Genomic DNA, 54296 nt, shown 5'->3' with positions numbered 1-54296 from the left:
CCTCTATCTCTCTACCCTCACGCCCTACTCCCTCCCCCCCCCCCCCTACAACCCGCTCGCCCCCCTCTCAAAAAAAAAAAAAAAAGGCAATTAAAACAGTACCTAAGTTATAGTAAATATTCAATAACCATTACTTATTCTTATTGTTATTATTAGAAAAATATGCTGCTCAATTATTACACACACACAAAATTCCTCCACCTATCTCTCTAACCAAAGGCACTAAAACTTGAAATGGTAGTAGTAGAGAAAAATAAGATTTCTGAGCTCACGGAAATATTCAACATGGTAGCCACGATCTTAAAACTAAGTGTAACAGAAGTAAACCCAGACAGAAACTAGCCTTGTTAGAGCAGAGTTCTGTAAAGGAGATCGCCATCCCCGCCTTGGCCCACTCTGAATTCTATTGTTGGCCTTCATCACCCTGGAGGATCTACCAAATCAGACACCCCAATGTAATATTACCTAAGAGTTCCTTAACTCATGATTTTATGAGGGCAAAAAAGTATTTCACTGGGAACAAAAGGACCCACTCTCTATGAGAATTATGTAAAGTTTGGGTATTAGAGATTTGTGTGTATTTAATATAAACATAAAGTGTATGCAATTGCTCAGTTTCAGTATTTTAGTTTTCATTTCTCTTTAGTGCAAAGCCAGTAGCAAACCTTTCTGAATGTGAACCAGGGTGGATTCCCTAGGGTTAACCAGTGTCAAACAGGACCCAGAGCCATGTGGAGCCTCTTCTGTGTTTCCCAGGTTGAGTGACAGTGCTGCCTGGTGTACACCACCTGCTTAGGGGCTCTGGTTCCCAACCACATGGAGCTGTTAGTGTTTGTTGCTTGTTAACTCCAGGAGTGGCTGGAAAATATTAGAGGTCCTGCTCCCTGACTAAGCACTCTCTATCTGTCCTATTGTGTTATTCTACCAAGGAAAGGGGTGGCAGTTCAATCTCTTTAGTAAGAAAGAGTTTCTGGTTTAAGGTGGAAGCTAAGAGCAGATCTCTCATTATGCAAAGATAGGCTGCCAGGACCTCTAGAGCTCTGCTGAAGATCCTTCTGGCCACAGGATTGGGATGTTACAAATGTATTTTTCTGGGCCTAATATTGTATGAGTTGCTTGCCTTTCAGTAAGGTCTCTCCCAGCTTTTTCTTTTCTAGGCTTATAGCAAGGAGAAAAGCTTTCTTAGGTCTTCATTCCGGATTCAGTGCTGGAAACAGGTAGTGCGCAAGTTCTCCAAAGAGCTTCTGTAAATCTCAGGGTTTCCAGTTTGGAGGACCCTTGACCTTAAGTCAGTGTTCTTACCCTCAGATTTAGGTAGGATGAGGTAGGAGGCAGGTAGATGAATTTGATTTAGAAGCAATATGTGCATCGAGGGGCACCTGGGTGGCTCAGTTGGTTACGCATCTGCCTTTGGCTCGGGTCATGATCCCAGGGTCCTGGGATGGAGCCCCAGTTTGGGCTGACCACTCAGCGGGAAGCCTGTTTCTCCCTCCTGCCTGCCCCTCCACCCTGCTCACAAGCACTCTCTCTCAAATAAATAAAATCTTAAAAAGAAAAAAAAAAAAGAAATAATATGTGCATCAAGACCTCAACTCTGTGCTTGAACAAGTTTGTCACTGAAAAGATCAAAAGTAAAGACTGTAAAATGGAGGAAAAAATTAGTCTTTTCCAACACATGGTAGAACAACTAGACAGCCACATGTAAAAACAAGTGACCTCCACTCTTGAGCTTGAGGCCCTAAGCCAAATGGTCTTCTCATTCCTACCCTCTCTTGTAAGATCTGTGCATGTACTCATACAAATCATCCCCAAGAAAGCCTGTGTAGCAGACATGCGGATAAAGTAGTGTTTCTTAGCATTTTGAAGAACATAAAGCAATGGACTCATTCTCCAGGAAAATTGTAGATCACCAATTTGCATGAAATTTTGGAAAGCTATGCTTCTACAACCCCTGTGACCTTCCTTGGGCCCCATAGTTCTGTAGGACCTGAACAAGAGATGGGAAATCAGTGTTGGGGACATAAAGTGTTTGCTACCCTGAGTCAAATGGGAAGCTAGCCCCCATCCGTTCTCCAATGGAAATCTATCATCCTCTTCTGAACCTGGTTGATTCTTCTTAAAACCCAGCCATGAAAGACCTCCACTCACAGTAGCAATGGATTTGGTGGCCCACAAGTTTTAGGAAAAGCAACATTATGATTACCCAACTCTAGCACCAGCCATCTGTGAGAATCTTCTCAGGGACCTGTACTGAGGAGAGAAAGCCTTGACCATCCCCTTCCGGCCCTGCACAGACGGCTTAAGCGACAGTCCTCGGAAACTTCCATTTTCATGCAATTGATCAAGTTCTTACAAAACACGTACTCTGTCTCCAGCATGTGCTAGGTACTTTGAGAAATGGGGCATTTCCCAAAAATGTGTAAAGCACGGTCCCTAACCTCAGATACATTAAAATCTCAAGAGATTTTAATGTATCTGAACACAAAACAAATACTTACCATTTTCTGAGAGAAAGAGAGAGAGAGAGAAGGAGAGGGAAGAAAATAAAAGAGAAGGAGTGGGGCTGAGGCAGGGAGAGAGAGAAACCATGTGATCAAATGTTTGTCAGAGTCTAAGTGCAGAATATTTTATAAAGAGCAGTGTACTCCCTGAACTAAGGTCTCATAGGGCATAAAAACTCTTCCAGGAAAAAGTGGGGTTTCAACCAGTTTTTTTTATGTGTCCCTGTAACTACTGTTCTCCTCAAAATAGACTTTCTTCTACCCACCTCCACCTTAATTCACTAGAATCCACCTCTCAAATATTGTCTTAGCAACCCGCTTACTGATTAACACTAATAAACTCAATAGGCCAGCATAAATACTGACACTGAAACTCAGACCTCTTGCTCTGAGCTGTTTTTATACCATTACAGAATTCCAGGGGAAAAAAGTCACTATAGAGGTCACCTAGTACAAACTCTCTTCTGTTGCTTAGGAAAGACACATCTGGAGATACGTTCTCCAAACTTCACACAGAGTAAACCTGGTAGCTGTGGAAGTCTGGCCAAAAAAGTCATCCTTGTATCCATGAAGAAGCAGGAGATGTTCGGACAAAAAGCACATCTGAACAACCTCACCAGCATGAGCAGAAAACAATCACCTCCAAGATTCAGGCCACCATAGCTCCAAATTGTGTAAATATGGCCATGCATTGAATTAGCCCTTCAAACAACCAAAGGTCACCAGACCAGCCATATTATAGTCAGCAAGCCTAAATTTCAAAGTCAGTATGGAGTTCTGGTAGTTCATACCCAAACTAGTTCTAGCCCAACTAAGAACTCTGTGAGGGTAAGGATTGAGACTCATTCATTTGGGCATGTCTAGGCCCAGTATAATGCCTCACCCTCAGTGGACAGCTCAGCATGGTTTTAGTGAACTGAACTGAAATGCACAAACTAAATTGTACGGAATAATACAGAAAGCATTATCATGAGTAAGAGCAATATCACATGCAGAAAATGTGACCATGGGCCACCTGAATGGCTCAGTTGGTGGAGTGTGTGACTCTTGACTTCTGGTTTGTAAATTTGAACCCCACGTTGGGTATAGAGATTACTTAAATATAAAAAACATGTATTTTTAAAATAAATAAATAAAAAGAAAACATGTCCTTCTTGCAAAGAAATCATGAGTAAATCACCTGCCCTCCTCAACTCCCCAACCACCTTGGGATCTCTCAATCCAGAGAGAAATTTTCATTTCAAGTATGATGAGCTAAGGGCTCCTGGGTGGCTCAGTCATCAAGCGTCTGCCTTTGGCTCAGGTCATGATCTGATCATGATCAAGCCCCACTTTGGGCTCCCTGCCCAGCGGGAAGCTGCTTCTCCTTCTCCCACTCCCACTCCCCTTGCTTGTGTTCCCTCTCTTGCTGTCTCTCTCTCTCTCTCTGTCAAATAAATAAATAAAATCTTAAAAAAAATTTTTTTAGGGCGCCTGGGTGGCTCAGTGGGTTAAGCCTCTGCCTTCGGCTCAGGTCATGATCTCAGGGTCCTGGGATCGAGGCCCGCATCGGGCTCTCTGCTCAGCGGGGAGCCTGCTTCCTCCTCTTTCTCTCTATGCCTGCCTCTCTGCATACTTGTGATCTCTCTCTCTCTGTTTCAAATAAATAAATAAAATCTTAAAAAAAAAAAAAGATATTTAAAAAAAAAATTTTTTTTTAAAGTATGATGAACTAAAGATACTGGTTCTTTCTGGTAATAATATTAGAATAATAATATTAATAAAGAATAATAATAGAATAGGGGCACCTGGATGGCTCAGTCAGTTAAGCATCTATCTTCAGCTCAGGTCATGATCTCAGGGTCCTCGAATCGAGTCCAGCATTAGGTTCCCTGTTCAGCAGGGAACCTGCTTCTCCATCTGCCTGCTGTTCCCCCTACTTGTGCTCCCTATCTCTTTCTGTCTCTCTGGCAAATGAAAAAATAAAATCTTAATTATTTTCTTCTTCTTCTTTTTTTGATCAATGTATAGAATGACCAACAAGTATAGAAATTGGATTGGATTTACTTGGAAGAAGTAAAAATTGAGCTGGGTTTCAAAGGATAAGCAAGATTTTCTATCACTATTTGGGCAGAAAAAAAAAAAAAATGTGAGAAGATACCATCCAGAGGGTATGAAGAGAACAAGGACATAGTGATATCAAAGCAGCAAAGAGGATGTAGGGCTTCAGAGAGGGAAGTAGAAGAGTTTTGATGGCAACAGATGCAGGCAATTAGACAAGGACTGACCTTTCCATTGAATGTAGCAATTAGGAGGCCAGAGTTGACCTTAGCAGGAGCAATAAAAACAGCTAGGATGGAAGCCATATTGCAGTGACCAAAACAGGAATAACAGTCACAGACCCGAAGAGGAGACCTGCTTTTAGGTCAGTTGGTGAAAGTAGCCTGAGTGGGCTCAGAGCAGAATTAAGGAGGGTTCTGTACAATAAGAGAAACTCCAGCTTCTTCATACGTAAAGTGGCAGGAGCCCGGGAAGTGGGAGAGGGTGGGAATCCAAGAGAAAGAGGAACAGTGTGGATGGAGGGGGATTTGCCTTAGAAAGAGGAAAGAATGGGGTGCCCGGGTGGCTCAGTCCATTAAACATCTGCTTTTGGCTCGGGTCATGATCCCAGGGTCCTGGGATCAAGCCCACATTGGGTTCTTGCTCAGTGGGGAGTCTGCCTCTCTCTGCTTGCTGCTCCCCCTGCTTGTCCTGTCTCTTTCTCTCTCTGTCAAACAAATAAATAAAATCTTAAAAAAAAAAAAAAAACAGAAGGGGTGCCTGGGTGGCTCAATGGGTTAAAGCCTCTGCCTCCGGCTCTGGTCATGATCTCAGGGTCCTGGGATCGAGCCCCACATTGGGCTCTCTGTTCAGCGGGGAGCCTGCTTCTTCCTCTCTCTCTCTGCCTGCCTCTCTGCCTGCTGGTGATCTCTGTCTGTCAAATAAATAAATAAAATCTTTAAAAAAAATAAAATAAAAGGAAAGGAAAAACATGTACACAAAACATCCTGCATGTTGACAACAACCCTCTTCCCATAGCCTATGCACAGATTTTTCAAGAAAAAATTAGTTTTGTATTTTTGCCTTTAAAAAAAAAAATAACAAGACAACAAAACTCATAGTGAGAGAGTACATATTCTGTGTCAGGCTTTGTGCTGGTTAATCTGACACTGGAAAGTCTCAGATGCTCAGATGGCTACGGAGGTGAAATGCCAGCCGGATGACATCTGGTCACAGTTCTGTGAGACTGGAGTTCAGGGCATTAAATGCTTGTGTGGCCAGGCCCTGGAAGAGCTGCCAGCCCTGGCCATCTGCACACTGACCATTCCAGGATGGCGAAGAAGAGAATGACGAAGTCCCTGGCATTCCCCCAGTGACCTCCTTCTCTGTAAGTCAACTTCCAAGTCAGCCAACTCAATCACAAAATATCATCTTCCTTTCTTGCATCTTGTGGAGGAGCCTAAAATACCCTCAGGTATTATTCACTGAACACTTACCAAGCACCTGTTACAGGCCAGGCTGCATCAGGTCGCTTTTGTCATATAGCAACGACCCCCAAAACAGCAAACATGTATTCTCCTGACCTGCATGCCCAAGTAAAAATCGGGGATTCTGAGGAAGGGATAGTACTGTTACAAAGGTAAGAGTGGCAATTTCTGCTCAGGGAATTAAGGGAAGGCTCTTTGAAGAGAAGCACTCTGTGGAGGACTCAGACCTCAGACATAGGGTACAAGTTCATCTGGCAAAGAGGGAAAGGGGGGGCACATTTGAAGGAACAGAAATAGCTGGTAAAGTGCGAGCAATGGAAACACCAGAGCAAGTTGGGGGAACTATCCAGAAATGTATGAGAAAATGCAGGGTGATAGATGACGTAGAAGTTAGAGCAGTCCCATCTTGAGAGATGGTAAACAAAGTTGTCTTTGCTGAACTAAGGGAAAAATGGTGGAGAAGAGGAGACATTTGTGAGAACTGTTTTGAAGTAGACTTGATAGTTGGTTTCAGAAGGTGAGTGGGGGGAAGGGTAACGAATCCCAGGTTTTGGTCTGTGTTCATGGATGGACGGTAGTATTTAGTCAGGAGAGAAATACAGGAAGAGAACAAGAGTAACAGCGATGACTTTGTGGTACCTCGGGGACATCCTAGAACAGCTGTTCAGTGGGTAGTTGTATACACTGGTTCAGAGTTCAGAAAGAAAGTTCTGGGCTGAGAATTTAATTTGCAAGCTGTCAGTATATGTAGTGCTTTAGAGCTATTAAAAAGAATGGAGATCTTAATCATGGATCACCCCAGCTGGCAAAAAAAAAAAAAGAAGAAGAAGGAAGAAGGATAAGAAGAATAGGAGAAGAAGAAAGTAATTTCTTTTTTAAAAATGAACAATCATTTTCAAATTCTTTTCTCCCCCAACAAAGGACTTAGCCACGGGTCTGTTTCAAGACCAAACAAAAAAGGGGGGAAGCGATCATCTTTCTCCTGAACGCAATGGGTAATTCATGAGGCTCTGAAAAATACAGCTGCAGTTTTGCCAATAATTTCCTGTGCCTGTGTAAACAGTACCATATTCTCTGAAGCTTTTCTCCTCCCTCAAAAAGGTAAACTTTGCTCTGCCAGTAAGGAGAGGCGGAACAATGTACTGGGTCTCCAGATTCCTTTAGAAGAGTCTTCAGATATTAAATGCAGTCCTACTTTGGTTACTTCTTCCCTGGAGAACAGGGTTAGGAACACGTTCAGTGAAAGTGGCCAGATGTAGTTCGCTGTCCTTCCTGGGTAGCTGATGACGAGTGAGAAGGGGGAGGAGGGTGAATCCCAGCAGCAGCCTCCTCCCCCCCAGCCTCCCACCTCCAAGCATTTCCCTGCCTTGTAGTAACTGTTTGCTACTGTTCGGGGAATATCTGCACCAAAAAGAAAAACAGAAACAGTTAAACAGTTTGCCATCAAGGACGTCTGGGGAATACTGGACACTAAATCCTCTCAGAAAATCACAAAAGTGAAGAAACTTGTTTAGCTTTAAGTCAGTGTTTCCCCACATTTAACTGACCTAGGAAACTTCATTTCGCCAAGCACTAATGAGGATGGTAGGGTCTTAACGAAACACCAACACACAGTTTGGGAAACCCTGTCTCCAGGGCATTCGGCCACGGGCTCTGGTCCTTCAGATACCCTCGCTTCCCTCCTGGCATTTCTGTCAGGCAGACCCGGGTTTGCAAAACGAGGCGCACATTTCCCCCATCTCCACAGACCTGGGGACAGGATCTCAGCTCTGGGCGGTCTCTCCCAATTTAAATTCTGAATCCGAAGGGCCAGCGCAGCTGCCTCCCCTCCCCCAAACCTGCCCTGCTCTGGGAGAGATTCCTATTGAAGAGGAAATCCACCATTTCCTGCCCCAGCCGCTCCTCTGCTCAAGTGGGCCTTTGACCTGCTGAATTGGGGGTCTGTCCCTGGGATTTTTCCAGGACAGAGGGAAAAAACTCCTCTTAGAAAAGATTCTTTGTCCTTGAGCAGCGCACCTCTAGGGGAAAATGAAAAACGAACACAGTCAGATTTTTGTAGCCTTATTTTCTATTTAATTCCATGTATTAGGTCCATGAGAAGTACTCTAAGAAAAAAAAAAAGCCAAAGCAAAATCCAGTTCAGGAAAAGTAAAAATGTTTATGGCAGCTTTTCTTCCTTTTAGATATTATATTCTATTTTACATCCGGAAATGCACCATCTCCATCTGTTCTTAAGGATTCTCTTCTTTTATTTCCCCGTCACCACAGATTTTCTTTTTTGGCTAAAATGTCAGACACTATAAACTCGCATGTACCTCCTAACCAACTCTGCGTAAGAGGAGACCAATGGAGCTGAGGAAAAGTGCTTTTAAAATAATGGGAAGGTGGAAGGAACTGAGAAGGGGGGATGTAGATTGGTATCAAAGTTCAGCCACGACGAATAAACACATAAATAAATAAAGCAGCCACTGCTCTGACTTCATTAGGACACTCCAGGTGCTGGCAAAGTAGGAAGAGAAAAACGGAGTGAGTCAGAGAACAGGCCAGTGGGTAGGGAGAGTGGGGGGTAGGGGGCACCTGCAAATAGGGTATGAAGCTCTGACTTTTCATTCTCACTCATGTGCAAAATCAGTAGAGTGCAGCCTTCTTTGTGCATCACTTACCCATGTGTGTAGTGGAGGCTGGGAAGTCACCTTTAGTTAAAGGCTTGTTCCTTCAACCCACACTCTATCATCCACTCTGTACTTGGGCCCAAATGCTACCTTCCAAGCTCACACAGATGTTCCAACCCATAGGAGACTCCCATGTCACAGAAGAGAAGGGAAGGCTGACTGAGTCAATCAACTCAGGAAGAACATTTCTCAAGGCACCTATAAGTGTATGTGTTTTATTTGGATCGTTAGGATTGCACTCAGCTTTAAGTAAGCAATTAAGTGGATTAAACAAAAGAAATCTAGGGGCGCCTGGGTGGCTCAGTGGGTTAAAGCCTCTGCCTTCGGCTCAGCTCGTGATCCCAGGGTCCTGGGATCGAGCCCCACGTCCTGCTCTCTGCTCAGCCGGGAGCCTGCTTCCTCCTCTCTCTCTGTCTGCCTCTCTGCCTACTTGTGATCTCTATCTATCAAATGAATAAATAAAATATCTAAAAAAAAAAAACAAAACCCAAAACAAAAGAAATCTAGAGGGAGGCAACTGCTGGTTTTGGTCCTGTATCTTAACAAAATCAGTCTGATGTCTGTAATTCTTATAGATTTTCTCTTATGGTCACAAAATGATTGCCTCCATTGTAGACATCACATCTGCATTCAGTCTTTTTGGGTCTAAGAAAGAAAAGGAAGTAGGTCCAGTGCTATCTTTCCCTTTTATCGGGAAAGAAAATTTCCCAGAAGCCCTCAGTAAGTTTTGACTTAGAGTTCATTGGCTAAAACCGTATGACATAGACATGCCTAGCTTCAGGGGGCTGGAAAAGAGGGTATTGAGTCTCCCCAGCCTCTACAGTAGGGACAAGAAGAAGATTGGGTGGGTCTGTTGACTTAGTCAATTGTCCACTAATTTTACTACTGCTGGATGCTTATTCCTAAAATCAGATCAAGGGGCTCAGCCTGAAGCTAATAAGCCACATAAGCACATCACTTCACTTGACCACTGATAGTGGAGCTATGATATGAGTTAGCTAATAACTTTGTTCCCATTTAAAATAAGAGCTTTTAAAGTGGTTTAATTTTTTTCAGGACCCCTCATGTCTTCCCAAAAGCCTCAAGTGTCTTTGGTTTACATCAAAGTCCTATCTAATTTTCTCCCAAGAGGAAACCTCCCACAATAGTAAAGTTGTATATTTCCACAGGGATTTTCCCTAAACTGTTAATGAGTTGTGACTTCCTTATATGTACATGCAGACGAGACTGGTTCACTCCAAGCAGGTAGACAGAATTCGAACCAGATGGTTCAAGGAAAGGAAACTGGATTAGCAGATCATTTCAAACACCTCCATGTGTTGACTGAAATCCATAAGGGGAATGACAAAACATGTACCTTATTTTCTCAACAAACTGTGCACCATATTGAATGTTAAACATTATATTGAGGGAGGTGTGGAGCAAGCTCTGGGTTTTCTTTCCTTGTCACTGGAACCATAAGCCTAGTGTTGCCTAATTAACGTATATGGAGGGGAAAAAAGAAAAAAAAGAAACGCATGGCTGCTTCATGAACTCATACCACTGAGGGACCCCCTGGTAATCCTATAGCAATGGCATTTGACTAAATTGGAGGTGGCAAGGGTGTGTCTAATTTCCATGAGTTCCTGCATGGAAAACAAATCCCATTTTGCTTGATTTTCCAGTTTAAACAATAAACCATAAGAGTGTCTCATCCCTACCCTTAAACCAACTTCATTGAAACTGGGCCTGATGCAAATTAAGGCAATTTCCAGTATTCAGTCCTCCAGTCCTTCCTCCCTCCCCCAGTTTAATTAAAGCCCAATTTGGTTGAGGAGTAAACTGGTATTTACAAATCAGGAGAAAATCTGGTTCCAGTAATTAAAGGGATTTTCTAAATCTTGTCCTCCGTGTTAGAACACCCGTTTTAAAATAGTTAATTAAAGACTCCTTAACCATCCTTTGAAGGAAATTCGAAAAAGAACGATTAGGGACCTGCCACAAAGACATTACTAACAATGGGGACTGAAATTCTTTGTTAGGCCCTTTAGGGAAAACCAAGGTCTTCATTTACCTAAAACGCTTTGGGTATGCAAACTTTTTTTTTTTTCTTTTAACAAAAGGAGATACTTATTTGCCTTTGTAAATAAGTATAATTTGAGGGTAGCCCTGCAAATTTTACAGCTGTTCCACAAATAGAAGCCTGCTTGCCATCCCCCACCTCCACCGCCATTACAATTAGGGTAGGGCAAGAGCACAAGATGTCTTGTTCCCTTGCTTTCTGAAGCTACAGCTGGTGTGACAAAGGGTCAAACTCCTTAGGCCAGGGGGCTCTCCATGTACAGGGAAGAGCAGCATTCCTTCCTGGAGATTCTGTGTGTTTCTCTTATTCGAAATGGGCTTAAACCATGGAGGTTGATCATTTGACCAACATTGACCAACATTGAACCAGCCCTGTGCTGGGTGCTGGAAGGAATACAGTTGAGTACAGTCTGGTCCCGGCTGCTCAGGGACTTGACTGCTTAAGGAGGCAAACACTTGTCCAGGCAACGCTAATGCAAGATGTACAGACACAGAAGATATGGTGGAGACCCAAACAAAGGACAACGTGAGAATGGGGGAAGGGAGAGAAACTGAACCAGTGGCCCTCGCAAAGGCATGAGTCAAGCTCCTTTTTTTTTTAACTATTCATTTTCATTTTTATTTGTTTTATTTATTTTTCATTTCATTTTATTTTATTTCTCTTCAGTGTTCCAAGATTCATTGTTTATGCACCATACCCACTGCTCCATGCAATATGTGCCCTCCTTAATACCCACCACCAGGCTCACCCATCCTCCCACCCTTCTCCCCTCCAAAACCCTCAGTTTGTTTCTCAGAGGAGCTATCTGGAGAATAACACTCCCTGACAAGGAGAACAAGGAAACAGAGGCAGGAGAGGGCGATACACATTCCGGAAAGAGTCTGGAGGTCCCTGGGGCAGGATCTCGGGGTTCTTGGGGCCTGGGGCTGGGAGGAGGGAAAGAAAGCATGAGGTCAGCTCAGACCATATTGTGGAGGGCCTTTCCCATCTGGCAAGAAATTTGTTTCATTCTATGGACAAAAAAAGGTTTTGGGGGGAGGGAAGTAACTGGGGGAAGAGGGGGCATAAAGAGACAGGTAAGAGACCAGTTCAGGTGTTCTGCTCAATGCTGGGGGCAGCACCCAAATGTGTGGGCTAAGGCAAGAGCTCTTCAATTAGTCTTTGTACTCGTACCCTTGGGATCCACAGATTTTCCAGGGGATACAGATGCTAAAGAAAACATTTGAAGGGAATCACTTTCTAGATCCTCAAATCCTATATGTCCTATATGTACTCCATGTCCTTTTCTAAAACTGCCTGATAACCCAAATCACACTTGAAAAAGAAAGACCTGACCCTCTCCTAAGCCAAATCTTTCTGCGCTGGGCTGATCATTCATCAAGGCCCCTGAGAAGTGTGGGCTCCCTGTCTTGCCCTGTCATCTCAGTTCCCTCTGTTAAGAAGGAAACTTGACCTTTGAGGGAGGTTCTGAATTCAGAATAATCAATACAGTATAGATTAGGGATGTTGATCATTCAAATGTTCTTGGAATGTTTCCTAGAATTACCAACTTTTTAAAGACAAAGCCCGTAAGTAAAGATTCTATTCAAATTCTTTCTGATTCAAACAGCATTTCAGGAAGTCACCTAAAAATCTATTTTATCAAATCTGTCAAAAAGTACTTATTTTAATTAGAGTGAGTTCTCATCTTATTTCAAATTATAACTTGTTTCATATTTTCTACCTCCTATTTACAGTGTACTTCTTTAAACCCAGGACGAAACATTTTCCATGTTAATTAACCAAGGAGTATGTAGGGTTTTTTTTCCTTTTTTTTTCTTTTTTTTGTTTTGTTTTGTTTTAAGTAGGCATCACCCCTAGCACAGAACCCAGGGCAGGACTTGAACTCATGACCATAAGACTGAGACCTGAGCCCAGATCAAGAGTCAGACGTTTAACCCACCAAGTCACCTAGGCACCCCGAGAGTATGCAGTTTTTGAAAAAACTTATGCCCAAGCAAATGAGTTTTTTAAAAACCAGTTTCTGTGAGATGTCATTATGAGTTGGGAGGGCAAACAAAGTGAGGGGAGGTGGGTTTCTATGGTAAGTTAAGCTTCAGAAATGCTGACTTGGGGCACCTGGGTGTCTCAGTGGTTTAAGCCTCTGCCTTTGGCTCAGGTCATGATCTCAGGGTCCTGGGACCGAGCCCCACAACGGGCTCTCTATTCAGCAGAGAATCTGCTTCTCCCCCTCTCTCTCTGCTTGCCTCTCTGCCTACTTGTGTTCTCTGTCAAATAAGTAAATAAAATCTTAAAAAAAAAAAAAAAGAAAGAAAGAAAAAAAGAAAAGAAAAGAAAAGAAAAGAAAAGAAAAAGAAATGCTGACTTGAGGTGGAACAGGCCCCAGATCCTTCTAATTCACTGAAGAGGTTAGGGTTCTCTGAGAGCTATACTCTTCAGTTTCTCCCAAGTTTGGACCAGAGGAGAGAGGCAGCCCCAAGGGGTAACTTGAGAGCACCTTAAACGTTCCCCTCAAAAATCTTGGTCTCTATAACCTCCCCCAGCCACCACACCCAAAACATAAACTGAGTACACACTGTATGAGTGCTATGACCCCGAGCTTCAGGTAGCGGGTGCTAGAGCGCATACAAATGGGCTCCCACCAGCGATTTAGGCATAACCAGCAAACACAATGTCCTCTGAGAAGAAGGTTGTGGAGCAGTACTTCAAATCAATCCTGATCACACTAATGTCATGCCGGAGAAGCCCACAATTAAAGCAAATGTGAGGAAAATGCTAGACCCCTAAAATACCTATGTGCTTCCCTTATAATATCCAGAGGTGCAAATTGGATATTTTTCCTCTTGAGTTATCTGGAAGTTTGCTTCAGTTCTTAAAATCATTTTGTATGAATTCTTGCAACTTCTGTTCATAGGTCACTTAGGTCATTCCTGATTTGTGCCTTATTCGTGACATAGTCTTCACCCCCTGAAGTGTGTAGAAAAAGTAAGTTAGCTAGAAACATGGACCAGAAGTAGAGACAAACTCCATGACAAAGAATTCCTTCATGTCTCATCACTTAATACTACAGATCAGATCCTATCACCGATGTCTGTTTCACACGGTATGGATTTCCAACATAATCCAGAATGCTTACAAGTATTGTCTTTGCCCCTCTTGAAGGAGATTCTAAAAGTTCACTTGGTTGTCTGAAAAATGCTTCCAAACACCTCCAATTTAGTTAATTCTCTGAATAAGAAGATGTCTTTTCAATTCCAAAACTAACAAAATTTCTCATTCGATATCAATTTAACAAGATAAACTATGGATTGACTGACTCTTTGACGTCTCAACGGAGTATTTTGTGTCTGATAATGACATACGTCACTGTGCAGAGCGGAAAGGCCATGTGGTGACAGCTAGATAAGGAAGAATGCTGTCTTCTTACAGCACTCTTGCTCAATATTGAGCTGTGCTGAATGCTGTAAAAATGAGTTTCCCCAACGAGAAATGTCCTTCAGATGCCAGCTTTCTATCTCCCTTTCCCACTTGTGGTGTCTCTGCTCAATGACGTGTGATTCTGACCTAGCCTTCCACTACCCAAAAGAGCAGTGTGAAGGATCTCGCTAATTCTCAATGCAGGGTAAGCAACATATAATTTCAGAAATGAAATGGAAGCCCCTTTGTAGAAGACAGCATGATCATCTATGAACTTTCTTTTATTATAACACATTGTCACATTATTTTGTAAATATGTGTTTTCCAAGCCATCTGTTTGTCTGCTCAACCGAGAGCTCCTCAAGGACCTGGGTGGCGTGGGCCTTATTTATCTTCATATCCTGAACAGCCAGCCCAGAGACTGACCCAAAGTGGACACTCAATAAATAGTTGTTAAATGAACAAGTGGAAAATAGAATGAATGAATAATGAAGGAAGGAAGGAAGGAATTCAAGACTTGAGTCTCCTTCTTCTGGCCGAAGCCGTCTGATAAATCTAAGAACCGTGGATGACCATGACCTTGTCTGCACCACAGCGGGGCAGGCAACAACTGACATTTCTAGGTCTTAGAAATGTACAGTGCCCTATATTCTCTGAACAGTGGGACTAACATTCGTAGCCCATTCAATATTGAGCTATCTTGGGCTTAGTTGCACTTTTTGTACTTTGATATTTAACCTCCTTTTTTCCCAGATACTATTTTATTTCTGATAATGAGGACCTTGCTTAAATGTGCATTTCTCCCCGACTTATCTTCTCTGTCAACTTTTTTTTTCTCTTTTCGCCCCCTTTTTTTCTCTGTCACTTTTAAGACATGCCAATATTTTCTGTCTTTACTACCCATATATTCTGTATGTTGTCCTTTAGAAAAAATACGTATATCCTCTTTGTTTCTTTTCTTTCTTTTCTGTAATTCATTCCCAAGTCCTTGGGTCTAAAAGCTGAGCCCTGAACTTGCCCTGAGTTCCCAGACACTTCCTCAGCTAGGCTGCCTGACACTATCTCTAGGACATTCCTAGAATTGCTCCTTGTTGAGATGGAAGCTCATGTGCACACCTTAATCTCCATTCCTCTGGAGGGTTCTAATTCTTCCATATATGGCCCACATACCTCCCTATTGTCTAAAGACACTGCATCTGTTCCACCCCTAAGAAGTCCCTGTATCACTTCCTCAGTTGTCCTCATCTTCCCTGACATTTGGGGACTTTGCTCGGCTAGCTTCCATCCTCAGACCTGATACTGTTCAAGTTATTTCATGATGGCCAAGTTATTTCATGATCTCCACACGTGGAGACTTGAATTTTGTTTTTCCCTGGTTCTGCTACTGACATGATAAAAAGCTGGAGACAAGGTATTGAACCTGACTCTCTTAGCGAGGATAAAGCAGGGTTTTAAAAATACTTGGCAATCGTCCTACTTTGGAGTGTAACTCTGAGGCTGAATGAGGCTATAAGCATAGTAAAGAATTTATTATTCTGGATCTCTATTAGCAGGACTATAATTTTACTGGTGATTGTAATGGAGCTCATAATAATATAAAGAAATAAATTAGCAGTCATGGAAGCTTAGAAAAGCTCTATTGTCATTGTCTTGAAGAATTATCTACCAACTGTGCTCCCTTCCTTCTCTAAACCCTACTGGATTTTTTTAGCAGGCATAAAACTGCCCCGCAATTAATTTTTACCTTACCTTATTCTGTTGGACGAGCTTTGTCCTGAAGAGATCACAAAACCTTTGGAGATCAGGCTCATGCTTGATCCTTGTCCTAAACCTCTGCACTACCAGCTCCACAACAGGTCATGTATGTTCTCACTAATACTTTTTTTAAAAAGATTTATTTATTTATTTGAGAGAGAGCATGCATGCAAGCAGGAGAAGGGGCAGAGGGAGAGGGAGAGCATCTCAAGCAGACTGCTGCTCAGTGCAGAGCCCCAACACAGGGCAGGACTTGATCCCACGTCCCCAAGATCGTGACCTGAGTTGAAATCAGGAGTCGGGGGCTTAACCGACTGAGCCACCCAGGTGCCCTCATTCATACTTTTTGATTAGCGATATAACCTCATCCTAATGACTCCCTTTATCATAGTGAATAAAGGATGGTTATGACTTCTAATGAGATCGAAAAGTTGAAAAATTACTAAGTGCAATACCTTTTTTTTTTCTGTTTCGGGAAAAGAAATTGCTGCAAACCCTCTCAAAGCCCCAAACAAGGTCCTGACAATCCGTGAGTACATAACAAATTCCCCCAAGAGACCTCCCTGCTCCCCCAGTTCCCCCAGGGGCCGAGGCTGAGGAGGAGCTGTCTCCTTTCAACTCACCCCCATTTTCCTGGCCACATTCCTCTCTAGCCTCCTCCCTGTCATAGGTCAACCCCTGAAAATGCCATATTTACCAGAGACAAGAGACCTGATTAGCATAACAACTTACACACACACACACACACACACACACACACACACATCTCTGCTCTCCACTTACTGCTGCACTGCTGGTCTTACTCCTCTCGTCTGCTGCTAGAGGGAGAGAGGGATTTGAACTGACTGAGCACCTGCTCTGGGTAAGGGACTCCTCTCCTGGTTGCCTTACAATGTGTGTGTGTGTGTGTGTGTGTGTGTGTGTATCTCACCCCAAATCTATCACCTCCCTCTCTTCTCTCTCCCAGAGGTAGGTTTGGGAAAGTATCTGCTGGTTAATGCATAGCAGCCAGTCTGGTGGAGGGAGCCCTGGTTTGTAGCACTGGCAACAGTCATTGTGTAAGGAGCCGCCCCCTCCAGCTGATCCCACGTCATGAATGTGACCTGAACATGGAGGTGAAAATAGCTCACAAAGTCAGCTCCAGAGAGCAGGATGGAGCAGACCCTGGTTTGGGGTTAGAGTAGGTAGCTCTGCAACTCAAATCTCTCTTTTCCCAAGTTTCTTCAGAACCAGCTCAAAGATGGAGCATAAATTTGGCTCCCCCCCCCTTTTTTTTTTTTGACATCTCACTTTTAAAATTTGACTCAGTTCCCATGTTATACACGGAGGTTCAACTATTTACCCCCCAAGGGCAGCAGAAAGACTCTGCTACTACAAAATAATGCCACCCTCTGCTTGAATTTCCTGATGGCATTAGGGCTGCCTTCACTTGCAAAAGGCATTTTTCTCTAGTTTCTTCAATACAAAACATGCAGGGCAGCTTTAAAGAAAGGCACTTCATTAAAAAAAAGAAATACTACCTTAAGACCACTCACGCATATGACTTCCTGACATTGCCAGAAGTGCCAACTAGCCCATGAGCTAATTATCCCGTAAATTTCCTTTTCTTTCCCAGTGTGGAGGTGAGATCTAATTTGAAAGATTAAAATCTTTGCGTGATTACAGTATATGGTAATTGTTAAGCTCTGTAGTTACATGTTCAGTAACTACTAAGTGCAAAGAATTACAGGTGATTTGTGCTTGTAAGGTAAATTCCAAGAATTTTGCTTCCACAAAAGGCAAGGAAGAAGTGGAGATGGCCAATAACACATGTGCTAAATGGAGCAAATCCTCATGAACTTCAGGAAAGAGGGGCTGAGGGGTCTCTGGATTCACAACACGTCTGCTGGTGCATGTCTTCAGTTGTGCTAAACTTGATTTACTTAAAAACGCTGCTCCAGTGGGTCAAGTTATTTAAGGAGGATGTAGCTTAACTTTTGGAGGAGTGCCAAATGTCTGCTCTTCTCACAGCAGAGGAACCAAGCAAACCGTCTCCATCGCTTTCAGAGCCAAAAAGCCAAGTCCAACCTTCTTGAATTCAATATTAGAGCCATGATACGGCATTATTTATATATACGTATATATTCGCTTAAGAAAAAAATAAGAAGGCTTTCCGTATTTATGTTTCCAACTCCACCACTATTTGGCTTTGTGCCAACCATTCTTTCCCTACCTTCATAGACCACACCAGAAAGTTCATTCATTGAACTAATATTTATTCAGCACCCAGTGCATACCAGGCTCCTGTTCTTGGCACTGGGGACATGATGATAAATAAAAGAGATAAGGTTTCCGCTCTCATAGACTCAGAGTCCAGCAGGAAAGAAAGATGACTAAGACTTGCAAGGACTACTTCTGAGTCCTAGGAAAGAGAAGAGTAGTGCTCTAGAGACAGTCCAGTGTCTGTCCCAGTTTAGGCACCAAGGAAAGCTTTCCTTGGATCAACCCCGGCATAAGGCTACTTTCTCAGCAGGGAATCTGCTTCTCCCTCTGTCTGCTCTGCCTGCTGCTCCCCCTGCTTGTGCTCACTCGCTCTCTTTCCCTCCCTCTGACAAATAAATAAAGTCTTTTTTAAAAAATAAATGCAGCTCCTTTATGTTTCAAATAAACTCAACTACTCTGAGACAGACTCTATGATGTCTCTTTCTACTAGACTTACATCTTTTCTTATATTCTTATAGCTTGCCTCCTTATCTTAAAAAGATACATGTGGTGCATATGTGTTTGTATATTTTTATACTCATATACAATATGTGGGTGGAGACAAAAAGAGGAGATAAAAGTTCATTTTCTTTCTTTTGTTTTAGTCACCAATTCAATAAAATATCTGGTTAAGTTATAGGTATCAATTATGTATGACATCCTTGTCCTTAGAAGCAGAGAAAGTTGATAATTGAACATAAAATAACAATATTAAAAAATGAGAATTTTTTTTAAAAAGGCAAGCACATAATTTTTAAAATAACTATTTAGAAGGCTATGTGTTAATTTCACTGAAACTATCCTTTTAGAATCTTCATTTGTACTTGCCTTCAGAATTAGTTTGAGTCTCTTTCATTTTACCACAAATGGTATCACCCAGGCTGATTACAATGCTTATTCACCTGTTTTGATTTAACCTACTTTGCGAGGGTTCCAATGGTAAAGTTTCCATCATCTCAAGGACTAGAGGATTGCCATGGTGCCTCTGTCCATTTCAGTCCATATTCCCAAGAATCTAAGTGCAAATCAAAGACCAAAATAGGGAGGGGGTTTTGGATAACAGAACATCCTTGTAACAAGCATGTGGCATCTGGACCAAGTCCAGGTTCATCTACAGATACTGGTTCTACTAGAGATGGCCATGAGCAGGGTCTCGGTATGCAACAGTACCACCACAGGTCACGGCCTTGCTTCTCGAATGTGCATTTGAATAGTCCATTTTGAGTCTAATGTGAAGCTCAGATGCTCAGAATTGCCTTTATTATGTTTTCAAAAACTACGAAAAGTTGCATAAAATCAAGATAAAACCGAGACTAGGCTGCATCATGTCAGTTTTAACAAGGTTTTGTTACAATTAACTGTGATCCATTCTGAGCACTACTTTTTCTAATGAAATGGAACGAGTCAAGTCCACAAAGGTGTAATGCCATCATTTCAAAAAATATCACACTGTAGTCCTTTGAGTAGAGAATGGCACTTAGGTCAAAATGCATTTGTTCAGAAATTCCTGAGACGCTCATATTTTGAGGTAGAATCAGCAGTGTGATTGATTATTCATTTAAAAAACACTCTTGGCCTCCCAGCAACAATGAACTAATGTCTTTAAGAAGATCAATAATTTTCCTCTCCAATCACAAAAAGAAACCCAGCGCATCAGAAAAGTTATTGGCAAAATTATAAAAAGATACGTGCCAGCTGTTTCCGGCAGCCTGCAGAAGAGGGGACAGAACAAAACAGCAAGAAATGTTTGCCATATGTTGAGAGATGAGTGGTAATGGAAAATATTCATAAACGAATGACTAACACTTGTCTGTATGTTATTCAGGTGCACAGATAAAACACGTCCGTCTCCTTCGCATCCACTCTCCCGGATGCAAATTACTGTAAGGCTCCAGCAGTCATTTCCAGAGCCTTGTAATTCTTTATACAGGCTGAACCATCATTGGTGTCAGCAGTTTTGCTGCATAAGCACTTTACAATTAAATCTTAACATCTGAATTAGCATAAAACATTCTGCATAAAATATTTCTTATTAAAGTTTTCCCTTTTCGAATTCCCAGTTGGTGCTGCTGTTGTCTTATATTTCAAATCAGCCTGGAAATCTTTCTTCTCTCTTTTTCTTTTTCCTTAGAGAGAGAGCTTACTGGTGTGTGAGCAGGGGGAGGGTCAGGGCAGAAGGAGAGAGAATCTCAAGCAGGATCCACACCCAGCGCAGAGCCCAACATGGGGCTGGCTCTCATGACCCTGAGATCAGGACTTGAGCTGAAATCAAGAGTCACTGATTAACTCACTGAGCCTCACAGGCACCCCTCTCCTTATCTTTAATTCCATTTCCACAGTCCTTGTCCTGACATTCCTCATCCTTTCCCTTAGACAGGCTGCTTCGGTGAGTTTGCAGCGGAGGCAACTGTTTGATGTAGGAGGAAAGAAATACACACACAGAGCCTGCCCCACTAAGGGCCAAATCAAGCTTCTGAGAAAACAACCATTTCCCTTGCTTGTATAGAAGCAGGTATGACAGATTACTTACCCCCATGAATCCACTGTCCTCTCCTGAAATTCAGCTTTGCCAAAGCAAGAAGTGATGGAGGAACACGGGGTGGGCAGTAAAAATCCTCCTAAGTGAAGGGAACCCAAGAGGCCCACAACCCTTCCCAGCTGCTACTAAGTCAGTCAGTTATAGATGAACTAGACTGTGGCTTTGACAATCTGGTTGGGGTTCAAACACTTGAGGATGACATCCCAAGGCTGATGGGAGAGCTAGGGGGCCAGTACTCCAGGCTGTGGGATCCCAGGTGTGCCCAGAGCTGTACAATCTCTTTAATTTGGACTGCTTTGTAGAAATAGGGACTTAACAGAGTTCTCAGATCTCTTGCTTTAAAACACCTTGAGAAGGGAAAGCAGTTCTGTTCAGGCTAGAAGCAGAGGACTAATCGAGTTCTCAGAGGAAGGGCTAGGACTCCTTGGGGAAGCATGGAAATTTGCGTTTTTGATTGGAAGCACTACTAGCATTTAGTGGGTGGGGCTAGACATGGTAAATACCCTAGAAAGTGTGGAGTATGGTTCCCATGACAAAGAATTTTCCCATATCCATCACTAAGTTCAAATAAATGTCTCATCAAACTTGATAAAATGATCTGAGCCTCATAGCTACTCCATTTAGCATATAAATACAAAATATATTTTTCACAGCTTTAATACACGTTGAATTTTCCAAGAATGCAACCACTGTATATAAATACTTGTTTTGTTGGGAACTCTACCAAGAACTGATCACCTTTTCAGTCACCTTCCAGGGACAGCATATCAGTCTGCATACGTAATTGTCACCATTTAAGTATAGACACATATATACTCACCTAGCCCTTATTTCCAAGTGCCAGATATAAAGAGAAAGTGTTGGCCATATTCAGTTGAGTATGGTCTTCTCTTAAGCCCAAATGGATTCGTTATAAACAGTTGCAATTATCGGAACACTTCACAACATCTTTTAGTTACCTCACGTGAGAAATACATATGCTTTTATTAGGAATTACTTTCCTATTGTTTTTCCTTTCTATTACAGTTTGTGCTAGACTCTGGGGGCTCCCTCTAGGTCTCTGCTTCAGGGCTTCCACAGCTCCTAGAATGTTGACTGCGGACAGCCCATAGCTGAGTGTCTCCACCCCTTCCCAGTGGCTCTGGTCTCCAGGGGGCTGACTCCTTCCTAGAAGCTACCTGCATCCATTGACCATCACTGGGGGGGGGGGGGGGTCAGGGGTGTTAGGAAGGCTTTGGTTGGGCACAATTCATCAGGATCACCCTAAGTCCAGAGCTCCCTGTAGGATCTGCTGTGTCATTTGTGAGACTGCCTTCAGGCACAGGCCTACCTCTCCCTCAGCCCCATCCTGCTTCTTTCTCTCTACTACATGTGTCGATCCTGGGAATGTATGGGATATGCTTCTCCTGCCTTCTGATGCCATCTCAGCTTCTATTTCCTGGGGAAGCTGATACAGAGCATTATCACGGTTTTTGGACATTGGGCACTATATTGTGTGGCAATTTTAATTTAGGGTAGTAAAGAGAAAAATTATAAAATATTTGTAGTAAGGGCACCTGAGTGGCTCAGTTGGTTAAGCAACCGCTTTGGACTCAGGTTATGATCGTGGAGTCCTGGGATCAAGTCCCACATCAGGCTCCCTGCTCAGCAGGGAGTCTGCTTCTCCCTCTGATCTTTCCCCTCTCATGCTCTCTTTCTCCCAAATAAATAAATAAAATCTTTTAAAAAAATATTTGGGGCGCCTGGGTGGCTCAGTGGGTTAAGCCTCTGCCTTCAACTCAGGTCATGGTCTCAGGGTCCTGGGATCGAGCCCCGCGTTGGGCTCTCTGCTCAACGGGGAGCCTGCTTCCTCCTCTCTCTCTGCCTGCCTCTCTGCCTACTTCTGATTTCTCTGTCAAATAAATAAAATCTTTTTTTATGTATTTATTTTTTCTATTTATTTGACAGAGAGAGGGAGATCACAAGTAGGCAGAGAGGCAGGGAGAGAGAAGGGGAAGCAGGCTCCCTGCTGAGCAGAGAGCGCAATGCGGGGCTCAATCCCAGGACCCTGAGATCATGACCTGAGCCGAAGGCAGAGGCTTAACTCACTGAGCCACTCAGGCGCCCCAATAAAATCTTTTAAAAAAATAATAATAACTCTGTCTGATTGCCATGAGAACCTCTGGACTAGGTGATCTCTTTAGGGTTTCTCCACCTTAAGACCCTGTCCTACCCAGCAGAAACACTGCCTGCCCCAGAGAAGCTGCAGTACCAGACACTCAATAGGACATCTGACTGACTGCTTCTCACACATAATGAATAAAAGAGTGGTCCCATGTAGTATTATGGCACTTCAGTACTTTCTGCCATATTGTCCTCCCACCATACCGCGTGTCCCTCACTAAGTACTTGCTAAATATGAGACGCGGACACAACCCAGCAGGGCCTGGCATTCCGACTTTCCTGCTGCCTCCACATCCAGAGCCCATGTGCCTCTTGAGCTCTGAGAGATGTCGGCTGCCCAGGAAGATAATAAGCTGGTTCAGTAGCACCAGGCACTCTGTCCTCTGAGATGTTTTTTAGGTGAAATATGGTTTTAATTTAATTCTTAATATCATAGAATTGTGGTCCTCCTTTAATTGTCAACCGAAAAAGACCCACACAGCCAGAGCAGAGCTGGAGGGTATGTGTGCGTGGGGCGGGGCGGTGAGGGAGAGCATGAGAGTGAGCTTTTGCTGGCCTAAGGGACTACAGAGAACAGTCCAAAAGCAAGACCAGTGAGCAATCACTTGGTCTAAGTTTCTGACCAGGCTGCCCCAAACCGGTGACTCAAAATCCGCTGAAGCTACTTAGTGTTCCCTTGTACATGGAGAGTGTTCTTTTTGGGTCAGTAAAGCCAGAATGAGGATTATGTACCCAGTTCTTGATTCCATTCAAATCCATTGTTGATGTATTACCTCAGCGTGCCTCAGGCTCATCAACTATCTTACTCACTGGACAGTCAACACAGAAACACAGACCAGGACCTATAAGTCTGAACCCAGCGCCTCCGAGTCGGCACGCATGCTGCCTCCAGGCCTCAGAGGCTGTCTGTCTAGTCACTCGGTAGCCCTTCCTTTTAACTCCTTCCCCTGTAATACTGGGATGCTGGTCAGAGTTTCTACCTCTGGTTCCTCCTAGGGGTGTGGTGATAATTAAAGCAATAATGTTTCTCAAGTCCAGAGATATTCCAGATTAAAGACACTGCATAATTGAACCCATTCTACAGCTAGTGACAGAGGTTGATGTAATTGCAAGCTAGGAAAATCAGATGAAGCCAGGTGTCCCTGTTACAGCACAGGGTTTGCTTGCCTTCCTCTTGTGACTTAGAGACTTCCTGTCACAATTAAAAAAAAAAAAAAAAAGCCTTACACCCCAAGAAAGACATAAGTTTAAGAAAGAAATGCTTTTATCCACTCAACTTTCATTCTATTAGGAAACAAATGGGTACATTTTTATTATAGTCACATAATTCAAAACTAAAAATAAAGTTAAAAAAGAAACGGCTCATCTCTTTGTTCATCAGGTCATTTGTACTTTGGAGAAAACTTTTATAAAAATATCCATGTTGCTGTTAAAAACAGGAAGACTCCCCACGGTCTACCAGTTAACCGAGGCAAAGACTCTGCATGTTGATTTCCTTCTGTCCTGGGTACCACTGACATACATCTTACATCCATGACAGCGGGGCTCCACAGAGATCCTGGCACATCCCTGGGAAAGGCTGAGTGGCACTGAGGCTCCACACCACAATGGTGGCATCAAATGCGTTGCAAAGGTGTCAAGTAGAGTGGTTTGGAGGTCTGAGCACTTTGCCAACAGACTCTTCTGTAAAATAAAGCTTATGAGAGTTTGTATTAAGAAGTTCTGTCCGGAGATGCCTGGGTGGTGCAGTCGGTTTAGCGTCAGACTTTTGGTTTCAGCTCAGGTCCTCGGATAGAGCAGAGCCTCACGTCAGGCTCCTCGCTCGGCACGGAGTCTGCTTGGGATTCTTTCTCTCCCTCTCCCTCTGCCCCTCCCCTCTGTGTGCTCACTCACACGCTCTCTCTCTCTCTCTCAAATAAATAAATCTGTGTGTGTGTGTGTGTGTGTGTGTGTGTGTGTGTGTGTGTATATGTATATATATAAAGTTCTGTCCATAGCCAAGCCACTGAGAATATATTTGCTGATTGCGTCCATTCAAATATGTTTGGAACCTGGATCTAAACTGGCAAAGGATCCAATCGAGGCAGTTAGAAGTAAAGTGCAAAAGAGTTTACAAGGCAGCTGGGATTGAGGAGGCTTATTCCTAATTTCCCAATGTCCAGCCCCCTTTCAGGAAGAGAGAACAAGATTCTGAATCAGAATATCAGAGAATATCATCTGTGATATTCACAGGGAAAGAACCGAGTGGCATATTAAGAGAAAAACGCAAGTTGCAGGTTAACAAGTATAGTATGATCAACCCTGCACCACTTACATCAGAAGCCAAGCGTGTATGGGATTAGGATCAACTACATTTCCATCACACAGTTTTAGAGGCCGGCACAAAAACTGCACCCATCAAGGTGAACTCCCCCTTTAGGGTCTCAAATTTCAAACAATTCTTGCTTATCAGCTTTTCAACGTAAGTCATTCCTAAAGCCTTTCAAAAATTTGTAACATAATAAATGGCTTAAAGGAGGAATCTGATTTTTCAAAAGCTGGGTGGTTACTTCCTAGTGGCAAGCTAACACGCTCTCTTCTTTTTCCCTCTGGGCCTTGGGTGTATTTCTGCAGACCCTCCCATCATGGGTGCCCCACAGAGACCCAAGCCTCACCTCAAAAAATGATTCTTCAAATTCCCTGGAAAATATTCCCACCTGAAATTAGGATTAGCCAGTTAAATAACAATGGAGGGTTTATTACTACCTAAATAAATGTAGTTTTATGCACTGTGGCATAAAGGGAACAGCCCGAGTTATATAGATATTTTAATTTTGGTTTAAAAAAGAAAGTTTGGCAATATTTTTATCAAGTTGAACCATGAAAACTCTCCAGTCAACTTTTTCTGCATTTAAAAAACTTCTTCATCAGCTGTCATTTCTCCTTCAGTTCGATGCTAAGGATGAATTTGCAGCAAGGCGTGTGGCTGTCAGAGAATTGGTTTTCGCTCCTCAGTAACACTTCAAGTGGGTGATGGACAGCACTTGTCTCCTGCTGTTAACATTTCAACAGAAGGGGCTCTTAGTGGGATCGTTTAATAACTCTCAAGTTACAAATAACTTTATGACATAAAAAGGGAGGCCCCCCAAAGTTTCTTCTATTTTTTTTCCCTGTGACTAATTTGGTTTCTTCTCCTTCCTTAAGACACTGAAGTGAATCACAGAGATGAACTCAAGGCTGAAAACGATGTGTCAGCTTTTTAATGAGCTTTCATTGTCACCACAGAAAATTAAGCACAGGCCCAGAGTCAAGATTCAAGGTCAACTACCAGTCCCAGACTGATGATCAGTTCTGATCCCATGATATTATGAGAGTTTTGTCGCAGCGTAAAGAACCAGTTCAGAGAAAACCAGCATGGAGTGCTAAGAAGGAACTTTTTAGCCAACTTTTTGGTTGGGCCCCAGCTCAGATGACTTTCCATCATTTCCTGCCCTGTCGACTCTGGCCAAAGGACACTAAAGCAGCCCGCCGTGAAGGTTGGCAGGGTCTTTTCTGGTCCTGGCCAACAGTGCCAAGACAGTGGCATCAGTTGCTGTCTTCTCCAAGTCACTGTCCTTTGGTGCTCCTGTAAAACTGTATACCAGAAACAGAGAGCTGACCTTGAAGAAGGACATCTGGTGTGGGGTCAGGATACATAATAAACTGAAGATGACCAACCTGGGCTTCCTACCACTTCTAAAGTAGGGAGATGCTCGCAGGTGCATTCAAACAGCATACTTTTCCTGAGGAATATTATAGCCGTCTGGAGGAAAATGGGAAGAAAAATAACTGTGGAGCTCAGTATACTTGGTACCTATTTAATAACAGTCCTCAAAGGTCTCCATTGGAAAATCTTGAATAGATACAATAGTCATGCTTTTTAAAATGATCAGAGAGGGGGGCGCCTGGGTGGCTTGGTGGGTTAAGCCTCTGCCTTTGGCTCAGGTCATGATCTCAGTGTCCTAGGATGGAGCCCTGCATCGGGCTCTCTGCTCATCGGGGAGCCTGCTTCCCCCACCCCTCGCCTGCCTTTCTGCCTACTTGTGATCTCTCTCTCTCTGTCAAATAAATAAATAAAATCTTTAAAAAAAAAGACCAGAGAGGGGCACATGGGTGGCTCAGTCAGTTAAGTGGCTGCCTTCAGGTCAGGTCATGACCCCAGAATCCTAGGATCAAGTCCCAAGTGGGCTCCTTGTTCAGCGGGGAGTCTGCTTTTCCCCCTGCCTCTGCCTGCCACTTTGCCTGCTTGTGCTCTCTGACAAATAAACAAAAAAAGCTTTTAAAAAATAATAAAATAAAATGATCAGAGAGTGCTAAGCTGGTACAGAACCACATTATTTTTAAATCCACATTAAATGGCTCCAAATAATTTTGTTCAAAATTTCCAGATTTAAAAAAAAAAAAAAAGTTTCTACTAAGAAAACATTACTTCCTCCCCAGAGAATAAGCTTGTAGAGCTGGTAAGACACTACCAAATCACCCATCTGAGCTACGAAGAAAAATAATGGTTTTGTTTTGCTAGCACGGAGAAGTGCCATTAGCTTTAAGGCTTCATTATAGATGGCTCAGGGACGATTTCTACTGCTACGAACCGGAGTGTTCTAATTGGGGATGAGCTCATTTACAGGCCAGAGTGAGGAAGTTTTTGCCCAGGTGACTTGTAACAAAATGAAATAAGCAGATGTTATGCAGCCTGAAATCACTGCCAAGTTTTCGTGAGCTGTTAAACGCTGAGATGCTCTGCAAATTCTGCCTAAAATTGCAGCTTAGTTGTGAGCAGAGCAATCCTAGCACTATGCTCATGCAGATCGTTGCCAAATGCTAAGACATTTTCCAACACGTTCCATCATCTCCCCACATATAAAAAAGAAAGTGAAGAAACTGGCCCTTTGCGAGGAAGATGTTAAAAGCTGGGCCACTGGGGCCATCGAATCTCTTCCAAAAAATCTGTCGCTTGCCCCTGCATGTGTCCTGTCCCCAGGAAATCACAGGGCCACCAGGCAGGACGATAGGTGGGCATCTTAGTCTTTCCATCTTAGTCTTCAACTTTCAGCCTCTTGGATTGGTTTGGAAATCCAAGGGCTGATGTCAGGATGAGAATAGACCAGCAAGAGATGTCTAGAAAGAAAGACTGTGGCAAATAAGGAGAGGGCCAGAGAAGCCAGGGAGACAGCTCAGATCACACGGACCTGTGTGACGTGAGGAAGGAAGGACTTGGAGTGCTCTTCTGAATGCTGCCATTGCCCCATGGTGGTGGCGCTTCCATGCTGGGTACGAATGAGCTGCTCCGTCTGTCCACTCTCTTACCTTACCTGCCTTGCGGGTTCTGTTCTGTCCCACAGCTTAAAGATTCTAATGCTACGTCCATCATAGACTCCCTCATGCCTTTCCGTGCCCTGTGAACGGGGCTGTCAGGGCATAAACCAACCTGGAGAGAGCAGAGATGACCAGATCTTCTCCCTCTCAAATACTCTCCCTTTTGCTTCCCATTGAGGGCTAACGCCTGGCCCCTGGTTTCCAGGTACAACTGTAGCAGCCCCTCCCTGCCTCCAAGGTAGCTCCTTTCCTCCCTGTTTTGGAGAGCTCCCACACTCCCAGTGATAAAGAGAAAGGAGGCATGCCCATCCCTTGTCCTCAGAGGTTAGACAAGATCTACTAATGACAGCTATCACCCTGAGGAACTCACTGAATGCCACATGTCTGAGCACAAGCAGAGCCAACTAAGACACCGCAGGACTCCATGGTTCTCTGCCCTTATCCTGATACTTGGAGGGCAAGAGAAGCTATGAGTGCCTTTTGGCGATTGCAAAGACAGTCACTGTCTTATATAAATTCCTCCTCACAACCTTCTTTCCAGTTTGCTGGAAAGGAAGGACAGCCACCCCATCCACTGTGCCCACACAGCCCACCACACTTCTCTACCCTTAGGGATACTGAGGCCAAAAGGTGCCTCTTCACAGAATGTTCAGGGAGGTCTGCCCTAGAACTGGCCATCAAGGCCAACCTACTGACATCCAAGAGAAACATTCCATTTCCCTCTGAGCCATCTATAATCAGCTCTGGTAAAACTTTTTGAAACACCCATGTTTCTTCCTGAATAAGGTTTGGTTTATCTCTCTGAACATTTCTGCACTTCCAGCAAATGGAATTAATTTTTTTCCCAGCGAATAAACCAATGAATGAGGAAATGAATTTCTCATCAACACGTGGGCATCTGTACACCCATTCAGCCATTTCCAAAATTAGTTTTCTGCTCCAGACAAATACCTGAAAAGGGAAATTTAAAATATATTACAGTAATTAAATTCTGAATGCTAAGCATTGTGGAGGGAAAATGTTGGCAGAAATAAAGTCTCAGAGTTAGCATTTACACTGTGAGTACAGATATTCATGTACAGGTATTGGTCAAAACATAGACCGGCATTAAGTGACGAGTGAGTTGGCTCCGACAGTGTGAGTTGTAAGTTGGTAGTTCAGAGCAAGGGACACGTACCCTCGTGGCGATGTACATTCTATGAGTTTTGACAAACATATAATAACAGGTATCCACCTTCATAGCATCATACAGAATAGTTCCACGGCCTTAAAATTTTTCTGTGCTCTTCTTATTCATCCCCCCAACCATAATATTTTGGGCATAAAATGTTGCCTCTCTCATTCTTCTCCCACCTGCTACTACTACACCTACAGGCTTCCTAACTCCTGGGGTTCTTCTGAGTCCCACTCAGGCGAGGCCCCGCCCGGGTTCCCTGACACAGTTTGTCAGCACTCCCAAACTACGCCCACCCTTCAGATTGGCCCTCCTCATATAAACCTGTAAATGACTAACAGCCCCCAAAAGAGGCCTAGGTGTTTTCATTTTGAAAGAGGGTGTTGATTAACCCCCACCTGTGTGCTCAGCAAGTGCACTCTCAGGAAGTCCCTGAAAGGGATGTGAAGTGGCCCACCGCCCACCAGACACATCCCCCTGAGGGTGTCCTCCACCTTCTTCCTCTTTCTCCCTTCCTTTCCTTCACAGTGTACAAATGATTTCAAAATTCCAAGATTCATTCTTTCAAAATGGTTCTCCTGGCAGCGATGCCTCTGCCAGAATGTATGTGGGTGGCTGAGAGGGACAGGGGTGTTTGCAATTTAGAGCTTGTGTATGGATTACTTAGAACCTCAGAGACAGAAAGATTAGTTAGAACCTTTTTGTTGTTGTTTTTTGTTTTGTTTTGTTTTGAAGTAATCTCTGAGCCCAACGTGGGGCTTGAACTCATAACCTGGAGATCAAGCTTCACAGACAGGTGCCCCAAGAGACATTTTAGTTCTCACTTTGCAGGTGCCTAGTTTGTGTCCACCAAGAGGCTGATTTCATCTTCTTTGTGGTTACAGTGTTACGTGGAAACATTCTCTCAGCCCTTCCAGGATATCAAGTAAACAACCCCCCAGTGCCATCTAAAAGGTGGGTGTAAAATAACTTCTTGTAACAAAACAAATCATTTGATAAGGCAGGAGAAAGATTAGTGAGAGGCTTTGCTGAAATTCCAACTGCCTTTCCTCGATGCAGACCTCCATCTTTCATCAGATAAAGATTAGGTTGCCAAGGAAACAGGACCAGAGAGGGAGAGAGAGATGAGAGAGAGAGAAACTTTGTCTCCTTTGGTTCCCCAGGAGTCACAAAGCAAGCTGGGCTGTAAACGGAGCTGGACAAGATTATGGTAGATTTATAATTTACTTAGTCAAATTACTTTTAATTCATAGTCATGCCTCGACATACATTTTTTCCCTCTGCAAGTTAGGTCTTAAACTTAGTGGTCCAATGTCTGACAAATAACAGAGCTTTAAAATTCATTGTCTATGATTAAACTCAAATGCAGGACAGATGGCTTGTCTGAATACGTGTCAGACAGGCGAAGCACTTAAGATTTGTGACAGGCACGACCAGGAATTAACTGCTAAATTTTTGCATTTATTCATACATCCATGTGCACCATGAATATGGCTGTAAAAGTTACTTAAGTGTTCTCGCTTTATTCAAAATATTCCCAAACAAAGCAACTGCTCTCCTTGTAGCAAACCAGATGCCCTAATCTCAACCCCATTAACTCAAAATTCATCTTTCTCCTACTCTACGTATTGTGCACATTTCATTCTATTCCAACATTCAGGATAAAACCGCCTCCCTCTGAACACCCAGTTTACCCAGAACCCACAGTATTGGTCCCCACTTCATTTTTATGAGCCTTTTTATTGAAATATTGAATTATTTTACTGAACAAACACTTGTCTGTGGACGTAAACAAAGACCAGCCACATGAGAGCAGGCAAAGGCTATTTATTCAGAGCTCACTCTAGCAAGAGTCAGCCACTGTCAGTGCGTTTTGGCAGATACTCAAAGGGCACACTGAGGAGTGGGAAAGCTTTATAGGGGAGAAAAGGGAAGGCTTCAGAGATGCCCTGACTGGAGGCAGGTGGTGTGGGGAAGCTGTTGGTGGGCTAATTAAAAGTAGGGCATCCTGTGTGATGGTTAGGGGGGCATACTGGACGGTCTCTGACTGGTCCTCGGTTGGAAGCAAGGACAAATATTAGGGAAGGTTTCCATTATCAACCAAAATCCTGGCCATTTTGAGCCAATTATTACATGGGTCGTTGTTTGGGTGAATCAGTTGCTAGAGAGGGTGGTCTGACTCCCACAGGTCTGACTAGTCATTGCAGGCCAGCCACCATAGATTTTGGTCTCCTGGACTGGTTGCTGCAGATCATGGGTCAGAGTTCTCTTCCTGTTACTCTCTGGCTATTGTCCATCGTATATTCAGTCTTTCAGTAAAGAAAAGCTGTACGAGTAGAAGAGTACACATAGCATAAGCCTGTGCAGTTCAGTGAACTATCAAATGTAACGACCACTGGGGGAGGCGGGGGCATTTGTTTTTAAATTCTCCACAGTCTTATCTTCAGAACATATCGTCAAGGAACGTTTTGAGTCACGTGTAGAGTCCTTCCATGTGCTTCTTTAGTTCTCAGGTCTGAGGGCAGGACTCTCCAGCTGCAGAGTCCTTGGCTCTTCTAAAGTCAAGGCTTCTTGGACATGGTGGACGCAAAGAGCCCTGGGTTGGCCACAGCCAGCCTCAGCCCTGTGAGTCACTTCTCCTCCACATTCCTGGATGGAGAGGAGCAGGTTGGAGAGCATGCCTTAAAACCCAGGCTCCACCACTCCCTTGGGCAAGTTAGATAATCTCTCAAAACCTGTTTCTTCATCTACAAAACGAGGGTAATAGCAGTGCCTACCATCAAGGTTGATATGAAGACAGAATTACGTGATGGGCATCCAGACCTTGAACACAAGCCCTTACATGGAACAGACGCTCAGATTTAGCAGAGGTATTTCACCCAGTAATGTTGAAAAACCGATGGCTGAAAACCAGTGAGAACCTACTATGTGCCAGGCACAGAGCTTAGTGCTTTCTCTTAAATTTATGGTATTATTAAGTCTTCCTATTAGAGAATATGAATCTGTTTTTTATAAATGAAGGAGCTGAGGCTTGGAGATATTAAGAAAGCTCTGCATTGGGGCACCTGGTGACTCAATTGGTTGAGCCCCTGCTTTTGGCTCAGGTCAAGATCCCAGGGTCTTGGGATCGAGCCCCGCGTGGGGCTCCCTGATCAGTAGGAAGCCTGCTTCTCCCTCAGCCTCTGTCTGCTGCTCCCCCTGCTTGTGCAGGCTCTCTCTCTACTGTGTCTCTCTGTGTGTCAAAAAAAAAAAAAAAAAAAAGCTCTGCATTTACCAACTTTTGTTGTGAGGACTAAGAAATGGTTGTGAAGCATGTCCTTAGCATAGTCCCAGCACATCGTAATCAATTAACGGGGCTAGGTTTAGAGTTACCCTTTGACTATCCACCAGAACAGATGCTATGCAGTTTCCAATCCATCCACCCTGCCTTTCATCCTCACTAACAAAATCACATTTCTGTGTGGGGTGACAATGTGTCCCAACGAAAATAGCCCTCTCCTCAGTATCCCTTAGTTCCATGGAAGGTCACATGACCCGGTAGTGGCCAACCATAGGTAAGTGTAAATCTCCTAGGTGGGTCTTTCAGGGAAAACTATTACAGTCCCAAGAGAAGGGAAAAGCTTCATCTGACACATACTTATTCCCCTTTAAGTCTGTCCCCATTTCTGCTGTCCTGAAAGCCATGAAAGCAGACATGAGAACCAAAAACCATGTCCAGGATGGCAAAGCGGGTGCAGCCTTGGACCTCCATGGCCTCGTGGGGTAGCCGTGCTACCACGGACTGGCAGCTTCCCAGCAGTTTCATCACTGTGGTTAAACCCCTCTCGTTGCCAGATTCCCCTTACATGCAACCCAAGGCAATTCAAACCAATACCTCCACCGTTTAGGGCAAGTGGAATGTAGGAAGGAAATGAAATTTCCAAATTAACGAAAATTAAGGATTTGAAGTAACTTCTTTACCCCAATCTGTCTCCATGTCCCAAGTGAGATGATAAAAAGAACTCCAGGGATTGAAAGGCAGATTTCCAATCATCTCTCTAGGAAACATTTCCAACCCTTAAGATTAGCATCAGGGCTTTTTTGAACATCTGAATCCCATGTATCAACTCTTTCTTTTTTTTTTTTTTTTAAGATTTTTATTTATTTATTTGATAGACAGAGATCATTAGCAGGCAGAGAGGCAGGCAGAGAGAGAGAGGTTAAGCAGGCTCCCCATTGAGCAGAGAGCCTGATGCGGGGCTTGATCCCAGGACCCTGGATCATGACCTGAGCCGAAGGCAGAGGCTTTAGCCCACTGAACCACCCAGGCGCCCCTCGACTCTGACTTTCTAACTCTAACCTAGCTGCTAACTTTCCCTTCTTCCCGGTCCTATGGTGCTGTGTACGGTGTCATCAGTGGGGTTTCCATGGGGCATCAGCACTGTGCCTATAGGATCTGAAGACTCCCAAGTGCTTGGCACTCGACCAGACTCACCCAGCACAGAACTGGATGATCTTTCTATAAAACCTGAGGCATCTGCTCTGGCATTTTGGTGAAAGTCCAAAGGCCGTAATTGCATTCTGTCTGCTTGCAGGCTCTCCTAGAGTTCTAATTAGGTTGTATTTATTTTCTATCCAAAAAAAAAGACTACGCCTGACATTGCTCTACACATTAAAAGAGCAAGGGGCCCAACCCAAGCGATAAAGGAGCATCTTCTTGTGACAGGAAGTGATCATGTTTACCCTGGGCCAGCAGGGACAGTGGCTTTCACCTTGGAAGGAGCTATGTGTAGAGGGGTTAAACTTGAGGTTTTCTATGCCGTGACAGGGAAAATATATACATAGATCCCACGTATTTCAATGATTGCTAAGGCAGCTTCCCTCTCGCAGCTTCCCTCTCAAAATATAACCCACATGAGGACGCTAAAAACTAAATTCCTTCTGTATACTACCTGTGCTGTCTTACCATCACGTGGTATGTGATTTTTTATATTCTAAGCTATGAATAACTCAGAACTGAGGTGTTCCACACTGCTTCAGGAAACATCCTACACAGCCAAAAATTTTAATTATTCAACAGGCAAAACTGCTTTCCAGAATGTATGTAACTAGATGGGGAGATAAACACGTTCAGAAAATATCTGCAATGATCCTCATGTTCATTAAACTACAGAAGGCACCAGTTTTCGGCAGATTAAATTATGTCGTATTAAAATAAAGACTCACACACACAATGAAGAGAAAATCTCTAATAATTTATTTGACCTTCAGTTTCACATTGTGAAAAAAAAAATAACAGTTTTACAAAACCTCAAAAATGTAGTAGTAGCAAACAAGCACATATGAACATGAACACTTTACTTCAACTTACACAGAGTTTTGTACGTGAACCACATATTCAATAGCCAAGAGAGGGATATTATTCAGCTCTAATCACTCTTATTCAGACAGGTGTCAAGCCCAGAGAAAAGGGGGCTACACAATTATACCAGAAGTGGAAGGCTGCCCTTTGTTATCTGTTTCCACAGCAACCAGCCCACAGAATAAGAAGAACCTTCTCTGTCTTATGCCAAGGTTTTTGTGTGCACTGTGCTGTGAATTGTATTTGCTTCAAAGTGGGGGACGTTTCACAGGGTGAGAATGGTCAAGTAGTGAGCCCAAATGCCTACATCAATTCAAAGAGCGGGAGTCCAGAAAGTTCCCTGCAGGCTGGGGGCCCACCCTGACCACGGCTCCCTCTGGCTCGCACACAATAATTAATAGAGGATTCAAGGACAGACCACAACTTTGAAACAGCTGCAGAAAATTCACCCTGCTTTCAGAAGTCACGCAGTGACACACACACATCTCGGCAGATTTGCATTATAAACTAGAGAGCCGTAGCTTTGCTACAATATAACGCCATTGCGATGCCGCTGGGGTACAATCAGACATTTGCATTGCTTAGAACACATCTAGGAGCGAGGGACTGACTGCTGCAAAAGTATTGTGATGCTTTTATTCCAACGGCTCATTTATTTTGGTCCAGCTATAGCCCACTTACTCATGGCACGAATGGATATGTACAATTAGTTTAAAGTATTCAGGTAAAGAGAAATGTTAAGGATTTATCTGTCACTAGACAATGCAAACACACTCACAATGTAAAAGGTTGTTACCGGTCTTAAGCCCTATTTTCTAAACTACAGTAATGTGAGAAACATCGATGAAAGCGGTGTTTGAGTTGCAAACTCTGGTCTTCCCCAGACACCTCTGAGCAAACACCTAGCTGAGTCTAGCACTAATACCTATCACGACACACGGTTAGGAAACAAGCGCTCAAACTAGCAAAGAATGTATTCACAACAGATTCCCAATGATCCCGGAACACCTCTCAACAGGGGCCACTGCTCATCATTCGTTGGTGTTTCCTGGCCAAACAGGTCACTTTGGCGCACCAAAGAGTTCTTTCTTAGAGACTTACCCGAGGGGGAGCACTGAAGTATACACTGTCCCAACGTGAATATGGTCTTGGAGAACTCCTAATACTTGCTAAATCGTGCATTAAGAAGAGAGAACAATGAATCCACCGGGTTCAAGCAAATCTGGTGAGTGAATTCATGGACGTCTATGACAACTCAGCTCTTTCTTGTTAGCTGCGGGTATGGCGAAGCATTCTCATAGGGTAATAAATAAATAAATAAACTTTGGACACTGCCTCTAACCTGTGCCCTATATACAGAACTATTCCATAGAATTTTCCAGGATTTCAGGATATTACACAAAGAAAAGAACTGCAAAGCGACTTGGTCCTTTCCAAATTTCAGTAGCTGAGATTGAAGCTTGTGACTCAGACAGGAACAGGGCAGTGAAGCTTTCCCTCACCCCATGAGCCATCAGTATACCAGACCCCATGAAACCCCATTACAAGTTAGTGAGTCTAAGAAAAGTGACCTCCATGTTTTCTCTACCTCTAGGATGTAATCTGTTTCTGTCTTGTACTCCTTCCCTGCCTTGACATTTACAAAATCCCCCCTTCCCAACCCACCCTCCAGTTATGCTCCAAATTGTAACACCCAAGTTTTCATTTTTGTGCAGCAAAGCACTTCACAACAGCCACAAAATTGTGCAAAACATACAACCATTCACACACCCATACACATGAAGACAATCGTAAGCATCGTTTCAGCATGCAGGCATCAAACAATAAATAGCTAAATCTACGACAAATTTCTTTACAGCCAAGGGAAAGTTTAAAGTCACTTATAAATAGAAAAGAACATCTACCAAACGCCTACCAACAACATCCCCATTGTTCAGAACCTTCCTGGGGAGCTCAACCCCTCAGAGATTAGCGGAGAGTCCAGCAGTCCTCACTCTGTGGCCAGCCAAGCCAGATTCCCTCCTGGCCCCACAGCTGGGCTTTCAATCTCCAACAGCAGCTGGTGTGGAGGCTTCTGGCTTGCTCCTCAGAGAGGTGACAACCATTTCAAATTTTACACATAAATGGTGGAGCCCATGGAAATCAAATGCTGAATATGGTACTACAAGGAAAAAGGGCCGGCTTTTCTCTCCCTTTGAGGGGTTGATTAACGCTGACATTAATCCACAATTACAAGACAAGGACTAGATCACAGGTTTGTTCATTCATATTTAAACCATGTGCTACTTGCACTGAAAATCCCGCCCCCTCCCCCACCCCCTCCTTCATGTCCAGTTAGAGAATTTACAAGGTGCAATGCATTGTATCAGGAGTCTTGTGGCAACTTCTTTTCCTTCTTCTTTTTTCTCTCTTCATTAAATTCGACCTCTCCAGAGTAGAAAGCTCATTTTGTCTCACCAAGTGATGGAGCGAGCTAAAACAGAGAGGGAAAAAAAAGACTCATTAATAGCCTTGAAATCTTAAAAAAATAAAATTAAAATCAGGACAGAGCTAGCCAATAATGCTTCTAAAAGTCTTAATTTCGTGTTCAGTAGCAAGTGTGCAAAAATTAAGGGCATCCATGTGCATGCACAGATAGAGATGATTGGCTCCATAGAAATGATGGTGTCCAAAGAAAAAATTTTCATTTCCCTACTAAACCTTCAACCTCTCTCTCTCTCTCTCTCTCTATATATATATATACATATGCAAATGCAAACTTATACGTCTAGGTGCTGCTAGGAGTTGTCACCTTCTGCTGCCAACATCTATCCTTCATCATGGTTAAACAGAGCCACTGGGAAGTGATCACCGGAGGGTCAAAACAAGATTCCTGTGCAAAACCTCTTTGGCCCATTTACCATAAAGGACTCCAAAGTCAGTTTATTCACCATATAGAAGGCAGACATATTAATCCTCTTATGGAAATGCATCTCTGCTATTCATTATGGCAGAAATCAGTCTTGCTTCCTTTCACACGACAACATCGCAGGCCTCCACGGCCCAAGGCTGGAGAGTTTATTCTCCAAGTTCATCAGTCTGTACTTGGGAGATGCCAGCTATGGTACACAGTTATTATCTGCAGAATCCGCCGACATCAAGCATGAATAGAAATTCAAGGTGCCCTAACCACAAAGCCTGCACATTTCACGGGAGTGCGTGTTTCCCCACGCCACCCACCCTTCCCTTCTCGTGGGTCTATCTTTGATACAAGGAAATTCTGCAGAGAGCCTGTCTCCCCAGCATTCACCCTATCTGTTCCTAGAGCACATTTCCAGCCCTAGTGTAGGAATCTCATCCCTGCTGCTAACTCTAAGTGGAGACAAAGGGAATTCAGGAGGGGCCGCTTGTTACTTGCATTGAATTCTTCTTGCTTTTGTGTGTCCAGAAGTCTGATTCATTTCATTAGTTGTTTCTTTTGGCAGTTTCCGAACCGTGATTTAAGCTTGCAAGGCATTCCTTAGACTACAGTGTCACTCTCCCACCCCCACCTCCCGGGAACCTATGTATCAACATTAGGCCAAAAGAATGCATTTTGTAACTGTAATAATATGAAATTTCGTGATGGTACATACACAAACAGGAGAAAGAAAGAAAGAAAGGAAAGAAAGGAAAGAAAGGAAAGAAAGGAAGAAAGGAAGAAAGGAAGAAAGAAAGAAAGAAAGAGAGAGAAAGAAAGAAAGGCTCTAAAAAGGGGAAGAAACATAGGCACATCCGAGATCCAAGTGCTGTCAGGTTGGGGCCACACAGCGCCATGAAAATGGGAGAGTAATCAAAAGTAATTTCCTTTCTGTCCTTCCCACCCACTGACAGAACAGCAGGAGACAGTTAAAATCCCCCTGGTGAATGAGCTTTTAGACCTTAAGGAAACTTCTTGTTAACACCATATTAATTCGGTTAGCACCTACATTTCGAGATCAAAGAGACGTCCCAGAAGGTTCCGCAGCTTAGGGCCAATACCTGCACAGCTCCTACTTTAAAGTCACTCTATCCCGCTGAAGTGTTTTAACCCGCTGAAGTGTTTTAACACTCTCTTGTGTGTAGAAAACTCTGGAAACTTAAACCAACACGCTCCCTATCAGAAACCGCAAGACAGTCTTTGATCAGAACCACCCCACCCTTTGTGAAGGTGAACCGGCCGGTCGAATTCCCATTGCTCTGTGTTCCACTGGCTGGCAGCACCCAGGGCGGGGAGGTGGTGTTTCCCATGTGACCTAACACTTTATTTGCTCGGTTCCCAGGGACCGGAAGTGTGCGATTAGGTTCAAACACCCAGGACAGGGTGAATTCAAGTGTTTGCCAACATCCTCTGGGCTGCCAAAGGAGGCACCGACAATGAAGAACGAAGATAACAAGCAGATGATAATCAAAGAAGCCTCACTTTCCTGCCACACACAGAGCTAATTCCATGGCTGGCTGGGGTCTCCAATGAAGAAGGAAAGAAACCTCAGAGCAAGGTACTTTTCTCCCCCTTTCTCCCCTCATCTATCAATTCACCCAAGTCTGAACCGGGACTGAGCTCGGAGAAGCCAGATTTAACTCAGTCATTGGACAAAGGACAGATCTGAAGTCCAGGACGGTCCAGAGTCCACAGTTTCGAACCAGAATGCACACGTGGTCTCTTCCTGCCTCTGCTTCCTTACCTTGCTCCAAAGGGGCCAGCCCATCTGCCAGTGATGACCATTCTGAGGTACCACCACCATCCCTGGCAGTTTTTTAGGCTCTCCTATGCAAATACAGTCAGTTCTGGGCTAACACCGAATTCAGTGTGCTCTTAATTGATGCTTTTGCCCAGAAGGTTCTTTAAACCTGCTTTAGAGGTGAGTCACGCACTCATATCGCAGATGAAATAACCACGTTCAGAGCATTTGTTTACTCAGGATTACTGAGATGCCAGCAAGGCTGCAAAAACCAGTTTGGTGTGGGACGCTGTCAGCCCGGTCGCTCCCCACAGGAGGTTTCTACTGTTCCAGCTCCTTTGAGGGAGTTTCATTCCAAGGTTACATTCTATTACCGAGAACTGTACTAACTGTTAGAGGCTAGAGGAAACAACTGAACCAATGAAAAAACCAGAAAGATGAATCATAACAGTGAGGCCAACTTTAGTGGTGTTTGAAAAGGAGCTGTAAGAAAGGTAGAAAGAAAAGACAAATGTGTCAAAACCCCTCTTTGCTTAGCTCACAAAGACCCCTAGATTTCCCTTTTTCCCCTCTGAAAATCCTCTTCGAGAATGTGAAATGTACTAGGGAAAACAGAGTCAAAGTCTCTAGGTAATGAGCAAGTTTTCGTGGTACTTCCTCCAAAGCCCGAGTTTTCATTTTATTCTCTTATTATTAGTAATAAGCCCATGCATTACCAACCAAAATAAACCAACACATTCCACGTGCCCCGTGCTACACTCAGAAACGCTTAAGTGGTTCCTGGGGCCAATACTAAAGATGCTTAAGGGCAGCAAAGCGCCATTAGCTTCGTGAACACTGAACTGTGTGGGCCTATTAATTATTTGAGCCAAGAGTATTATATACTCGTAAGTACACAAGGCGACCATTATGGACTCAGATATATGACACAGAAAGACAACTTTTGTTAGCCCTGACAATAGGGTCAGCCTGTCTGATTAACTCTGAAAGGCCGCAGTGGAAGGCCATCTAGAGGTCTCAGCATGCCACGCATCTGACAAATTTATACAACGCAGGTGCAACTTTTACAAGGATAGACCTTGATTTCCCTCTGAGGTTGGTTAGTCAATGCCCGAAAAGGGGCCTTTTTTCCCCCCCAAGGAAAAAAATTTTTAAATATGCAATAAAGAATCTGGGAGGGAACAAACCAGGGATAAACTTAAGCTTTCAGTTTTTTACACCCTACTTCATTCCAGAAAGGGTTGGAGGGATCTAAATTTGATGATCAATAAATTATCTCCTGGGCTGAGACGGATATGAGGCTCTCTGGTTTCTTAAGGAGCAGTTCAACCCGAAGCTCCAGTGCCTAGGTTGATTTCTTGACCAACTCTTCCACCTCCAAAGCCCCATGACTTGGGCAACTGACTTAACCTCTGTGTGCATCAGTTGTTTTCATCTATAAAATGCTCTAGTAAGGATAGCTCATGAGATTGTTGTCAGGATCGCATGAAATGATCCGTGTGAGACATGTGGCCCGGCTCCAGGCAGGCAGGGAGGGCTCCGTCAACATTAGCTGGCATTATTAACCCCAGGTAGGGGTTCTCCACCCGGCTGTCCTATCTGAATCACTAGAAAGCTTCCTAAAAGCTGATATGCCTGGGACCCACCTGGACCAAATGAAATCAAATCTCTGGGATGGGCCAAATTTGAAAAGCTCTTGGGGGGAGCAGGAGGATCAGTCAAGGCTGAGAACCGCTGGCTTTTCTGAGGGGTGGGGGATTACAGCTGTGGGCAACACAAGTGTGCTCAGTTCTGGGGTGCAAATTCTTTTAAAGATTCTGTGGACCTACTTCTATGGGCTGAGTTACAATGATCACATCCCGGTCTCCACAGGTAGCTTAATGACACGCCTACTTCCAGCCACACTGACTTCTTACCTCACGCTCCCCTTCTCGAAGAGGTACTGCCGTCTAAGAAGGCAGATGCTTCCAGGTGCTGACAAATGCGGTAGGAATCAGCGAGTATGGGACTGTGGTGATGCTGTTCCACACGTCTAATGTCGGGTCGTAACAGTCCAAAGTTTTGCAGCGCTGAATGCCGAAGTACCCGCCCACCACATAGAGCTTGTTTCCGGACGCCACAGCGTGACAGCTCATGCGCTTGGCTGTCACATCTCCCACCTTGGTCCACTGGTAAGTCTCACTGTTGAATTTGTAAGCAGAGCAGGCGGAGAACTCCGTGTCTCCCCCCATAATAAAAATCTGGTTCCCCAGCACCGCTGCTGCTGTGTAACGCCAGGGCTGGGGACAGGTGGCTGGGACTGTCCACCTGTTCTCGCACTGATCGTAACACTGAACTTTAGGGAGCTTGTCATGACTGACGCTGGTACCTCCAAAAGCAAACAGCTTGAGCTTGGCGCTCACCACGGCCGCATTGCTAACGCCTTCTCTGAGGGGGGCCACCATGGTCCATTTGTTGGTCGTGGGGTCATAGTGTTCTACTTGCTTTAGGGAGACTGAGGGGGAGGCTGGGAGACAGCCCGTTGCAGCTGTGTGCCCCCCAACCACATACAGGCAGTGCTTTAGTTCAGCAGAGCCATGGCCGAACCTGGCCACCAGCATGGGGGCAGCTTTGGACCACTCTTCATGCAGGGTATCATAAACCCAGACATCTTTTGAGACTCCGTTTTCAGACCCCCGCCCCCCAGTAATGTACACTTTGCAGCCAATTGCACATGCACTGAACTCTTTTCTTGGGCTGGGGATGTCAGCCTTGGGAATGATCTCTTTGGCCTTCTGGTCTACCAGATACAGCTTGTCGCACATGAAGGTCTGGCCACCCAAGAGGAAGAGAGCATGGCCAGTCTTCCGAGGCCGGGCACAAAGGCTGGTTACCACGCCATCATTCTGCAGGATTTTTAGTTTGCACCTGATGGCCTCTTCCACGATCTCCTTGCTCTTTCTCTGCTTGGTAATGAGTTCCTCCATGGCCACGTTCTCCATGAGATAAATGGCTGGCAGGAGAGCCAGCCTCACTGTCTGCAACAGCTCTGGGAGGTAGCAATAGCGCTTCTTCAGGTCGTAGCTGATCCAGTTAATTGCAGACTCGTACACAAGCCTTTCATCTTCTGTCTCCAGCTCTTCACTGGACAAGAGTTGCACTACCATGTCCTGGGGCAGCTGGAGGAAATCTTCGTTCTTCCTGATGGTCTGGAAATTGCTGAGACACATTCTCCAGGACAGCTCGTACAGCTTCGTGCACTGGTGCGCATCGGAGAGCAGCAGCATGCCCAGGCAGTTGGTGGGATGCAGATTCTTTTCCAGGAACTCAGCGCATGCATCCCGGATGTCCTGAAACTCCAGCATGTCACCAGCTTCCAGAAGCGATTCTGCGTTTTCTTCATTGATGATGACCCGGGAGGAGTACGCATAGTCGAGCAGCAGCTCCAGAACTTCGGGGTGGATGGAGTTGTCGAAGTTGACCTCACTGTCCTGGCTCTCTTTCAGGCCACCGCTGAACATGGCTTCAAAGTAGCGGCTACATGCAGCCAACACTGCCCGGTGACAGGGGAAGGTCCTGTTCCCAGCATGGAGAAGGACATCCGTGAAGAGGCGCTGCTGGCGTAAAAGGTTCAAGTGCGTGAGGACACTGTCGGCGTAGGAAGACTTGTGAAACAGGTAGATGTTAATGGAGCCACTGCTGGCCCTGGACTTGCGGTTCTCATGCACACTGACTGACATTTTGTTTCCACTCCTGAAACAAAAACAAAACAAAACAAACCATTGAACGTGATGCTCCTGATGTTCAGAACGGCAGAACAAAGCCAAACAAATGTGAACAGAGAAAACAGAACACTTTGCCGCCTACCGCTCGCTTGGAAGCTCGCTTGGAATAATGGATAGCCGTGCTCGCTCGGAATAATGGATAGCCGTGCCTGTACAAAGTCAGAGACAAGCACCTATAAGGAAAGGTATTCACTGTAACACTGCTGAGCTATTTGAACACGGTTTAAAAAAAAAGAAAAGAAAAGAAATCGCTGCTTGCAAGCAGTTTCATCTTGGAAAACCTGACTGCCAACTTCCAGGATATTGAAGTCCTTGAGAATGTAAACCAGCAAAGCCCAAGATGAGGGAGGTCTCACTCTCACAGCTCCCTGCCCTTGTCCAGCTGATTCACTGTGGGCCACTTAAAATGCCGGGCTTCCAGATCTCGTAACGCCAGGCCGGGCACCAGCTTTTATGTCCCATGCAACATAAAGCCATGTGTAAAACAAATACCTACTAATTAATTCCATTAAGAATTCCTTTAGTAAGATCCACTCTCCCTGTGTATCACAGTAAATGGGCAATGGAACCTTAAAATCATAGGCTTAGGCCATCTTCTTCCATAATCAGGTCTTTACTGAAATATCACAAATGACTTCTAACCAGGCAATTCTACCACGCCAGAGTCCTCAAAGGGCACTAGTATGAACATTACCATATATTGATCAGCAGGCTTTTGTGGAAACACAGAACAGATTCTGGCCATAGTCACCACCTATCTTTCTTGCTCTGGACAGCTTCCAAAACGAGGATTTGCACACATAAAAGGAAGACTATTTTGAGTAGCATACTCATCACTGCTGTTTTTCTGTTCTTCCTGCTTTATATCAATTCTTGGAAAACTGGTTGCAAGAACAAAGGATCTATCCATCCCTCTTTCGCTTCAACAGTGCAGGACCAGGACGGTTCTTGTGTACCTGCAAACACTGGCAAGTGCATAGAAGGAGTTCAAAATGCAAACCCTGCTTTATGTAAATCAAAAGCACTCAAACCTATGTGCATATGTGCGTGTGTGTGTGTGTGTGTGTGTGTGTGTGTGTTGCCAGTCACTGTAAATTTAGGGCCACCCTGGAATTTATTTGCTGACTAAAGTACTTTTGAAATTATAGCAAAATCTAATGCTGTCTTGGGCTTTCTTCAGTAAGTAAACCACAGGTTAAAAACATAGGACATACCTATCACCTATCTTCAAAAACTGGATCACATGCTTTTCTTTTTTCTTTGTTAACCCTATCCTTCTGTTACTTCAAAAGACTAAAGCCTCTAAGAACCTGCCTGTCAAAGGATTCCTAAGGAAGCTGTTTAGGCCAGGAGGGTAAACAACTGTGTAAGTTACAGTATCTGTTTCAAAACACAGAACAGCTAGTTTTTACAGGCAGCTGAAACCTACAACTGCCTCATTTCCTTCTACCCTTCAGACATGTATTTTTTTAGTGTATAGTGCAATAATTGCTAATAAGACTGAAAGGAGCGATTTTCCATGGATTCCGGGGCTAGCTACCAAGCAGCCCTTCCTGACCAGATGTGGCACAGCACAGTTTACAACAAAGGCAGGTGCCAACTGGGCCCCGGACACATGGGCCACAGAGCATTAGGTGATGCAACTTGTTTTTTTTCTTTTGGAATGTAACTTTTCACTAGCGTAAACAGGGCTTATTGGAAGACAGTAAGTAACAATGTTCTAGGGCTCTGGTGTTAGGAAGACAGCTTTAGTGTCCATAGCAACTTGAAGACAGGACAAACAGTAAGGTGCCCCCCCATCACCCTTACCTCAAGCAAAGCCACACAGTCTAACTATGAACCATGCCCAGTGCTGCGGAGAACCACCAACTCCACCTATGTGAATGCACCAGGTCTCCAAAGGCTTAGAACATAGATCAGCATCCCTGATGCTGAAGTACTTTGAGGAAGGTTTTAAGCTTAAACCTCAAAAGATGCTGTGAACACTGTGATACCGTATATAGAAACTTGCCAACATTCCAAATGAGTATTTCTGCTTTCTTTTTTTTTTTTAAGCTAATGCTTCCAAAGCACCCTTAAAGGCTGCCTTCTCTCAAGCGAAGAGTGAACACACCTCTAGCTGAAGAATGAGGCTCCCTGCACCACGTACAGGACACCACAGCGCCTCCACACTGAGTGGGAATCACACTGGGGCCCAGAACATGTTTCCCTGAGCCTTAGATGCCAGACAGGGTAAAACAACATTCACAACGAGGCTTACATGTAAGGAAATAGTTTGTTTTGAAGACCTGAGGATATAGGACCTGCATCCCTATGCCTCCTGTGTTTATGCTTCTGCATTTTTCCAGGCTGGCCCACAAAACCAGAAGGAAGAGGCTAGCCTGTCATCTTAGATACCACCCAGATGGAGAAGCGTGTCGCAGGCAAAATCCAACATTCCTACAGCAGTACTTGCTTAAAATAAAAGGTAAACTTAAAGACCCAAGGGAAACGACTTGCTTTCTTGTTTAAAACTATGCAAACATCAAAATATCAGCAGAAGCCATTTATACAGTCACTAAACACACCTTCTAAAATGAATCACTCTTCTGGCATTTTTTAAGCCCCCACAGAAATATCTGTATGCCAAGTAAGTAGCCAAAAAAAGAAAAGAAAAAAAGAAAAAAGAAGCACACGTATACTTAACCTGTGTGTATGAAGAAGACGGAGAAAGGGCTGCTATTACCGTGAACATCAAACGGGCTTCTCGCTACAGTAACTTCAGTTCACTTAATGCCCCTTACTCAAGCCCTGCTGCCAATACTTTGCGTCCCGTCACATCTTACGTTTTCAACCTGGTCTCAACGCACTCAACGGAGAAACGAGGCAGACCTTCTGGGGCACTTACCTTACTGATAACAATGGAAGGACATTAGAAAGGCACGGTTAACAAGAAAACCAACTGACCATACAGCCCTCTGTAACACTCGCAACGCTCTTCAACACGCTGGCCATACGTGTGCGGGCAACACGAAATTACATGCCCAACAAGTTTCAAGGTTCGTCTCCACCGCGCCCACCCATTCCTGTCCTTTGAAACTCATAGTGTCACACTAAAGGCCAAATACTTGCAAGAGAAGAAACTGATTTTTCATAGTTTTCATTCATTCCCCACAGACATTCCGCCGCCGTGAGAGTGCCCTCACGAAGCGTGTGTGCTCGGGGCTCCGGCGCGCCCCTGTGCCGGGTGGGGTGCAACGTGGGCCGACAATCCCGGGCGCCCGGCCTTGGGGGCTGCGAAGTGCGAGGCAGAACGACAGCCACCCCCAGTGAAGCGCCGCTTTGGGCGGAGGACGGAGACTCATCCCTCCCCGGCTCGGCTCCCTGATTCCCAGAAGCTCGCCCCGGAGCCGGCGAGCCGGACGAGAGGAGATCCCTCCGGCGACTGCCAGCGTCTGCACCGTGCGGGAGGGCAGCGGCGGCCACCGAGGTCTCCGCCCGGAGACCAGTTCCCCGACCTCCGCCCAAGTCGGAGTTCCGGACTCCGGGGCGAACACACCCCCGCAGGCCGCGCTGCCGGGGTAAGCCGCGGCGGCCGCAACAGGTCCGGGGCAGCGGGGGAAACTTACGGCGGCGTCGACCGGCGTCAGGCACGACCAGCTGCGTTCTCGCCTAGGTCACCGCGCGGGAGGCGATAAGGCGGACGTCTCAGCCCCGGAGAGCGGCGGCGACTGCCCGGGCGAAAGGAGCGCGCATGGGGCGCCCGCCGGCGAGTGGACAGCGCCTCGCGACCCCCACGCCGCGGACTCCGCTCGCGACCCGCGGAGCGTCTCCCGGAACGCGTCTCGGGTAAGGAGAGCGAGCCTTTGGCCGCCGGCGCCGCGCAAGGAGGCGGGCTGGGCACTCCCGGGAGGGAGCTAGAAAGCGCTCGTGCGCGCCGGCGGCCGCCTGGCGTCAGGACTTGGTCTCCGCAGCGCCACCGCCGCGCCGCCTCCTCTCTGGCTGCCCAAGCAGTCTGCGCCCAGCGGCCGCGGGCCGGGCTATAAGCGGCGCGGCGCGGCGGGAGGGGTGGGGGGAGGAGACGGTGCGGATGCAGAGTGACACCCGGGGAAGGAGGGAGGAAGCGCATGAATGCCGCCCGCCGAGGAGGAGGAGAAGGAGGAGGAGGAGGAGGCGGCGACGGGGAAGAGCTGGAGAAGAGCTTGTCGGGGGAGTTAATCGAGAGAGGAAGCGGGGGAGGGGGGCTGCGGAGAGTGGAGAGAGACAAAGCGGACACGGTGCTTAAGCCACTAGCAGCTGCAGTCCTCAGGGATGGCGAGTAGAGCAAGTTTGACCAGGTCCGAGTGCCTGCGCCTCTCCGGCTCAGCACGGTTAAAGGACAGTCCCGGAGCTCAGAGACCCTTGGCAGTGGAGGTCCCCGGCTGCGCGCTCCGCGATGCCGGAGTCCGCGAGATGCTCAGGATAGGGGAGCGAGGGGCGAGCTGGGGGTCCGCCGCACGCGCCCTGGGCGCAACACCTGGCGCGAGGAGAGGGGCAAGGGCAGGGGCACAAATTTGGTCACTGCGGGGACACTGCGGGTTGGGCAGAGCCGGGCCCTCCGGCTTCTCGCCGGCGGAGGCAGACAGACTCGAGCCCCTGGCGTTTCCCTTGCGTCCTGCCTCCCCGCCCCAGCGGGTGCGGCACCCGCGGCCGGACTCTGCCCCACCGCGCGGGGAGCAGCAGCTGCGCGGCGTTGTCCCGCCGGGCGCACACCACGTGCTTCGCAGCCAATCGCGGCCCGCGCTTGATTCAAAGCGAGCTCCTCAAAGGAGCGGCCCCGCAGCCCCCTCTCCCTGGCGACAGAGCTCAGTCGTCCTCTGGACTGGGCCCTTCCTGTCTTTCTGTCTTTATCGGTCTGTCGTGTGAGTTTGGAGTTCGGCAAAGAAATGGCCCAGCACATGGGTCTGAAGCGCCGCGTGCCAGGGGAAAGGAGGGCGATCACTCTTGACCAAAGCCATTTTTGATCTTTGCACTGAAAGCTGTATCTCCCCTGGGACCTAAAACGTCTGTTTGGTTTTTATTAGATATTTGGAATAAAATCTATGAAGGAACGGTAGAGATCACCCCCCCCCCCAGCGATCTCCTTTTGCAGGTTAGGAAACTGAGGCCCAGGGAGATGTGAATTGTCACAGGGCCCCTTAGCAGAGGCTCTGTTCTGCAAGCAACTCAAGTAGGGATCTACCAAAGAGTTTTCCCCCTGCCCCAACTCTCCCACCTCCTAGCTTTCCTCTAAACACTAGATGGATAAATGCTTCAAACAGGCTGATGAGCCTCCACCTAGCGCTCCCCGTGTCCAGACACTGCCAAGACTCTTCTTTATTCTAAGCTCACTTCCCCCCCACTCCCCGCCCCCGCCTTCCCTCCTGGTTGCATTTCGCTCCTTGAAAGCAAAGAAAGACAGTGCCCTCTGAAGTCCTTTGTTAGCATTAATTCGTCTGCCTCACCGCGAGCCTTTACAAATCTGTTTCGTATTTTAATTTTTGATGCAAACTCTTAGCCCCAGATTGCTTAACAAGCCAGAGACAGTTGGATCGGTTCACGGTGAGAATCTGGGGATTGGCCAGGTGAAGAGAGGAGCTGGGCAAGTCCACCCCCTTCCTGAAGGAGGTGTGGATAAAACGAGCCAAGAAGAGGAAAGGTAGAGCAAGGGCTGTAGACTCCAGAGATGGGTGCTGAAAAGAAGGGAGGTGGGAATGTGGAGCTAGGGCACATCTGTCTTTTTAAAAAAGCCTGTTTCTGTAGCTTGTGGCAAGGTGGGGAGGAAGCCCATCAGGGCAGGGCCTCCTAGAAGGGCTTTGTTGGTGTTGTGGGCTCAAACTAACCCCGGTGCTTTGGAAGACTAGATGCCAGTGTCTTCCTGTTTAAACGAAGAGATCAGCACGTTTTCTCACTAAGGAGAAGTAGTTCTCTCTTACTTCGTCACCTAGCAAATCTACATGACACCGTAGGTAGATGATTTTGAGAAATAAAACATGCACAGCTCAGTTGGTTGGCTCGGGACTTTGTCATAGGAAGCCGCTGAGTTAGGAACAGGCAATCTGGTTCTGTTGCGTCTTCACCACCTGCAGCGTCCTTAACCCTGGCGACAGTAACGTTTGTTTCTCCTTGCTGGGGACTCTGCTAAGGGACAGGGGGGTCCTCTGGACATTGGCTTTTGCCATTCTCCTCTTCTGTTCTACCTAATGTTGCCGTCTTTCTGCGCTTCAAGAAAGAGGACCAAAAAAAAGCTGTAGCTTTGGGAAATCTTGAATTGCATTCAGTGACCGCAGACATTGGCTTCATCTGCCTCAGGGAGATAAGCAACATGAGGCAGGGGGAAAAATGAGCTTCCGGAGGGTATAAAAGTGGAAAACATTTTCCTGCTCAGAGATAGAGGAACTAAACTTGCATTTTGGGGAAAATGTGTGTGCTTGCAGTGACCTCCTACAAACCACACTGGTCCGCTTGAACCACAGGCCTGTGTGCGGTTTCTAATGTTTATTTCACAGCTGAAAGTGATTTGCAAGTTAGCCTATTTCTGATCCCAGTAACTCAAACTGTTATTACCCCAGCATCTCTCAGGCAAGCCTAAAGGTAATTCTTATCACTCTCCTCACAGGATGAGAAGGTGAGCAAGTCATGGATGTGTACAGGGAGGCCGCTCTAGACAGACCTGTGACCCAGCTGGACAAGCATCCGTATAGTTGGTGTCTCAGTCATAAACAAGTCAGGAAATGCTACGGGTCTGTGTGGTACAGTGACCACCACCCGACTCAAGATGTTAACCCATTCCCATAGGCCCCCGGGAGCTGGTCTTTGCCTCTGCCTTGTGACACCAAACCAAGGTTTCATTTTTAATGCTATTAAGAAGCTGTGCCCAAGGCTTTGGCCTTGTTATCTCCCTTAACAACGTTATTTTGTTAGGCTGCAAAATAAGCAGCATGGGGTTAAATGTATTAGCTGCCTTCAAACCTAATTTATCTTCATTCCTTCCTAATTTACACTCGGGCTGAATTAATGAGAATGATTTAATTAACACAGTGCGACCATGGTACCAGGGACAGGACAGCTCAGGGGATTAGACCAACAGTGGGCTAAGCAGCTGCCATCCTGCCTCCTGTGGTTCCCCCAAAGCCCTCCCCTGAATTTCAGACGTGTTCCCTGCCAGTCTTCCAAGTGTCTTCTTTGTTCTTTGATCCACTTCCTGAATCAGTGTGAGGAAAATGGCACTGCTTTGCTTCCTCACCTTATTTCTAAGAGGGGCCTCAAGGCTGTGGTCTGTAAAATCAGTGTGGCCAAGGGGCCCAATGCCCACCAAAGATGTATGCTCTTCCTCCCCCAGGGTCAAGTTTGTTCTGGGAAATGGACAGACACTGAGCCTGGGACTGCACTTGTCTTGAGATCAACACCTGTGCCAGGAAAGGGAGGGAAGCAGGATGGGCAAAGGGATTTTAGCCGGGTTGTGTTCTCAGCTGAGGACTTAGATGGCCCCATGGGAATCCTGGGAGTAGAAATGACCCTGCAGAGTTGTCCCTAGTCCAAGCAAGAAGGCCAGGTTTTATATGGCTGCATCAACTAGTTGCAACACCACCCAGGAAAGGGACCAGGCCTCGGTCAAGGCAGCACTCTTCCCCAGAGTTCTCAGTTCTGAGGAGGGCAGGTGGCAGAGCGCCTTCTGCAGCCAGCACCCCATCAGCCGGGAGAAGTCCTTCAGTCTTGAGGGAGGAGTCAGGGGACTCAGCGGAGTGTCCACGTCCACACTTCCTCTTAACAGAGCCACAAACCTAGAGAAATGAGACCTCAGCTCCTACCAGCAAGCCACTTACTTTCAAAAAGAGGGGACTTTAAAAAGTCTGGCTCCTTATTAAAAAGACAAGGAAAAATAAAGAGTAAGGTAGTCTGTATGAGAAGCTAACAGTTGTTTTTCTCTGGGAACAAACAAGAAGTCTGAACTGATAGTTTCCTAAATTTTGATTTGCTGCCTCTGCATTTATGTCTTTTCAACTGTATTTGTGTTAAACATTTGTTATGATAAACCTTGAGAATATTAATAAAATTGTATCCAAATTGACAGGGTCATATTTTAAAATTTCAGTTGCTTCCTACATCTGGCATATGTGTGTTACACGTATTTTGTGAATTATGTTGGACTATAATATTACTTTTTAATTTCAAATTCCAATTGTTCATGGCTGATCTATACAGATAGTGGACTTTTGTGTTATGCCTTTTTTATTTTTTAAAGATCTAATTATTTATTAGAGAGAGAGAGCGAGCAAATAAGCATGGGTGCACGTATGCAAGCACCTGCACATTGGGGGAGGGGCAGAGGGAGATTTGCTCTAGCAGCAGCCTCCAGGAGCCAGGCTCCATCCCACCATCCTGAGATCGTGACCTGAGCCGAAACCAAGAATCAGTCACTCAACCGACTGAGCCACCCAGATGCCCCTGTATTATGACTTTTATAGAAAGTCATGTGTGAACCTGAATTTGTGTCCATTCAAAGCTTTGCAGGGCATCCTGTTGAACTCCATTCGGAACTGTTACAGGGAGATAGTCACTCTTCCTTTGAGACACTGCCCATCCCCTCCTAGGGCCCCAGGTGACATTGCACGGAGTAGACCGGTTGTTGACCGCTTACAGGACTGCAGAGGGATACATCTGAGTGACTTTTACTTGGCGTTAGTCTATGAAGTCTGGTCATTAGCTAATGGAGCAACGAGGGCTACGTGTGATGTGTCTACTCCTGGGCCCTTCAGCATAGTGATCTTCAAGGTGATAGATTTTAGGGTCAGAATTTTAAAGCAGCATTTATTATTTTTGCTCTGATTATAAAAATATGTGGTAGAAATTTGGGGGTCGGGGACAGAAAGGTCAAAGAAAATTAACCGTAAACCCACCATTTGGAGGTAATGCCATTTAGTATTCCGGTTCCAGTCATTCTAGATCCACATAGTATCTGATTTTTAGCAGTTAAATGGTTAAGGGCAGAGACTAGAATCAAGCTGGAATTTCTGCTTCTACGTGCCCTAGCTGGGTGCTTGAGGGGCAAGTATTGTAGTATCTTGGTGCCTTAGTTTCCCGGTTTGCCTACTGAGGTCCTCTGAGCACCTGGCTCAAAGCATTGTTTTGCTGATTAAATAAACTAGCATATGTAAAGCACAGAGAACAGTGGCCGGCTTGTGGAGAATTCTGCGTAATACCTGCTTTTCTGATTCCTTCCTAAGCTGTTTAAGGAGAATGGTATTCCTACAACCCTATAGTTTGCCCTCTCAATCCTCCTCAATAAAAGTGACTTGTATCAAGTGACTTGACTCTGTATCAAAGTTCCAGTTTCTACATTTGCCCAGTTGCAGTGGCTTAAGGGGCACTTTCTGTCTTGAATGAAATTACAGACTTTCTTTGAAGTCTGTATTTGAGGCTCTGCTCTTCTTGCACACCCAGGAACCTGACAGCTCAGGCACTAAACACTCTAGTTCATTGGATTTGCCTTTGTGCCTCCTTCCATCTCTTACTGGTACGCTCTTCATGTTTTTTTTTTTTATATATTTTATTTATTTATTTGACAGACAGAGATCACAACTAGGCAGAGAGGCAGGCAGAGACAGAGGAAGCAAAGCAGGCTCTCCGCTGAGCAGAGAGCCAGATGCGGGGCTCGATCCCAGGACCCTGGGATCATGACCCGAGCTGAAGGCAGAGGCTTTAACCCACTGAGCCACCCAGGCGCCCCCACTCTTCATGTTTTATACAGGGGCTGTCCGTCTTCAGTTGATGATGGAGAAATAATTCTTTACTCTCCACTACCTTAAGAAACGAAGCTGCTGCAAAGGGAAACGTATGGAAGAAGTCACTCATTTTAAAAGGAAGCAGCTAGCTGTATTTAGAAGATCGCCTGGCCAACATCGAGCATGGATAGAACATAGGCTCCTACTTTTTCCTGCCCTGAAGATCTTGTGGGGTATACTCGGTAAACCCTCTCTCGCATGTATCAGATCACACCAGGCTGTGTGGGGTGTGGCTTTTTACAACCCAGGAACACCTGAAACCATTCCCCACTCCCCTATTTTCCATAATCTTTGAGTGCCCCAAGGCTCCTGGATCTAAACTCTTAATTTGTACTAAGTAATTACATTCAAGAATTGACCGTTGTTCCAAGTGGTGAAAATGAGGGTTTTGTTTGGCCTATATGCCTTGCTTCCAGGGCAGGAAGCCAAGTCCCTGAGCATGCCTGGGCATGAAGAAGGGACTAGAAGAAGGGACCTTTGTGGTCCAAGAGCTTGTACCTTCAAATGAATATTAAAAGGGTTTTATGGCCCTTTGTGAGCACAGACTTTACTCACTGCACAGAGTTCAGCTGGGACAGGAGTCTGGAAGAAAAAAAACAACAACAAAAAATAAGAAGCCGTAAGTTAACATTACCAGTATGAAGAAAACAGAGAACTGCTGTTGAATGTGCTTTCTTCAAGTTCCCCAACCATTCCTCATGATTTTGAAAATACAGCTGAGCAAGGATATATACTCACATACACACACGTACACAAATTTCCTTTAGCCTCATGAGTAATTTTGGAAAGCATTCTATAAAATCTGAAGTTGAAAGACTTGCTATTCCCTTATCTGAGGATACCTGAAAATATTAAAATATCAGGAGGAAGTGGTAACTCTTTTTAAAAAATCAGGTACATTCAAATAGTTATAAATCAGTTGTCATATAAATCAGTTATAAATCAGTTATAAATCAATTGTTATAAAACAATTATCTTCAGAAGTTGGTGGTTTCATTGGGCCAATCAATCATTCACCCAGCAAGTATTGATTTATAGGCATCGTATTAATACTTGGTGCTGGGGATATTCTCCAGTTCCACTAGATTTTTTTTTTCAGCCCTAAACTGTGATTTTACACTGTTGTAGGCTTGGCTTGCCATCAGCATACTTGAATTTGCATTTCGAATGTCTCTTGTTCCAACTCTGAAGCCATGGAAAGAAATCACATATACGGAAACATGAGAGGAGTAGGGGGAAAAGAACATAAACATAGGCCAAAGCAGAGCTCAATTTCTGTCACCCTTATTAGACTGCTAGTCTGGAAGAGAACCACGAGAATGCAGACCGCCTGGGTTGTGAAATGGTCTTCCTCAATTGCCATTTT

The 54296-nt window shown here is 45.0% G+C and overlaps 1 protein-coding gene across 1 annotated transcript; it reads right to left on the bottom strand.

Moving 5' to 3' along the window:
* Window positions 1-34577: 34577 nt before the first annotated feature.
* Window positions 34578-47117, bottom strand: ENC1 (ectodermal-neural cortex 1). Its single transcript, XM_032848488.1, has 3 exons — window positions 46757-47117; window positions 41301-43116; window positions 34578-37178 (listed from the first exon to the last, which is right to left on the bottom strand). Exon 2 carries the CDS (start codon window positions 43101-43103, stop codon window positions 41334-41336), a length of 1770 nt encoding a protein of 589 aa, XP_032704379.1. The 5' UTR covers window positions 43104-43116; window positions 46757-47117; the 3' UTR covers window positions 34578-37178; window positions 41301-41333.
* Window positions 47118-54296: the final 7179 nt, after the last annotated feature.

The sequence above is a fragment of the Lontra canadensis genome, unplaced genomic scaffold, assembly GCF_010015895.1.
Source record: "Lontra canadensis isolate GAN:19392208 unplaced genomic scaffold, GSC_riverotter_1.0 scaffold4, whole genome shotgun sequence".
NCBI lineage: Eukaryota > Metazoa > Chordata > Mammalia > Carnivora > Mustelidae > Lontra > Lontra canadensis.
Note: the sequence above shows the minus strand (reverse complement) of the source record. Positions and strands in the feature narration are given on the sequence as shown.

What these genes read in the sequence shown, in the direction of transcription:
- ENC1 (XM_032848488.1), bottom strand. Translation starts at nt 43,103, where the DNA reads ATGTCAGTCAGTGTGCATGAGAACCGCAAGTCCAGGGCCAGCAGTGGC.